At 40.5% G+C, this 68,704-nt stretch overlaps 5 protein-coding genes across 6 annotated transcripts; 4 read left to right on the plus strand and 1 right to left on the minus strand.

Annotated features, from left to right (window-relative positions):
• Positions 1 to 19,176: 19,176 nt before the first annotated feature.
• LOC141596407 (uncharacterized) lies at positions 19,177 to 23,179 on the plus strand. 2 transcript variants are annotated; one of them, XR_012522472.1, is made up of 9 exons: positions 19,217 to 19,369; positions 19,545 to 19,623; positions 20,247 to 20,326; positions 20,431 to 20,497; positions 21,088 to 21,147; positions 21,250 to 21,462; positions 21,554 to 21,728; positions 21,813 to 21,977; positions 22,833 to 23,179. XR_012522472.1 is itself a non-coding variant. In XM_074416552.1 (8 exons), the coding sequence occupies exons 1-8, from the start codon at positions 19,294 to 19,296 to the stop codon at positions 21,816 to 21,818; spliced, it is 756 nt and encodes a 251-aa protein (XP_074272653.1). In that variant the 5' UTR covers positions 19,177 to 19,293; the 3' UTR covers positions 21,819 to 22,139. The 2 variants fall into 2 exon arrangements, 1 of the variants encoding a protein (XP_074272653.1); XM_074416552.1 differs by lacking the exon at positions 22,833 to 23,179 and having other exon boundaries at positions 19,177 to 19,369; positions 21,813 to 22,139.
• Positions 23,180 to 46,949: 23,770 nt separating this feature from the next.
• On the minus strand, positions 46,950 to 47,408 carry LOC141594674 (uncharacterized). Its single transcript, XM_074414672.1, has one exon. It carries the CDS (start codon positions 47,406 to 47,408, stop codon positions 46,950 to 46,952), a length of 459 nt encoding a protein of 152 aa, XP_074270773.1.
• An 820-nt stretch (positions 47,409 to 48,228) lies between these two features.
• Positions 48,229 to 51,576, plus strand: LOC141596410 (sugar transport protein 5-like). Its single transcript, XM_074416557.1, has 3 exons — positions 48,229 to 48,450; positions 49,202 to 50,148; positions 50,831 to 51,576. The coding sequence occupies exons 1-3, from the start codon at positions 48,312 to 48,314 to the stop codon at positions 51,254 to 51,256; spliced, it is 1,512 nt and encodes a 503-aa protein (XP_074272658.1). The 5' UTR covers positions 48,229 to 48,311; the 3' UTR covers positions 51,257 to 51,576.
• A 2,867-nt stretch (positions 51,577 to 54,443) lies between these two features.
• On the plus strand, positions 54,444 to 58,901 carry LOC141596411 (sugar transport protein 5-like). The gene is made up of 4 exons (XM_074416558.1): positions 54,444 to 54,829; positions 55,824 to 56,143; positions 56,819 to 57,445; positions 58,099 to 58,901. The coding sequence occupies exons 1-4, from the start codon at positions 54,628 to 54,630 to the stop codon at positions 58,522 to 58,524; spliced, it is 1,575 nt and encodes a 524-aa protein (XP_074272659.1). The 5' UTR covers positions 54,444 to 54,627; the 3' UTR covers positions 58,525 to 58,901.
• A 1,672-nt stretch (positions 58,902 to 60,573) lies between these two features.
• LOC141596408 (sugar transport protein 5-like) lies at positions 60,574 to 65,264 on the plus strand. The gene is made up of 4 exons (XM_074416554.1): positions 60,574 to 60,871; positions 62,301 to 62,520; positions 63,209 to 64,155; positions 64,603 to 65,264. Exons 2-4 carry the CDS (start codon positions 62,319 to 62,321, stop codon positions 65,026 to 65,028), a joined length of 1,575 nt encoding a protein of 524 aa, XP_074272655.1. The 5' UTR covers positions 60,574 to 60,871; positions 62,301 to 62,318; the 3' UTR covers positions 65,029 to 65,264.
• Positions 65,265 to 68,704: the final 3,440 nt, after the last annotated feature.

Below are 68,704 nucleotides of genomic sequence, written 5' to 3' on the forward strand. Positions count from 1 at the left end.
TGTGTTCCTACCGGCTTTGGCGGAGTTGTCATGCCGGGACCCAGGTTGGCAGGCCGATGGGCCGCATCGGCTAGGTCGTCTAAGTCGTTGACTTGCTGTGGATATCTTTGACCTTGCTCAATATGTTGACTTGGTCAGCGGTGCAGAATATGCCCCATCAATTTGCCCCCAGCGTAGTCTATGCCGTGGTATGGGCTTCGATGTACGTCTGGGCGTATATTCTGCGCAAGTAGTTTGTAGAAAATTTTCTGCATCGGCTTCTTCTGCGGCGGCTTCTTTTGCTCTGCCTAGTCTCTCTTAGGCCGTACCATATCCCCCCTCCACATGGATGTGTATTGGGCATCCGATGTGGATAAGAAAGGGACGCTGGCCGAGACCGGGGTTGAGACTGCCGGTTATTTTTGATTGCCCCCGGCCGGCGCTACTTAGCTTGGTTGATCATGTGGCCGGCGGAGAGCAGATGCTTGGGAATTTGTTGAGGAAGGTGAATAGGCGGAGAGATTTGAATAGGCGTGTTGAAGACGTTTGGTCACTGTTGCATTGATTGACACAACTGTTGCAACGATTGACATCCCGTGGTTGCATGTCCGACACGTGTCCGCACGCCGATTGGTTGACGCTTCATGGGTGTTCTTCTCACGATTGGTCCTGCTTCATGGGCTTTTCCCTATAAATAGGGCAGTTGCCCCGTGAAATTGCCCACCAATTTCATTCTTCAAAATTTTCTTCTCTCTAAACTTCCAAGGGTTTCTTTGTCTTCTAATTTCCAGAGTTGTTACTCCGGCGAGCGTTTTCTTCAAGGTAAACAAACAAACTTTCCAATTTTTAATTTTGTAAGTTCATTGTAAACATGTCTTCTGCTGACGCCGGGCCTAGTAAGCCGGGCCCTAGGTCTCCTTCTCCCGAAGTCGATCCTCGGATTCTGGAGGAATGGGAGGATGATTCTGATGTCGATGATGACGCGGACGATTTTGGTGATGATGCTGAGGAGGCTCGTCCTAATACCGTGAGGCGGTGCGTTATGGATCACGGCCTCGTAAGGGGCACGCGTTGACCGAGTTTGGACCCATAAGTTGGCCAGCTGTTCCGGTGAGAAATTTTTCGAGGGCCACTTCTTCTTCGGCGGGGGATACAAGATTGTTATCCCCGAGGAGGGCCAGGCGTCTGTTGCCCTCCACCGGGCCACACCGGTGTGTATATATGCGACATTTGGAGTATGGGCTCCGGTTTCCGCTGAATGGGTATGTTGTGGCCATCCTTAAGGCCATGAACGTTGCCGTTGCCCAATTGCACCCGTTGGCTATGAGGACCATAATCGGGTTTGTCTGGCTTTGTCTCTTCAAGGGGGAGACCCCAACGGTGAACTTATTTCGCCGACTTCATTACCTCCACCGTCATTCTCCGGCCGCGCGCGGTTGGCACGATGTGCACACGGAGAAGGGTTATGTCTCTGCTGACAAACTTTCCTCTTGCAAGGGCTGGCAGGGTCGGTGGGTGTACGTTAAGGTGCCGGACGACTATCCGCCGCCCGCTCCTCCTCGGCATCAAGTTAACTTGCGGTGTGAGACTAAGGCGGAGCATGACAGATGGGTCTCCGGAAGAAACTCAAAATGGATGCTTTGGCAAGGTTCTTCTCTCGGAGGATGAGAGGTCAGCAATGCGGCTTTTTGAGGTAGACAAGGGTGGGCTGCCGAAAAGATGGATTCCCCCAACGCAGATCATTCTTCAGGATGAGCCGCTTTGCCATGTCGGCCTCATACCGGCCCTAGCGCAGGGTGAGTGGGGTCGGTGTGAGGCCCATCACCGTTCTCATTGTGTCTTTGAACTTTGATTTATTTCTTCTACTTAACTCTTGCTTCGTTTCCTTCGCAGCCATTTTGGACCGGACTGTCGAGGATATCCTCCGGAGAATGGGATCAACAAAGATAAGACCGTTGCTAACTTACATCCCAAAGCTCTCCCCAATGACCGCAGGAGGTCGCCGACCGATCTCATAGAGCGGCGGGTGAAAAGCCCGAGTGCGGTGGAGACCCGAGCGAAGGTTGTTAGTAACGTGCCGCACCATACGCGAAAAACGAAGTCCTCGGCGGTGGTGGCGTCGACATCGGCTCCGCCTTCCATCCCCCCCTTTAAGAAGACGGTGGAGATCATTTGTATCTCCAACGGGGATGACTCCGACGAGGAGGAGGGGTCGCCCCTTGTCCGTAAAAGAAAGCAGACGGCCTTTACCGCGACCGTTGATTCTGCTGCTGACGAGGAGACGCGTCTTTCGGCCAAGAAGGCCAAGCACGGTATTGTTCTTTCTGTGGCTTCAGATTTAGCCGGTTCCTTAGGCGCCGCTGTGATGCTCTTCGGCATGTCTGCGTATGTCGATACTTATGCTTACTTTAAATTTTGTAGATCGGCCGCAGTCGTCCGCCGCTCCTGTTGGGCAGCAAGTGGAGGGGAGTTCTGTGCGGGCTGGTGATCAACACGTCACCGTGAACTCTCCATCCCAGAAGGTTTTCCTCCCCCAGCTGCAGGCCGGTGATCAAAATGTCACCACTGTCCCTTCGTCCCAGAGGGTTTTCTTTTCCCAGCTACAGGCCGGTGATCAAAATGTCACCACTGTCCCTTCGTCCCAGAGGGTTTTCTTTTCCCAGCTACAGGCCGGTGATCAAAATGTCACCACTGTCCCTTCATCCCAGAAGGTTTCCTTCTCCCAGCTCATAGATGAAGGCACGGAGCTGATCAAGGAGCTGGCGAGGTGGAACAGTCTTACCGGTGCTCGTATCGTAGAACAGGAGAAGGCCGTGGCTCAATCCGCTTTAGAGCTTAATGCCACTAAGAAGGTGGCCGCGAAGGCAAAGCAGGATCTTCTCAATGAGCAGAGGCTTAGGGGAGATGCTGAGAGGGCGCTCTTGGCTGAAAGGAAACTTAGGCAGGACGTTGAAAAGGAGGTCCTTGCTGAGAGAGCCAAGGCCGAGGCTGCGGCAGCCGAAGCTGCTAAGCTGCTGGAGAAGTGTAAACTTGTTTAGAGGCACGCCGACCTCTACCTCCAGCAGAGGAATGAATCCAGGGACCTGTTTAAGGTCCAGGCGGAGGTGGTTCGGAGCAAAGAGGCCGTCATTAGGAAAAAGGAGAAGGACATTGAGATGCTCCAAACCGTCATGCTCCCTAACATGTGTGCTGAATTCCGGGATTTGGCCGAAGGAGCCGCTAGGGAAGTGATTGAAGAGCACTTCCCTCTTGATGGTTCCTTTCCGTGGGATAGATATGACGAGCTGCTTGATGACAAGCTCGAAGCCAAGGAGAAGGCCGTGGCGGAGAAGGCTAAAGAGGCGGTGAGGGAGAAGGCGGAGAAGGAGGCGGCCGCTGAGAAGGCAGCTCTTGCTGAGAAGGCTAAAGAGGCCACGGAGGAAGCCAAGCGGGCAAGGGCAGCTGAGGCTGCCGAGGCTAAGGCTGAGGCTGCTGAAGCTGAGGCTGCTAAGAGAGCTGTTGGGTTACCCGTCGAAGAAAGTGCCGCTGCCGCTGCTGATGGTGAGCAACAACGGACATAGGGAGATAATATCTGTAACCTTTTGTTTTTTGGCTTATGCTTGCAATTTCTTGTAATTCGTTGAACATTCTTAATAAGAGTTCGTTTCTTTTGCCTCCGGCCCGGCCGATGTTTTTACCTCACTTCTTTTTCTTGCGCTAGTATTTGTGCGTCTCAATTGTACCTTAGCGTCTATGTCTTCGTCTGGGTTGTCTCCTTACGCTATTAATTGAGTGTCTCTTTTGTTCCCGCCTCGGCTTAGCCGAGGCAGTCTAAAGTACGTATCTCAATTGTGTTAACGCTTCCAAGGCATTTTGAACGCTCTGCGAGTATCACCTGCGTTGGTCATTGCCATCGAGGTGTCTGCTTCTTAGCGGTGATTGCCGCTCTTGTCAGTGTGTGACAGTGTGAGCCAGCTTCTGTTTCTTGTTATCGACTGCCGTGGTGTCTACCACTTGGAGTGACTGCGACGGCGTCAAACCTCTTGGGGTGACTGCCGTGGCGTCTACTACTTGGGGTGACTGCGACGGCGCCTGTTTCTTCATAGAGACTGCCGTGGCGTCTACCACTTGGAGTGACTGCGACGGCGTCAAACCTCTTGGGGTGACTGCCGTGGCGTCTACTACTTGGGGTGACTGCGACGGCGCTGTTTCTTCATAGATCTGCCGTGGCGTCTACCTCTTGGAGTGATCATGCGACGGCGTCAAACCTCTTGGGGTGATCTAGTGGCGTCTACTACTTGGGGTGACTGCGACGGCGCCTGTTTCTTCATAGAGACTGCCGTGGCGTCTACCACTTGGAGTGACTGCGACGGCGTCAAACCTCTTGGGGTGACTGCCGTGGCGTCTACTACTTGGGGTGACTGCGACGGCGCTGTTTCTTCTTAGAGAGACTCGCCGCTCTTGTCGGTATGACAAAGTGTGAGCCGACATCATTTTTGATAAAGACTGCCGCTCTTGTCGGTATGACAGTGTGAGTCGGCGTCTGCTGCTTCCTAGTGACTATGGGAAGAGCGAACATTCTGATGGAAGACTTGGATGATTTTTCATTTAGGTAAAAACATGCGTCGGGGTGCCCACAGCTGTTTTGGACACCTCCGCCGCTACATAGATTATTCCCGAGATTACCAGCGTCCTAATGGCCTAGTCAGCCACTAGTTACATCCATGAGGTCGCCCTCCTGTTGTAAGGATAGACCTTTCCCTTTTTCTGATTTCTTTGCCGCTTTGAGGGATTGCATGTTGCATCCTCTGGCGGCTATCTGGACGTTGACCACCTTGTCATTCTCGTCTTTGGAGACGAACTTATGCGCTTCCCCCCGGTCCGAGACATACATCAGTGTTAGGGCCCGGATGGACATCACCGCGTCAGCCTCGCTCAGGGTGACTCGGCCTATGAGAACGTTGTAGGCGGACGAGCCGTCGATGACCACGAACTCAGCTAGGACATTTTTAGCCGCGTTCTTTTCGCGAACGTCACCGGAGTCGATTGATCCCGGTGGTACCGGTAGGCCCCGGAGAGAAGTCAGTATAGTGGGTTAGTGCGGGGGCTCAAGTCCTTGGCTTTCGGTGCCGAGGCCGAGGAAGCACTCTCTGAACATGATGTTCGTGTACGCGCCTGTGTCAACCAGGCACCTCTTGACCAGGTGGTTGGATATGTCCAAATTGACTACAAGTGGGTCGCTGTGAGGAGCGATGACTCCTTCGTAGTCCTTCCTTCCGATGGTTATATCGGGGATGTTGGAAGCGGGGATCGCTGTGTTGGGCACAAAGTTGATGGCCTGATATAGCTCGTTCAGGTGTCGTTTGTGCCCATGAGCGGACCCTCCGTTCTCGTTGCCCCGATGACAACATGGATCACTCCTATCCGTTCAAGACGGATTTCTTACCCGTCTTTGCCGGCGTCGGTCTTTTGGCCTTTGGCAACGTACTTGCCGAGGCTCCCCTTCCGGATCGCTCTTCAATGGAATTCTTTAGATGCGGCGATCGTTGGTTAAATGGCCGGTGTGGCCGTGGTACTCACGATCGGCTCGTGTCACCGTCACTTTTTGGCTTGGGGGTTTTTCCCACTTCGGCCCTCGCTTTTGCTCGGGGCAAAGACCTCGGCGGGCGACACGACGAGAGGGGTTTTATCACTATACCGCCTCTGGTGGTACGTTCCCGAACTCCACCCGGTGCCCGTCGAGTCCTGTCTCCTGGCAGGTTTGTCCGACCGTGACCTATTATTCTCACGGCGTCGTTCATCGGACCGTGACCTATTGTCGTCACGGCGTCTTTCATCCGGATTATCCCCGGCGCTCTTCTTTTCGAGTGCTCGGCCTCGGCTGGGCCTACCCAAGTCTTGTGGTAGTCCTCCACCTTAATGGCTTGGTCGGCCATCTTCCCGGCGAGTCTAGTCTTTGGCCGCCGCACTTGATGAGCTCATTTTTTAAGTCCCCTCTCGGAGACCTTTCATCAGCGCGAAGGCGGCGGTTCGCTATTCGGATCCCGAACTGCTTGAACTTTGGCGTCGAACCTCTTCACATAGCTCCGGAGAGTCTCGCCTCCCTCCCGCTTGATAGTCGGGAGGTCGATGTTCGACGGCCCTCCTCTTATTGCGGGAATACGGGCCAAAAATCTTTCTCTCGGTCGCCATACCCGTATATCGATCCGTCGGGGAGTCCTTTGTACCAGCTTTGTGCCATCCCATGCAAGGTTGTGGGGAAGACACGGCACCAGACCTCATCAGGCTGTTCCCATACCGACATGTGGGACTCGAAAGCCTCCGCGTGGTCGGATGGGTCGCCTCTCCCGAGTACGATATGGGTGGCAATTTTAGCTTAGTTGGCACCGGATTTCTAGGACGTAGTCGCCGAGGGGCTGTCTGACCACGTGTCGAACGGCACGCGGCGATCGGCTCCTCACGTCCCTAGTTCGGCTACTCTCCCCGTGGCGGGAAGGACTTCTTCCCTGACTCTGGCGAGTCGGGCTTCTTCTTCTTCGACTCTGATGAGTCGGACTTCTTTCATTTCTCCGGGCGGGCCTCGTGGGCGCTGCGGTGACGCTGTCCTCCCGCGAGCGCGGTCAGGACTTGTGTCCACCACTTGCATTCTGGGCTCTTCCGGCGTTTTGACAGGGCCAACTTCTTCTAGTGCTCCATTCAAGTCTCTTGGAGTCACATTCTGGGCCCTGGTCTCCTGTGCGGGTTCCGCCGCTCTTGTCGGTGTGACAGTGTGAGCCGACGTACTACCAATGAGGTCTAGAAGTTGCTTTAGTAATGCCACGTCGACCACATGTCCCATGAGGGTGACTTGGTTGGCGGGCGCGACGCATCCGGTGTTATTGGCATCCCGAACTCCGGTTGGATCACTCCGCGGTGGAGGGCTGCATGACTCCAGAATTGTTGAAGGTATCATCTGGGTGGAGGGGCTCGTCGGTTACGAACACCTCTTGCTGTTTCGACATTTTCTTAGCTTTTTGGGTGGGTTTTTGTTGTTTTTTTTTTTGTTTGGGAATGAATGTGACTAGCTTCTAGTGTCTTTTCCCACAGACGGCGCCAATTGTTCCGGGTGTAATTCCAGAGCAAGTATAGTTACCACCCGTGGCTTGTTGAATGATGTCTTGAGTTGGATTCTCCCTTGGTCTTAATCGTTCCTCTCGGCCTCTCCTGCAACAATGAACGAGGCCGAGGGCTTGGCTTTGAGCCAAGCGTACCCACTCCGACGCCCAAGTCAGTAAACTTAGATGTATAAGTTGTATGCTAATTGGCTAGGAATATATTGTAGAGAGATAAGGAAGATTATACCAGATGAATAGTGTATTTAGGTTAAGTTGTGTATTTCTGGATTGGATCCCCTCCTCAATGAAGGTTGAGGAGTATTTATAGACTTCACCTTTTGTCACGTAGTGGCCAAGTGGCCAAGTGGCTAGCAGGTGGAAAGACTGATCTACCCCTCGGCCGAGGGACCTATGGCTGGCCGGCGGGCCCTGGTGACTCACCGCCGAGGGGTCTTGGATATGAGTACGCGGGTATGTGTTCCGGCTGGCAGGTTGTCATGCCGGGACCCAGGTTGGCAGGCCGATGGGCCGCATCGGCTAGGTCGTCTAAGTCGTTGACTTGCTGTGGATATCTTTGACCTTGCTCAATATGTTGACTTGGTCAGCGGTGCAGAATATGCCCCATCATTATTATTAGGTACTCCACTACTCCGTAATTGGTATTTAGAAGTTGATTGTGTCTAAATAATGTGGATGTTTGTCATAATATTCTTAAATTGTAATTTAAATATGTAATGTGGTAAGATCACTAATCACTTCTATAAAGGTATTTGTGATTATAGATGCAATTTGTGTTGCAGAGAGAGAAAAAGTGGGTATATTATGAGGTAAAATGGTATCCGTCTTCAGCTTGTGACGGATATGTCATGTCTTCAATGAGAATTTGTGTTATAGATGAGTTCTTTTTTTTTTTTTCTTTTTTAAAAAAATAATGTGGATATTATCAAGATTTCTAATCATCTAATTTAATTACAATAAATTAATATAAGACTCTATTTGGTAAGCTAACTGAAAAGACAGCTGAAATCTTAAAATATAGTTGAAAATTGAAAAGTTAACTGAAATCTGAAAAGTTAATTGATAAGGTAGCTGGAAATTAAGAACCGATAAGGTAACTGATTATATAAAAAAAAGTTTGGTAAATTAACTAAAAAACTAACCGATTTTGGTGAAATGATGTGAAAAGATATGATACAAGTACCTGGAATCTCGAATGCTACTTTAGGTAGCATTTCATTTCAGGTAGCTTATTTGGTTAAATAAGTTTTGATGGGGCATATTCTGCACCGCTGACCAAGTCAACATATTGAGCAAGGTCAAAGATGTCCACAGCAAGTCAACGACTTAGACAGCCTAGCCGATGCGGCCCATCGGCCTCTGCCAACTGGTCCCATGACATGACAACCTGCCAGTAGGGACACATATCCGCGTACTCATATCCAAGACCCCTCGGCGGCGGGTCACCAGGGCCCGCCGGCCAGCCATAGGTCCCTCGGCCGAGGGGTAGATCAGTATTTCCACCTGCTAGCCACTTGGCCACTTGGCCACTACGTGACAAAAGGTGAAGTCTATAAATACTCCTCAACCTTCATTGAGGAAAGGATCCCCATCCAATCCAGAAATACACAACTTGACCTAAATACACTATTCATCTGGTATAATCTTCCTTATCTCTCTACAATATATTCCTAGCCAATTAGCATACAACTTATACATCTAAGTTTACTGACTTGGGCGTCGGAGTGGGTACGCTTGGCTCAAAGCCAAGCCCTCGCCTGTTCATTGTTGCAGGAGAGGCCGAGAGGAACGATTAAGACCAAGGGAGAATCCAACTCAAGACATCATTCAACAAGCCACGGGTGGTAACTATACTTGCTCTGGAATCCAATCCCGGAACAATTGGCGCCGTCTGTGGGGAAAGACACTAGAAGCTAGTCACATTCATTCCCAAAAAAAAAAAAAAAAAAAAAAAAAAAAAAAAAAAACCAAAAACCCACCCAAAAGCCGAGAAGATGTCGAAACAAAGAAGAGGTGTTCAAATCGACGAGCCCCTCCACCCAGATGATACCTTCAACAATTCTGGAGTCATGCAGCCCTCCACCGGCGGAGTAATCCAACCGGAGTTCGGGATGCCAATAACACCAGATGCGCCGCTGCCCGCCAACCAAGTCACCCTCATGGGACATGTGGTGGACGTGGCATTACTGAAGCAACTTCTGGATCTCATTGGTAGTCCGTCGGCTCACACTGTCACACCGACAAGAGCGGCGGAACCCGCACAAGAGACCAGGGCCCGGAATGTGACTCCAAGAGACTTGGATAGAGCACTAGAAGAAGTTGGCCCCACAAAACGCCGGAAGAGCCCGAATGCAAGTGGTGGACATAAGTCCCGACCGCGCCGCGGGAGGACAGCGTCACCGCAGCAGCCACGAGGCCCGCCCGGAGGAATGAAAGAAGTCCGACTCACCGAGTCGGAGAAGAAGAAGCCCGACTCACCGAGTCGTGAAGAAGCCCTTCTCGCCACGAGGAGAGGAGCCGAACTAGGGACGTGAGGAGCCGATCGCCGCGTGCTTGTTCGACACGTGGTCGACAGCCCCTCAGCGACTACGTCCTAGAGATCCCGGTGCCAACTAAGCTAAAGTTGCCACCCATATCGTACTCAGGAGAAGGCGACCCATCCGACCACGCGGAGGCTTTCGAGTCCCACATGTCGGTATGGGAACAGCCTGATGAGGTCTGGTGCCGTGTCTTCCCAACGACCTTGCATGGGATGGCACAAAGTCGGGTACAAAGGACTCCCCGACGGATCGATATACGGGTATGGCGACCGAGAGAAAGATTTTTGCCCAAGATTCCTGCAATAAGAGGAGGGCCGTCGAAACATCGGATCTCCCGACTATCAAGCGGGAGGGAGGCGAGACTCTCCGGCTATGTGAAGGGGTTCGACGCCAAGGTTCAAGCAGGTTCGGGATCCGAACAATGAGCTGGCCGCCTTCACACGATGAAAGGTCTCCCAAGAGGGGACTTAAAAAATGAGCTCATCAAGTGCGGCGGCCAAAGGTTAGACTCCGCCAGGAAGATGGCCGACCAAGCCATTAAGGTGGAGGACTACCACAAGACCTGGGTAGGCCCCAGCGAGGCCGAGCACTCAGAAAGGAAGAGCGCCGGAGGAAAACCCGATGAAAGACGCCGTGACAACAATGGGTCACGGTCCGATGAACGACGCCGTGAGAATAATAGGTCACGGTCGATAAATCGCCAGAAATGGACTCGGCGGGCGCCGGTGGAGTTCGGGAACGTACCACCGAGGCGGTATGATAATAAGACCCCTCTCGTTGTGTCGCCAAAGTCTTCGCCCGAGCAAAAACGAGGGCCGAAGTGGGAGAGACCCCCCAAGCCGAAGAGTGACGGTGACACGAGCCAGTACTGTGAGTACCACGGCCACACCGGCCATTTAACCAACGACTGCCGACATCTGAAGAATGCCATTGAAGAGCTGATCCGGAAAGGGAGCCTCGGCAAGTACGTCGCCAAAGGCCAAAAGACCGATGCCAGCAGTTCAGATAGGAAATCCGTCTTCGAACGGATAGGAGTGATCCACGTTGTCATCGGGGGTAATGAGAACGGAGGGTCCGCTCATGGGTACAAGCGGCACTTGAACGAACTATACCAGGCCATCAACTTCGTGCCCAGCACAGCGACCCCCGCTTCCAACATCCCCGATATGACTATTGGAAGGAAGGACTACGAGGGAGTCGTCTCTCCTCATAGCGACCCGCTTGTAGTCAATTTGGACATATCCAACCACCTGGTCAAGAGATGCCCGATTGACACGGTGCCTACACGAACATCATGTTCGGGAGTGCTTCCTCGGCCTCGGCCTCAAGGTCAAAGACTTAAGCCCCGCACCGGTCCCACCGTACGCTTCTCTGGGCCGGCCTAGTACCGCTCGGGTCAATCAGCCGCCGATGATGTTCGGCCGAGGGAATGCGGCCAAAAATCTCCTAGCCGAGTTCGTGGTCATTGACGGCTCGTCCGCCTACAACGCCCTCATAGGCCGAGTCACCCCGAGCGAGGCCGACGCAGTGATGTCCATCCGGCACCGCACCGATGTATGTCTCGCACGGGGAAGCGCATAAGCTCGTCTCCAAAGACGAGAATGACGAGGTGGTCAACGCCCGTATAGCCGCCGGAGGATGCAACATGCAATCCCTCAAAGTGGCAAAGAAATCGAGAAGGGGAAAAGTCCATCCTTACAACGGAGGGCGACCCCATGGATGCAACTAGCGGCCGATCGGGAAGGTGAGCCCTTGATGAGCCATTAAAACACTGGGAATCTCGGATGTAATTCTTGTAGCGGCGGAGGTGTCCGAAACAGCTGTGGGCACCCCGACGCATGTTTTCATCTGAATAAAAATTGCCCAAGTCTTTCGTCGAAGAAATCGCTTTCCCCACGGTCGCTAGAGAACAAACAGACGCCGACTCACACTTGCTGCCCAACAGGAGCGGCGGACGACTGCGGCCGATCTACAAAATTTAAAGTAAGCATAAGTATCGACATACGCAGACATGCCGAAGAGCCTGTCACAGACGGCGCCAATTGTTCCGGGATTGGATTCCAGAGCAAGTATAGTTACCACCCGTGGCTTGTTGAATGATGTCTTGAGTTGGATTCTCCCTTGGTCTTAATCGTTCCTCTCGGCCTCTCCTGCAACAATGAACGAACTGAGGGCTTGGCAGATGAATAGTGTATTTAGGTCAAGTTGTGTATTTCTGGATTGGATGGGATCCTTTCCTCAATGAAGGTTGAGGAGTATTTATAGACTTCACCTTTTGTCACGTAGTGGCCAAGTGGCCAAGTGGCTAGCAGGTGGAAAGACTGATCTACCCCTCGGCCGAGGGACCTATGGCTGGCCGGCGGGCCCTGGTGACCCGCCGCCGAGGGGTCTTGGATATGAGTACGCGGATATGTGTCCCGGCTGGCAGGTTGTCATGCATGGGACCCAGTGTGGCAGGCCGATGGGCCGCATCGGCTAGGGTCGTCTAAGTCGTTGACTTCTTTGTGGACATCTTTGACCTTGCTCAATATGTTGACTTGGTCAGCGGTGCAGAATATGCCCCATCAATTTGCCCCCAGCGTAGTCTATGCCGTGGTATGGGCTTCGATGTACGTCTGAGCGTATATTCTGCGCGAGTAGTTTGTAGAAAATTTTCCTGCATCGGCTTCTTCTGCGGCGGCTTCTTCTGCTCTGCCTAGTCTTTCTTAGGCCCGTACCATATCCCCCCTCCACATGGATGTGTATTGGGCATCCGATGTGGAAAAGAAAGGGACGCTGGCCGAGACCGGGGTTGAGACTAGGTTATTTTTGATTGCCCCGGCCGGTGTCTAGCTTGGTTGATCATGTGGCCGGCGGAGAATAGGTGCATGGGAATTTGTTGAGGAAGGTGAATAGGCGGAGAGATTTGAATAGGCGTGTTGAAGACGTTTGGTCACTGTTGCATTGATTGACATAACTGTTGCAACGATTGACATCCCGTGGTTGCATGTCCGACACGTGTCTGCACGCTGATTGGTTGACGCTTCATGGGCTGTTTGCTGATTGGTCCTGCTTCATGGGCTTTTCCCTATAAATAGGGTAATTGCTCCGAAAAATTGGCCACCAATTTCATTCTCCAAAATTTCCTTCTCTCTAAACTTCCAAGGGTTTCTTTGTCTTCTAATTTCCAGAGTTGTTACTCCGTCGAGCGTTTTCTTCAAGGTAAACAAACAAACTTTCCAATTTTTAATTTTGTAAGTTCATTGTAAACATGTCTTCTGCCGACGCCGGGCCTAGTAAGCCGGACCCTAGGTCTCCTTCTCCCGAAGTCGATCCTCGGATTCTGGAGGAATGGGAGGATGATTCTGATGTCGATGATGACGCGGACGATTTTGGTGATGATGCTGAGGAGGCTCGTCCTAATACCGTGAGGCGGTACGTTATGGATCACGGCCTCGCCTGTAAGGCACGCGTTGACCGAGTTTGGACCCATAAGTTGGCCAGCTCTTCCGGTGAGAAATTTTTCGAGGGCCACTTCTTCTTCGGCAGGGGACACAAGATTGTTATCCCTGAGGAGGGCCAAGCCGTCTGTTGCCCTCCACCGGGCCACACTGGCGTATATATGCGACATTTGGAGTACGGGCTCCGGTTTCCGCTGAATGGGTATGTTGTGGCCATCCTTAAGGCCATGAACGTTGCCGTTGCCCAATTGCACCCGTTGGCTATGAGGACCATAATCGCAGTCACTCCAAGTAGTAGACGCCACGGCAGTCACCCCAAGAGGTGTGACGCCGTCGCAGTAACTCCAAGTAGTAGACGCCACGGGAGTCTCCTTCAAGAAACATGCACCGTCGCAGTCACTCCAAGTAGTAGACGCCACGGCAGTCACCCCAAGAGGTATGACGCCGTCGCAGTCACTCCAAGTAGTAGACGCCACGGGAGTCTCCTTCAAGAAACAGGCACCGTCGCAGTCACTCCAAGTAGTAGACGCCACGGCAGTCACCCCAAGAGGTGTGACGCCGTCGCAGTCACTCCAAGTAGTAGACGCCACGGGAGTCTCCTTCAAGATACAGGCACCGTCGCAGTCACTCCAAGTAGTAGACGCCACGGAAGTCACCCTAAGAGGTGTGACGCCGTCGCAGTCACTCCAAGTAGTAGAGACGCCACGGGAGTCTCCTTCAAGAAACAGCACACGTCGCAGTCACTCCAAGTAGTAGACGCCACGGCAGACGACGGCTCACACTGTCATACCGACAAGAGCGGCATGCACCCTAAGGAAGCAGACACTGCGACGGTTATAACCAGCGCGGTTGATACTCGCTGAGACGGTCAAAATGCCTTGGAAGCGTTACTCAGTTGAGATACGCACTCTAGATTGCCTCGGCCAAGCCGAGGCGGGAGCAAAAGAGACACTGAATTAATAACGGAAGGAGACAACCCAGACGAAGACGAAGACGCTAAAAGGACAGTCGAAGCTCAAATACTAGCGCAAGGAAAAGAGGTGAAGTAAACACGAACTCTTATTAAATATGTTCAACGAATTACAAGAAATTACAAGCATAAGCCAAAAGACAAAAGGCTACAGAAATTATCTCCCTATGTCCGTTGTTGCTCGCCATCAGCAGCGGCAGCGGCACTTTCTTCGATAGGTAACCCAGCAGCTCCCTTAGCGGCCTCGGCTTGGCGACCTCGGCTTTAGCCTCGGCGACCTCGGCCGCCTTTGCCCGCTTGGCTTCCTCCTGGGCCTCTTTAGCCTTTTCACCCGAGTGCCTTCTCGGCGGCCGCCTCCTTCTCTGCCTTCGCCCTCACCGCCTCTTTAGCCTTCTCCGCCACGGCCTTCTCCTTGGCTTCGAGCTTGTCATCAAGCAGCTTGTCATATCTGTCCCACGGAAAGGAACCATCAAGAGGGAAGAGCTCCTCAATCACTTCCCTAGCAGCTCCTTCGGCTAAATCCCGAATTCAAAGACACATGTTAGGGAGCATGACGGTTTGGAGCATCTCAATGTCCTTCTCCTTTTGCCTAATGACGGCATCTCGATCCGAACCACCTCCGACTGGGCCTTAAACAGGTCCCCGGATTCATTCCTCTGCTGGAGGTAGAGGTCGGCGTGCCTCGAACAAGTGTACACTTCCCCAAAGACTTAGCGGCTTGGGCTGCCGCGGCCCTCGGCCTTGGCTCTCTCAGCAAGGACCTCCTTTTCAACGTCCTGCCTAAGTTTTCTTTCAGCCAAGAGCGCCCTCTCAGCATCCCCCCTAAGCCTCTGCTCGCTGAGAAGATCCCGCTTAGCCTTCGCGGCCACCTTCTTAGTGGCATTAAGCTCAAAAGCGGATTGAGCCAAGGACTTCTCCTGCTCTACGATACGAGCACCGGTAAGACCGTTCCACCTCGCCAGCTCCTTGATAAGCTCCGTGCCTTCATCTATGAGCTGGGAGAAGGAAACCTTCTGGGATGAGGAAACGGTGGTGACATTTTGATCACCGGCCTGTAGCTGGGAGAGGGAAACCTTCTGGGATGAAGGGACAGTGGTGACATTTTGATCACCGGCCTGCAGATGGGGGGAGAACCTTCGGGATGGAGAGTTCACGGTGACGTGTTGATCACCCGGCCCGCACGTAACTCCCCTCCACTTGCGCCCAACAGAGCGGCGGACGATCGCGGCCGATCTACAAAAATTTAAAGTAAGCATAAGTATCGACATACGCAGACATGCCGAAGAGCTCACACAGCAGCGCCTAAGGAACCGCTAAATCTGAAGCCACAGAAAGAACAATACCGTGCTTGGCCTTCTTGGCCGAAACGCGCGTCTCCTCGTCAGCAGCAGAATCAACGGTCGCGGTATAGGCCGTCTGCTTTCTTTTACGGACAAGGGGCGAGCCCTCCTCCTCGTCGGAGTCATCCCCGTTGGAGATACAAATGATCTCCACCGTCTCCTTCTGAACAGGGGGGATGGAAGGCGGAGCCGGTGTCGACGCCACCACCGCCGAGGACTTCGTTTTGCGCGTGTGGCGCGGCACGTTACTAACAACCTTCGCCTGGGTCTCCACCGCACTCAAGCTTTTCAGCCGCTGCTCTATGAGATCAGTCGGCGACCTCCTGCGGTCATTGGGGAGAGCTTTGGGATGTAAGTTAGCAACGGTTTTATCTTTGTTCAATCCCATTCTCCGGAGGATATCCTCAGACAGGTCCGGTCCAAAATGGTCTGCGAAGGAAACGAAGCAAGAGTTAAGTAGAAGAAATAAATCAAAGTTCAAAGACACAACGAGAACGGTGATGGGCCTCACACCGACCCCACTCACCCTGCGCTAGGGCCGGTATGAGGCCGACATGGCAAAGCGGCTCATCCCGAAGAATGATCTCGTTGGAGGAATCCATCTTTTTGGCACCCACCCTTGTCTACCTCAAAAAGCCGCATTGCCAGCCTCTCGTCCTCCGAGAGAAGAACCCTGCCAGCATCCATTTTGAGTTTCTTCCGGGAGACCCATCTGTCATGCTCCGCCTTAGTCTCACACCGCAAGTTAACTTGATGCTTTGAAAGGAGCGAGGGCGCGGATAGTCATCCCACCTTAACGTACACCCACCGACCCCCCCACTTGCAAGAGGAAAGTTTGTCGCGAGAGACATAACCCTTCTCCGTGTGCACATCAACCACCGGCGCGGCCGAGAGTGACGGCCGAGGTAATGAAGTCGGCGAAATAAGTTCACCGTTGGGGCCTCCCCCTTGAAGAGACACAGCCAGACAAACCCGATTATGGTCCTCATAGCCAACGGGTGCAATTGGGCAACGGCAACGTTCATGGCCTTAAGGATGGCCACAACATACCCATTCAGCGGAAACCGGAGCCCGTACTCCAAATGTCGCATATATACGCCAGTGTGGCCCGGTGGAGGGCAACAGACGGCTTGGCCCTCCTCAGGGATAACAATCTTGTGTCCCCTGCCGAAGAAGAAGTGGCCCTCGAAAAATTTCTCACCGGAAGAGCTGGCCAACTTATGGGTCCAAACTCGGTCAACGCGTGCCTTACAAAGCGGCCGTGATCCATAACGTACCGCCTCACGGTATTAGGACGAGCCTCCTCGGCATCATCACCAAAATCGTCCGCGTCATCATCGACATCGAATCATCCTCCCATTCCTCCGTAATCCGAGGATCGACTTCGGGAGAAGGAGACCTAGGGTCCGGCTTACTAGGCCCGGCGTCGGCAGAAGACATGTTTACAATGAACTTACAAAATTAAAAATTGGAAAGTTTGTTTGTTTACCTTGAAGAAAACGCTCGCCGGAGTAACAACTCTGGAAATTAGAAGACAAAGAAACCCTTGGAAGTTTAGAGAGAAGGAAATTTTGGAGAATGAAATTGGTGGCCAATTTTTCGGAGCAATTACCCTATTTATAGGAAAAGCCCATGAAGCAGACCAATCAAAGAAATGCCCATGAAGCGTCAACCAATCAGCGTGCGGACACGTGTCGGACATGCAACCACGGGATGTCAATCGTTGCAACGATTATGTCAATCAATGCAACAGTGACCAAACGTCTTCAACACGCCTATTCAAATCTCTCCGCCTATTCACCTTCCTCAACAAATTCCCATGCACCTATTCTCCGCCGGCCACATGATCAACCAAGCTAGACACCGCCGGCGGGGCAATCAAAAATAACCGCGCCTCAACCCCGGTCTCGGCGGCGTCCCTTTCTTTTCCACATCGGATGCCCAATACACATCCATGTGGAGGGGGGATATGGTACGGGCCTAAGAAAGACTAGGCAGAGCAGAAGAAGCCGCCGCAGAAGAAGCCGATGCAGGAAAATTTTCTACAAACTACTCGCGCAGAATATACGCTCGTACGTACATCGAAGCCCATACCACGGCATAGACTACGCCGGGGCAAATTGATGGGGCATATTCTCGCACCGACCAAGTCAACATATTGAGCAAGGTCAAAGATGTCCACAAAGAAGTCAACGACTTAGACAAATTTAGACGATGCGGCCCATCGGCCGCTATCAACTGGGTCCCGATGACAACCCGGTAGGGACACATATCCGCGTACTCATATCCAAGACCCCTCGGCGGGGGTCACCGGGCCCGCCGGCCAGCCATAGGTCCCTCGGCCGAGGGGTAGATCGATCTTTCCACCTGCTAGCCACTTGGCCACTTGGCCACTACGTGACAAAAGGTGAAGTCTATAAATACTCCTCAACCTTCATTGAGGAAAGGATCCCCATCCAATCCAGAAATACACAACTTGACTTAAATACACTATTCATCTGGTATAATCTTCCTTATCTCTCTACAATATATTCCTAGCCAATTAGCATACAACTTATACATCTAAGTTTACCGACTTGGGCGTCGGAGTGGTACGCTTGGCTCAAAGCCAAGCCCTCGCCGTTCATTGTTGCAGGAGAGGCCGAGAGGAACGATTAAGACCAAGGGAGAATCCAACTCAAGACATCATTCAACAAGCCACGGGTGGTAACTATACTTGCTCTGGAATCCAATCCCGGAACAAGTTTCTTTCTAAACGCTTACAAAAAATAAGTTACATGAAATTTTGGTCAAATAAGCTAGTTTGACCAAATTAGGTATCCAAAATGCATTGTCAAATAGAGCCTAACACTAGAGAGACTAATATAATTTAGAGTAAGTCTTGTATAGAACGGTTTTGCAATAAAACATTGTAAAAATCTAATTTTGGAAAGTGATAGTTGACATAAATTATTTTAGTGGGATTATTTGGTTAAATTGTCACTTGGTTGTACAATAACACTAATGTAAACAATTTTATACAGGAATTATTATATAATTTAATAGTAAGTGTTGGGCCAATAAAGGTCAATCACTTGCAACTAATAAAGTAATTGACAAGTAATCCGTAAAAGAGAAAACGCTCTATATAGAACATAATATTGACAGTTTCATCCGACCCACCATCCATTTGTTGTGCGTACACTTATACCATTATCTCTTAATTAGGAGTGTTAATGAAACGAGACAGCTCGCGAACAACTCGAGTTCGGCTCGGTCAAAGCTCGATTCGTGTGAGCTCGGCTCGAGAGCTTAACGAGCCAAGCCGAGCTAACGTTGGCTCGGCAAGGCTCGAAAAGTTTGTGTGCGACTCGAACTTGTGTAATTAGATAAAAATTACTCACATTTTATAAAAAATATTTTGTCATGATTATATATCTGTATTACACAAAATGTCCCATTGATTTTCCAATATTTGCATATAAAAGCCTTCGAATCTTGGTATTGAAAATATCGATTAAAAAAACGAAAATTCAACAATTATACAAAGGCTTGAGTTGGGCTCGAGCTCGCATTAAACCTCACAAGCTTGATAACAACACTATTTTTTTAAGCTCGGTTAAGCTCGAGATCGGATCGAACTCGAGTTTTACCTTTTTAGCACAAGCCGAACAAGGTCAAGCTCGAATTCGGCTCGCCAACCTATTTTTAATTCGAGTTTTTGCTTATTTTTTTAAATTAGATTGATGAATATTAATCGTGTCCGGACTAAATTGGCGTTTGGCGCCTTAGCGGTGCACCGGTTCTCTATCCAGAACTTTTTTTAATCAAAAAAAAAAAGAAAAAAACTCAACCTTATATATAAATCCCCTTTAGCCCTAAAATCCGCCCATCTAATTAAACCATTGTCCTCCAGACTGAAAAGAAGTAGCAGAAGACGTAGCCAAGTGAAAGATGTCGCACTTCGGAAGAGCAGGTCCTCCCGACATCCGCGACACTTATTCCCTTCTCGTCCTCAACATCACCTTCCGTAATTCATCTTCTCTCTTTTTCCGCCTTTTCATTCATTCCCCTAATTTAATCCAATTGCTTTTTTCGTCTCAGTCATTTGTTTACCTTTTATATTCAATTTCGGGACGGAGGGAGTGTTACTGAAATTGACTCTATCAATTAATTGTCTTTTTTTTGTTTATTTATAATCGCAGGTACTTCTGCCGATGATTTGTACCCGTTGTTCGATAGGTACGGCAAGGTTGTTGACGTCTTCATCCCTCGTGATCGCAGGTTCGGCTTTCAATTAACTCTCGTGTGTGATACTGTTGTATGCGTATAATCAAATTGTTATTAATTTTTCCGTCTCATTCATTTGTTTACGTTTGATTAAAATATTTCTTACAAACAACAAAAGAGTGAGTACTTTATTTGCAATGAGATACTCCCTCAAATTCAACCAGTTCGTGGTTCTTTACGTTTTGTTACGGTATATATTCCGTCTCATTCATTTGTTTATCATTGATTAAAATATTCTTTCAAAGAACAAAAGAGTGAGTACTTTTTTTGCAATGAGATACACCTCAAATTCAACTTGTTCTCTTGCGTTTTGTTACCGTATATTCTTTCCGTCTCATTCATTTGTTTATCTTTGATTAAAAATTTTCTTACAAAGAATAAAAAAAATAAACAAATGATTGAGACCGATTTATTTGCAGTGAGATACTCTTTATGGCTGATTAAAATATACCCTACAAAATGTAAAACGTAAATATTTAGTTGAATTAGAGAGAGCATATAACTTGAAATGAGACCGTTGTACACACACAATGATTCAATTGCTGTCGTTTGTGTTGGGTTTGAGTTTTTGTGCTTTTAAGCTAACGTAATTGGCTTTTTATTTGTTTTATATATAGGACTGGTGAATCACGCGGTTTTGCATTTGTTCGATATAAGTATCAGGATGAAGCTGCAAAAGCTGTTGAGAAGCTAGATGGTATTAGTTCATTGTTGATTTAAATTGATGATTAATGATTAATTTTCGGGTTCTACTGTTTAGGTTTTGTATATTTGCTTATATTCTGTTGTTTTTTTGTTTAGGGAAAGTTGTTGATGGGAGAGAAATCATGGTTCAGTTTGCGAAATATGGTCCTAATGCTGAAAAAATGTGAGTTGAGAAATATGGTACATTGGTACTCCATACTTGTTTGGTTGTAATTTCCACTTGTTTTGCTTTTTGATCGAGTATAGTTTTGATCCGTAATGTATTGAATTCGTTACTGTGAACTTTTATAGTTGGCACAATCTGTACATTTAAATATGGCCATATGGGACAAACTATAGATGAGTATCTGAATTTTGTAAGTTCCATATTTGGTTATTGATGTGTGCATCATGATCTCGTCGATTAAAAAGCAAATTTGACATGTTAACACTTTGAAAGAGTTCTGCTTAGGTGCTGGCAAAGCAAGTTCTATGTCTGTTTGCTAAATTGCTGTACGCAACTTTGCCTGTACAGTTATATTGTGATTCGCTGTTTTCTCATGACCTGTAGATCATATTGTAGTTCTTTCATACTTGTATACCTTTGGTAGAGTAAAAACAGTTATATCTTATAATTCTTATATGTGATGTCATGTAAGAACTTCCTTGTTTAAATCTGCTTACAGCATCCGGACGGTTACCCGCTTCTTAAAAACATTGAGAGCAAAACTATTTTCGATCTCTGATTGGTCTTGTTTTTGTTATGTCTTTCAGTCAAAAGGGAAGGATACTCGAGCCAGTTTCAAAAGGAAGATCAAGGAGTCCTCGTCCCAGGTTGTCACTGGCTTTACACATATGACATACCCCGTGTAATTGCATTTTGTTTATTGCCTAGAAAATTTATTCTCTCCCTGTATACATTTTTCATATTTGTAGGTACCGGGATGACTATAGAGAAAGAGACAGTAGAAGGCGAAGCCGTAGTAGGAGCAGAGATAGGTATGATAGAGATAGGTATCGTGAGAGGGACAGAGATTACCGTCGCAGAAGTAGGAGCTACAGTAGAAGTCCATCCTACCGCAAAGGTCATGGCAAAAGAAGGTATGATGATGAAAGACGGAGCCGTAGTCGAAGTCGTTCTCGTGGAAGGTATGTTTGTTTTTTCACTGTCTTAATATTGTAGCTGTTTTTTTTCCTCTCATCTAGAGTAAATAGAAACCTTACCAATTTTGTATGGCAGTGCTTCGCCTAGATCCAGTCCCAGTCCAAGGAGAAGTCCTTCACCTAGAAAATCTCCAAGGGATAAAAGTCCTGCTAGACGTGGCAGTGAGGAGCTATCTCCAGTCCTGAAGAGGGGTTCCCGTGAGCGTCCTGCTGACTCCCGCAGCCAGTCTCCTCGCAAATCTGATGCAGATGTGAGATTTCTTATCTACACCTAAACTTCATTTATAATATTACTTCTGAAAGTCTTCTTATCATACTACTTGGTGTTTTTTTAGGAGTGATTGCTTTGGCACATCAAAGAGATTACTGGGGATGGCGTTAGAAATCTGCTGAAAAACATGGAACTTTTGGGTGCTGGTGCACTTTGCTAGTGTTGATTTGAAAGCTGTTGAAAGTTTAAAACCCTTTGTTGAACTTCATGCAGTAGTCGACTTTTATGGGTATGATGTTCGAATACTTAGCTGTTAAATTCTCAGTTTGTTGTAGAACTTATGATGGTTGGAAGTCTAACTGTATGATGTTGGCTCCTTTTATCTCTTCTCCAAAGCTGTTTGCTACTTTATAGTTTTTTCTCAATGACTAAATCATATGATATGTTACTATTTGCTCGTTGCTGATTCTTGACTGGCGGATGTCTGAATGTATGATGCCAGTCTGTTTCTGTTCCTTGAAAAGTCTTTCTTGTCGACTAGGCAAATTCCTTCAGTAGTGAATGGAGGCATTTATAGTTAAGCTGATACAGAGTGTGAAAGATGACTTTATCAAGTTCTGACCTTATAATGCTCATGTTATCTAGAGATGTGTATTCTTAACTGATAACTTTCGCCTTGCTCTACTGGGCTGTCAAGTAAAAAATCAATGGTAGTTCCATACATGGATTCAGCAAGATGATCTCTGCTTTTGGACACGTTGATGGAGTTGCAAGTGGGCTTACCTATGTGTTGTTTAGTTGGTATAGTCTAGAATACCCTCGGCTTGAGCACTTCTGTTTTATACTGCCTGCAGCTCATATAAATTGTCCCCATTTTGATTTTGTGGTCAAACAATGTCGCTTTTTACTGCAATATTTGACAAATCAAACATGACAAATTACTGTACTCCATCTCTCTAGTCTCTACAATACTTGGAGAAATTATTAGCTAGAGTTGAAATTGGCTGGTCACCAAGTTCAAATAGGATAATTTTGTGATGGAGTTGGTATATTTTGGGCACCTGCACATGTTTGTTTGTGTAATATGTGGATGTTTTGACGGTTAGAAATTAAGAACGTGCTAATGTTTTCCCCTATATGTCAGCACGTGAGCTCGTGACTGTAGCTGAGCAAGTGAGCTCGATGTTGTAGCTGAGCACGTGAGCTCGTGATTGTAGCTGAAAAACTGATTTGATGTTGCAGTTGCTGCGACCATCGCAGCTAAAGCAGCCTGATTTGATGCTTGTTTGTTTTATGTTTTTGGTGTCCACGAACCAATCCATACCTCAGACCTGAATGCGGCTGGTTGATTTGACTATCCCTGTCCAAATAGCCATTGTGGTGCGTGGGCTTGTTTCTGTAGCTATGAGCCGCTGCTCGTGGGTGGCAGGATTGTCATACAAACATACTCATTTCAAACATTTGTTACCTGTCCACTTTGCTGTTGGCTCCTGTTTTGGTGCTTGTTTTCTCATATGGTTGTAAGTCTTTCTTATATCCCTAAAAGCTGATTCTTTCATTTGTGACGAGGAAGTTGTGGGCAAGAGTAAGACTGTCATTATACTACTTTAGCACTTCCTCATCCCATTTATCAAATTTCATCAAATCGATCACTACATCACATTTGCTTTTCATACTCCCTCCTATTCACCATTTTTTTCCCTATTTCCTTATTCGGATTATTTGGGTTTTCTTCCCTATTTCCTTTTTTGGGTTGATTTGTGTGGTCCAAATTAAATTACATGTGGGGTAGTGTATTTTGTGTGGTCCAAAATCACTTACTTATTTCTTGTGCAAAAAGGAAAGGGGAAGAATATAGTGTGAATAGGAGGGAGTATTATTTTTTGAAAAAAAGGTGTAGCGAGTTTGTTTATACTTTATACAATGTTAATGTAGTGTCGGAAGTTTATTACCAATTCATTTTAAAACTTGAATGCTCACCCCCAAAAAATTGAATAATCACCATTAGACGGTCTTATCTGAATTACCATCACTTGCTCGTTTGTTTTACACTTTTGCTTTTGTTGTTGGTATGAGCTGGTTGCTGTAGCCTGTGACGTGACATGTTGATAGAATTGAATCCGAGTTCATTTGATGCTGCACTTGCTGGTGGTTGGTTAGTTCCTGCTGTTTTGTTTGTCTCTGTTGGCGTTGATGGCCATTTACTTGTCTTGAACGGGTCGCTGGTTTCTGCCTGGTTAACTTAGAAGTGATGGTTGCAGCTACTGAGCTAAATTTAACAGAATTGTGCCTTTAATGCGGGTACTTGTTTCCTCACATTGATTGTTATAATGTGCTATTTTAAGTTTCCTCACTTTTTTTTTTTTTTTTTTTTTTTTTTTTTTTTGTTTTGTTTTGTTTTGAGATTCGTATGTATGAAGAAATTAAGTTCTATAGATCTATATTATAAACATTAGGCTCTGTGTTGGCATGTTGTGCGAGCAGTCGAGCATCTTTGTGAATCAAGAGTTCTAAAGTTTCCAAATTTAAATGGTTAGGTAGTTTTTTTTATTGGTTATTCTTTGTTACGGTTTTCCTTGTTGCTTATTCCTGTTATAAATGAGTTGAATGAACTCGTAGTACTTGGGTATTGGCAGAACATGGTAAAGCTTTGCATAACCAAAGCCAGGATATTTTCGAGCTCAGTAGCAGGGGTCGGTGGCAGATATGGTGGCAATTTGACAGACCTACGGGTGGAATAGAAAAGATTTAAAGAAAAAAATGCGTATGATCCCTTTACTTTTCTTCTTCTTTCGAACAGTCGGAAGATAAACAACTGCAGCTAGTCTTGCTATAGACGGATATATATCCGTCTATAGCTAAAGACGGGTCAAATGGCTTGAAAGTGGTGACATTTTTGGCCCCCACCATCCCACTTGTTGCTTGTCCTATTAAGAATGTGGTATTGTATTTGGCCAGTCTTTAATTATAGACGGATATGTGCCGTCTATAATGAGATTTTGTGAAACTACTGAATTTGGTCTTTAGAGTTTGAGCCCTAATGAGCATGCAGCATGAATTTGGGCTCAATTCTTGCTTTTTGACATACGCAATCTGACGCCCGACAAGGCTGAGAGTATGTTTGGCTGCACTTGAATTCTGCCATTAGGTCCTTTCCCTTGAGCTGGGTTTGTTATTGTCGTATCGTTACAAAAGGTTGGTTTTAGGAGCGGTTGTCCCTTGCATTTTCGAGGCCGTTGTTAAATTCTAAAAATATACCTTAAATAGAATTGTATTCTTTTTGATATTAGTATGATGAAGTAGCCTTTTAAAATTAGGCTCCTATGCCACTTATTTACTTGGTGCTATTATGAATTAAATTAGCTTAAAAGAATTCAAATTTTTTAATTTTGTGAAATAAATATCGATAGTCGATACTTTGATAGTCTTTCAATCTTATTTCCTTTACTTTCCTCCCAACTCATTTACTATCCAATTAATGTAAATTCTCTCTTTTTTCCACGTCAATTTTATCCTCCCTCTAATCCGTCTTGTTCCGTGGTGGCCGGTGTTGTTGATGTTGTTGTTGCTGTTGCTGCTATTGCATTAAGTTTAATTTCGTTCCATTCAGTTGTCTTAAATTAAAGTTTAGTTCAAGGCTTCAAGCAATTTCAGTTAATGAAACATCACAAATACTACTATACCGCCAGTTGTATAATAAGCATTATACAACTGCTATACATTTATCCGAGCTTTATGTTTAATTTTTGTGAGTTTTTCAAAAGTTTATTTTTTTATTTTTATTTTTATGTTTAAGGTGAGAATTCAGAAACTTTACAGTATAGCTTAGATTCTTTAAAACAAAACTCGAAAACTTTAGTATAGATCTCGAATTCTGCACCATACAAGTGAGGATATATAGTCTATTAATTGAAGAAATATGGCCTTTTTGAATGTGAAAGTTTACTATTAACACGTGATACATGATCAACTACCATATATTTTCCATCATACATTCGTACTTGTACTCGTATAAATGTAGTATACTTCATCTTAAAACTTTCCATTAAAGTTCATAGTTTTAAACTAGACGATCTGTAATACGGAATGTTCAATTTCTCCTTTAACTTTATTGGAAAAAGTCGCCTTAAATCTACTATATCGCGAGTATATGTACACATAAATTTGCGTTTATAATATACTCAGTAGGTTGTAAATTTTCAAAATAACCTTACTTGTGACTCAGCAATTGTCAAGGTTTAAATTTGTTCAGTAAAAAAAAATTGAATTTAGAAACTTAGAAAGTTTTTAATACAAAAATATCACGTGAGAGGATCATTAAATACAATTGAAATGTCAAAAGAATGGCAAAAAAAAAAAGATGAAATCTATATATATATATATAGAGAGAGAGAAGGGTTCTTATAAGGCCACTACATCTAATAAGTCCCTAAGTCCTTATAAGGGCCTTTGGATGGAAGGGATGGAGGGATGAGATTACATCTCATTCAAGGGTCACAAATGAACCTCCCTAATCTCCCTCCCTAATTGTGTATAACTCCACCTAATTTTGTACAACTCTTCCACCATTCTAATCTCCCAACTCACTTCCTCATTATTCATTCATTCACACTTCTCTCATACACTCATTCTCTCTCATCTTTCTCTCATTCTCTCAAAAAAAAAAACCAAATCAACAAAAAAAAAACCAACAAAAAAAAAAACCAAACAAAAAAAAACAACCACAACCGACAGCCCTCCTTTCACCATATTTAAACACCTCCCTCCCTCCCTCCCTCCCTCCCTCCCTCCCTCTCTCGTCTGCCGCCCCCCACCCCCACCACACACACAACCACCCACAACCGACAGCCCTCATTTCAGATTGCCGCCGCTCACGCCGACCACCATTCACCATATTGCCGCCGCTCACGCCGACCACCAACCGTCCTCCTTTCAGATTCATTTTTTTTAGAAAAATTAAAGGGGTTGGTGTTTGTGTCGGTGGATGCGGGTGTTGGTGTTGGTCTCGGTGGGTCGTGTGGTGGCTGTTTTTTTTTTCCTCTTCCTCCCGTGCTTCCTTCCTCCCCTTTTCCTCTTCCTTTCTCTTTTTTTTTTTCAATCCATCGTTCCCTTTTGTTTCTGTTTTTTTGGTTTTTTGTTTTTTTTTGTTTTTTTATATGGGTTTTGTTTTATATAGGTTTTGTTTTATTTTGTATGGGTTTTTGTATGGGTTTTGTTTTATTTTCATTGTCCATTTTTTTAATTTTTCAGATTTACTTTATTTTGTTCTTTGTTTTTTGGTTTGTGTTATTTTGTTTTTTTTTTTGTGTTTTTGTCATATTTACTTTATTTTGTTATTGTTATTTGGTTTTTAATTTTTGTTGGTTATTAATTTTTTGTTGGTTATACACTTAAAACATTAAAGTTATACTATTTATGACTAAAGTTATACACTTAAAACATTAAAGTTATACTTTTTTGTTATTGTTATTTGGTTTTTAATTTTTGTTGGTTATTGTTATTTGGTTTTTAAATTTTTGTTGGTTATTAATTTTTTGTTGGTTATTGATGGTTGTTATTTAATTTTTTTTCAGATTTAATATTTGTTGATTAATTACGATTTTTCATATTTATTTGGTTTTTATCAAAGTTATACTATTTACGACTAAAGTTATACACTTAAAACATTAAAGTTATACATTTTATGACTAAAGTTATACACTTTTTACATTAAAGTTACACTATTAACATCTAAAGTTATACATTGTATAAATTGAAGTTATACAACCATTCAAGTTTGTTTTGTTGGTTTGGTTTTGGTTTTTTTTTTTGTTATTTGTTTTTTTTTTTTTTAATTATTGGTTAATTTTTTATTATTGTTATTGAAGTTTTTTTATTGTACTTTTTTGACTTATTGGTTTTTTTAATATCATCTTCTTATGTGTTGTTTCAAATTTGAATTTATAGTTCTAAAGTTATACAATTTTGAACTAAAGTTATACAAATTTGGACTAAAGTTATACAAAAAATGACTGAAGTTATACTCTTATGGAATAAAGTTACACAATTTTGGACTAAAATTACACAAATTTAGACTGAAGTTATACAAATAAGGACTAAAGTTATACAAATAAGGATTAAAGTTATACAAAAAATTGGACTAAAATTATACAAAAATGAACCAAAGTTATACAAAAATGGACCAAAGTTATACAAAAATGGACTAAAGTTATACAAATATGGATTAAAGTTATACAAATATGGACTAAAGTTATACAAAAATAGACCAAAGTTATACAAAAAAAGACTAAAGTTATACAAAAATTGGACTAAAGTTATACAAAAAATTGGACTACTAAAGTTATACAAAAATGAACCAAAGTTATACAAAAATGGACGAAAGTTATACAAAAATGGACTAAAGTTAGTCCATATTTGTATAACTTTAATCCATATTTGTATAACTTTAGTTTATTTTTGTATAACTTTGGTTCATTTTTGTATAACTTTGGTTCAGTTTTTGTATAACTTTGGTTCATTTTTGTATAACTTTGGTTCATGTTTGTATAACTTTAGTCCATTTTTGTATAACTTTGGTTCATTTTTGTATAACTTTGGTCCATTTTTGTATAACTTTGATCCATTTTTGTATAACTTTAGTCCTTATTTGTATAACTTTGGTCCTTTTTTGTATAACTTTGGTCTATTTTTGTATAACTTTGGTTCATTTTTGTATAACTTTAGTCCATTTTTGTCTTAGATGAAAAAAAAGTATCTCACAAAAAAAAAACGAGATTTAAAACACGAAATCTTAAAAAAAACGTATAACAAGAAGAGATTTAAGAAAATGAATAAAAAATGAGAACTAACAAAATAAAAGACAACTAAAATAAAATAAAAGACAAAAGAAATAATGAATGGAAAAAACAACTCAAAACATACAAATTAACACAAAACGAAAAAAAAAAAAAAATCAAGTTGAAAAAAAAAAAAAAAAAAAGTCAGCGGCGGTGGGGTGGCGGCGGCGGGGGTGGTGAGTGGTTAGTTGGTGTCGGGTGGGGTGGTGGTTGGTGGTGGTGAATGAAGATGAGAGGAGTGGGTGATTTATTTGGATTTTTTGATTTATTTGGATTTTTTGGGTTTTCTTATTTATTTGGATTTTTTGGTTTTTTTTATTTATTTGGATTTTTTGGGTTTTTTTTATTTATTTGGATTTTTTGGGTTTTTTTTTATTGAGGTTTTGAGAGAAGAGAAGAATGAAATGTGTGAGATGAGAGAGAAATGAGTGGGTAGAAAACAAATATATAGTAAATTAGTGATTAATTAGGGTGGATTAGTAAAGTGTGTTAATTAGCTTCTATAATGACTTTGGGTGGGTTCATCTCATCCCTCCATCTCCCTCCATCCAATGGCTCATAATAGAACTTATGGACTCAAATATATAAGTGACCTTAGTTGATCCTTCCTCTCTCTCTCTCTCTCTCTCTCTCTCTCTCTCTCTCTCTCTCTCTCTCTCTCTCTCTCTATATATATATATATATATATATATATATATATATATATATATATATATATATATATATATATATATATATATATATATATATATATATAGTGTAAAGATCATCTAAGTCCACCTCTTACATTTGAGTCCATAAGTCTTCCTTAGAGCCATTGGATGAGGAAGATGGAGGGTTGAGATTGGAAGCAAAAAAAGGATGATTAATGCCTAATAAAACACTCCCCCTCTCTACTTTACTAATCCATACTAATCAAATATTAATCCACTATATAACCTTTATTTTTCCACCAACTTCTCTCTCATTCACACAATTCACTTCTCTACTCCCTCTCTAAAACCCAAATTAATTCAAAACCCAAATAATACTCTCATCCTAACAAACCCAAATAATTCAAAATCTAAAAAATAAAAACAATTCCCTCCATATTACTCTCCCACCCACCACCACCGGCCCCACTGCCGACCACCACCCTCACCCTCCATCCCAACACCACCCAGCCTCACCTCCTCACGGCCACATCCACAACCCCGACACCCACAACCCGACACCACCCTCACGCCACCACCACACACACCAAATCCGCCGCCCACCAAACTCCACCACAAAGCCGACACCCCCAGATCTGCCGCCCTTGCACCTCCCCCATGCCGAGTCCTCCGTCCTCTTTCTGCCGACCACCCCGACAACCACTCACTGTCACCCTTTCCTCTGACCCACCCACGACCACCCATCCTACCACCACCACTACCACTACCCTACACCTACAACAAAACCCAGCCACCTAAATCTGAAAAAAAAAGACCCAACCACCAAAACCCAGCCACCCTACACCTGCAACAAAAAAACGACACTCATTCATTTCTCCTAGACATTAAGAAAGGACGACTTTTGTTTGTTTTTTGAAAAAAGTTGGGTTGGTGGAATGGTGGGTGGTGTTTTTATTCATTTCCTCTTCTTGCTTTGCTTTCACGATCATTTCTTTTTTTTTTCTTTTTTTTTTTGTCTTTTTTGTATGTATTAATATTTGCCAGCTTCAACCTCACACCTTTCGTTTTTGTTTTCAGTTTTTTTTTTTTTTTTTTTTTTTTTTTTTTTTCCTTTAGTGTTTGCTTCTTATTATTTTTAAAATTTTAGATCTAGGTTTTTGAAATAGATCGAAAAAAAAGATCTCACATAAGTTGTTTAATTTTGTGAGATCTTTTAATTTTAATCTTAGATATATTTAAAATGTCGTCTTCTCATTTTTCTTCAATTATTGTTATATTAGATCGTTTTATTTTAGTCTTAGATCTAATAAATAGATCTAAGGTTATTTGTTGATTTTCATCTTAGATGTGCATTTTTTCTCCTAGAATTACTCTTTTTTCTGCTAGAATTACTCTTTTTTTGGTTGAAATTACACTTTTTTTCTACTAGAATTACAATTACACTTTTTTTTTGGCTATAATTACACTTTTTGGCTAGAATTACACTTTTTCCTGCTAGAATAACACTTTTTTCGAATAAAATTACACTTTTTCTGCTAAAATTACACTTTTTGTTGTTGTTAGAATTAACCTTTTTCTCGTTAAAATCACACTTTCCTCCATTAAAATTACACTTTTTTCTGTTAAAATTATACTTTTTTTTTGCTAGAATAACATTTTTTTCGGCTAAAATTACACTTTTAGTTGTTAGAATTACACTTTTTTCTGTTAAAATTACACTTTTTTTTGTTAGAATAACACATTTTTCGGCTAAAATTACACTTTTTGTTGTTAAATTACACTTTTTCTCGTTAAAATTATACTTTTTTCGCTAGAATTACACTTTTTTTCTCGCTAAAATTACACTCTTTGTTGTTAGAATTACACTTTTTGTTGTTAAATTACACTATTTTACATTAGAAATACACTTAGCTCTATTGGACTAATGTTATACTCTCAATGGACTTGGTCATATTCTCATATTCTCATTGGACTAATGTTACATTCTCAATGGACTAAAATTACATTCTCGATTGGTTTGAAATTATACTTTTCTGGACTAAAATTACACTTTTCCGGACTAAAATTACATTCTCCTTGACTAAAAATAACAATCTCATTGGACTGAAATTACACTTACCGGACTAAAATAACACTTTTTGTCATTAAAATAACACTAAATAAAATGCTAAATTACAAGAACTTGTGATAAAATGACAAAAATTCAAAATATTATTCGTTAAAATCACTCGGAAAAGATTGAAGTTAAACTTGTAAAACGCTAAATTCTCGAAAATATTTCTTAAAATTACACTTTTTGCTGTTAGAATTACAATCGTAAAATCCTAAAATGTCGAAAACTTGTCTCGAAAAAAAAAAACGAAAAAAATGAAACAGGCGAAAACTTGTCTCGAAAAAAAAAAACGAAAAAACCCGAAACAGGAAAAATGTTAACAAAATTTTCATAAACTTTGAAATATAAGACAAAATATGGTGTTAATTGTTTATGATAATGAATTAGTGAATGTATTATTAAAACTAGAGAGAGAAGTGAATTAATTAGTGTTAAATGTGTTTTTTACTTTCAATCTCAACCTTCCACCATGCATGATCCAAGGGTTGTGGGAGGGACTTATGGACTCAAAAAAAAGGGACTTAGAAGAACTTTGCTCTATATATATATATATATATATATATATATATATATATATATATATATATATATATATATATATATATATATATATATATATATATATAGAAGAACTTTGCTCTATATATATATATATATATATAATATAGTTCTTCTAAGTCCCTTTTTTTTTTGAGTCCATAAGTCCCTCCCACAACCCTTGGATCATGCATGGTGGAAGGTTGAGATTGAAAGTAAAAAACACATTTAACACTAATTAATTCACTTCTCTCTCTAGTTTTAATAATACATTCACTAATACATTATCATAAACAATTAACACCATATTTTGTCTTATACTTCAAAGTTTATGAAAATTTTGTTAACATTTTTTCTGTTTTGGTTTTTTTCGTTTTTTTTTTTGAGACAAGTTTTCGACTGTTTCGATTTTTTCGTTTTTTTTTTTCGAGACAAGTTTTCGACATTTTAAGATTTTACGAGTGTAATTCTAACAGCAAAAAGTGTAATTTTAAGGAATATTTTCGAGAATTTAGCGTTTTACAAGTTTAACTTCAATCTTTTCCGAGTGATTTTAACGAATAATATTTTGAATTTTTGTCATTTTATCACAAGTTATTGTAATTTAGCATTTTACGAGTGTTATTTTAATGACAAAAAGTGTTATTTTAGTCCAGGTAAGTGTAATTTCAGTCCAATGAGATTGTTATTTTTAGTCAATGAGAATGTAATTTTAGTCCAGAAAAGTGTAATTTTAGTCTAGAAAAATATAATTTCAAATTAATGAGAATATAATTTTAGTCCATTGAGAGTGTAACATTAGTCCAATGAGAATATGAGAATATAACCAAGTCCATAGAGAGTGTAACATTAGTCCAGTAGAGGTAAGTGTAATTCTAACCGAAAAAAGTGTAATTCTAACAACAAAAGGTGTAATTTTAGCCGAAAAAAGTGTTATTCTAGCAAAAAAAAAAGTGTAATTTTAACAGAAAAAAGTGTAATTCTAACAACAAAAAAGTGTATTCTAACAACAAAAAGTGTAATTCTAACAACAAAAAATGTAATTTTAGCCGAAAAAAGTGTTATTCTAGCAAAAAAAAAGTGTAATTTTAACAGAAAAAAGTGTAATTCTAACAACAAAAAAGTGTAATTTTAGCCGAACAAAGTGTTATTCTAGCAAAAAAAAGTATAATTTTAGCCGAAAAAAGTGTAATTCTAACACCAAAAAGTGTAATTTTAGCCGAAAAAAGTGTAATTTTAATGGAGAAAAGTGTGATTTTAACAGAAAAAGGTGTAATTCTAACAACAACAAAAAATGTAATTTTAGCAGAAAAAGTGTAATTTTAGTCGAAAAAAGTGTTATTCTAGCAGAAAAAAAGTGTTATACTAGCCGAAAAAAGTGTTATTCTAACAGAAAAAGGTCTTATTCTAGCAGTAGATTTAATATTAAAATCAAAATATAATTTATAATAACACCACCAAAACTGAAAAACAAACAAAAATACAAAAAAAAAAAAATGAAACGAGATCTGAAAAAAGGAGTTCACCCACAACACCCGTACCACCACCGACATCCAACAACACCAACATTACCGACAAAAAAAACGAGAAAAAGAGAGAAGAAAACCATGAACACAAAAAAAAAAAAAACAAAAACAAACAATGTGACCAAACCAAACACATGAACACAACAACCAGCCTACTAATTCTTTAAAAAAAAAAAAAAAAAAAAAAAAAAAAAAAAAAAAGGTACATCCGACAAATAGAGAGATGAGGAAGACAAAAAAAAAAAAAAAAAAAAAAAAAAAAAAAAACGAAAGGGAAAACCATGAACACAAAAAAACAAAACACAAACAATGTTTGACCAAATCAAACATAACACCCCAGCTCACTAATTTAAAAAAAAAAAAAAAAATGGCAGATCTGGAATCGAAAAAGGAGAAGAAGAAAGGGTAGAGGAAGGCAATGGTTGGTGGTTTTAGAGAGATGATGGTGCGTGGTGGGTCGTGGTGCGGTGGTGGCAGTGTTGTGGGTAAGCGGCGGTCGTGGCTGGTGGGGCCACAGCAGGCGACGGAGGTGGTTGGTGGTTTTAGAGGCGTGGGGGAGAAGAGGAGGCGTGTAGGGGTGGGTGGCAGTGGCCACGGGGGTGGGTGGTGGCCGTGAGGGTAGGCGGCGGTGGTTGATGGGGTTGGGTTGGTGAGTAATTTATTTGGGTTTTGAATTTATTTGGGTTTTGAATTTATTTGGGTTTGTGAGAGAGGGTGGAGAAATGAATTATGTGAATGAGAGATAAGTGAGTGGAAAAATAAATTATATATAGTAGATTAGTGTTTGATTAATGTGGGTTAGTAAAAGTAGAGAGGGAGAGTGTTTAATTAGGATTAATCTCCTTTTTTTTGCTTTCAATCCTTGCCCTTCATCTTTCCCATCTAATGGTCCTCAAGAGGACTTATGGACTCAAAATAAATAAATTATATATAGTAAAAGAGAGTTTTTTCGAGCGATCTGAGAGTGTCCACATCAACAAAAATCAATTTAGGAAAGTATAATTTTTGATGTAAAAAATAAAGTGGAAAATTTTTTAATTATTATAATATGTATATTTCCTAAATTATATTTAAGTGATATTTCCAATTTTTATATCAAACTTTTACATTTCATTTGGAAAAAAAAATATCGTTAAAAAAAGTATGAAAATAATATAATTAGCTTTGTGTTAAAAAATGCTATCATTAGAGTATAAATTTCATATTATTTGCACATATTACAGATGATGTACTTCTTAATACGTAAAATTGTGTACTTTTTAGTATGTTTTGTCCTACATTGGAAAATAAGTAGGTGTGGTGAATATACTACATATAAATAGTAAAATTGTCCCACATCGAAAGATTAGTATAAGGTGATGTGATCCTATGATTATAAATAGGATGCATATTTGGAACTTATGTATTCACCCAAAATTTTTCGAGTCTCATAAATATTGTTTTAAAGAGCTCTTAAGATTTTCTATCATTATCTACGATATGATATAAAAAATACAGTGGAAATCGTTGGGAACTACCCGGGAAAAAGTTAAGAACATGAACAAGAAAATCAAAAAATAACTAAAGGTTTTACTAATGGTAGTCTCCTGACATAATACAAAACTAAAGATTTTACTAATGGTTGTCTTATTAATGTAGTAATAGAGCGTTAATGAGTCGTTATATGTACGATGTAGAGATCCATATCTAATGATCGAGACTAAGTGGTTTTACCTTCAAAGAAAAATAATATGTATACAATAGTGGTTTTTTAAGAAGAGACATGTATTTCTTGGTATGTTATATCTTTCACATTGAAAAATAATGTAAGCATTATGAACATACTACGTCTAAATAATTAAATTATGTATTGAAATAATAGTATACGGTATGGTGGTTCTATAAATATAAATAGGAGACATCCTTGAAACTTAGGTATTAATCCAAAATTTCTTGATATAAAAGATATAGACTTTTTAGCATGTTATATGTCCCACATTGAAAAATAATGTAGGTGTTGTGAATATATTATGTATAAATAATAGAAATGTCCCATATATATATATATACATTTTCTATATTATATTAAAGTGATGTTTATAATTTTGATATAAAAACTTTATATTTCATTTGAAAAAAAAGTATCGTATGAAAATTATATAATTAGATTGTGACAAAAAAATGCTATCATTAGAGTATATATATATATATATATATATATTTTTTTTTTTTTTTTGATTAGGTAAGAAAACTAGGTTGATCCTCTAGGGTAGGACCAATCTATCTCATCCTTTCGAATGAGGGAGGTAAGTTGAAGCCACCGGCTATCAAACCACCTCGAAAGAGTTGGACATGAATGTCCAACTGAAGCCATGAAGTCAGCAACCTTGTTGGCTTCACGAAAGCAATGTTTAATTATTACTTCATCGAAAAAATGAAGGTCTAATTTCACATCCTTGATAATACTAGAAATTTCCCACGGAATTTGCCACGTACCTCGAATCGAGTTAATAACACATAAGTTATCACCCTCCACAATTAACTTTGAGATTCCTAAGTATTTAGCTGCTAAAATACCTTCTTTTAAAGCAAGCGCTTCCGCAACAAGGATACTATTGGATCCGCACTTTTTTGCTCCCAACAAAACGATTTTACCATTGTGATCTCTTAAAGAATATCCTAAAGCAGCTTTATTACCTTCTATTCTCGATCCGTCAAAATTTAGCTTTAGAAAACCGTTTGTAGGTTTTTCCCACCAAATCTCTTCCTTACTAGAATTGTTTCTAGCTGACTCTTCTACCTCAGGATTGTTGAGATCCTTAAATCTAGTCACATTCCATGTCTTAGTGCTATTATTACATAAAGTAATAAGTTTGTTGGTACTTAAATTAACATTATTAAAGATAATATCATTTCTATGGAACCATGCATTCCACCAAATAAAGATAATCTTTATAAAGTCATCTTTTGAAATTAAATCCTTGAGATAATTAAGTTTCGTTAGAAAATTTTGACTTATAATAGTATCATAATTTGACAAAAACTCGTTGAAACTAATAATGTTCAGGTCTTGGATGACAGACCCAATCAAGGGACATTCGTAAAAGAAATGATCTTTGTTTTCAATAGGGTTGTTGCACATAACAACAATGAGGTGGGACATCAATATGACTCATGAGAAGTCTACTTTTCGTTGGAAGGCCGTCAACACAGGCTTTCCAAAGAAAAAATTTCAATTTAGGAGGAATATTCAATTTCCAAATCCACTGAAATTCACATTTGTCAAGAGCTTGATCGAACAAATCTTGCGCTAACCAAGTTGTTGACTTGGTAGAGAAATTTCTATCTACGGACAGCCCCCAAATTAGGGTATCTGGAATATCATTATGTGGCACTGGAATGTTAGTAATCTGATTAACAATATCGTTATTCACTAAACTAGATAATTTACAAACTTCACATTGCTTGTCTGAGGTTATGAAATTTTTAACCAAAAGATTAAGATCACGGTTACTATCATCAATTCATCATCAACCATACTGCTTGTAAGTGGGTGTGAAAAAACCCAATTATCAGACCAAAACTTAATATTGCTACCATTACCTACCTGCCATCTCAGTCCTTTTCTAAACAGAGTCCGAAGACTCATTAGTTTACGCCATTGCCAAGAAGAGGCTGAATTAGGCTTATGATCAAATAGTGAACAATTTCTCAAGTATTTTTTAGATACCACTTTGACCCATATACTTTCCTTATCCATAAGAATCTTCCATAAAAGTTTCATTTGAAGAGCTTTATTAGCTGCTTCAGAAGATTTAATTCCTAAACCGCCAACCGACTTTGGTAAACAAACTTTATGCCAACCAACCAAATTAGGAGAACGCTGGGAAGGATTCTTATTACAAAGAAAGTCTCTATTAATCTTATCTAATCTATTATGGATCGATGAAGGGAGGAGGAAGCTTTGCATCTGAAAAGTTCCCTTCGCGGCTAAATTAGCATTGATAAGAACTAGTCTACCTGCTTGAGATAGAGAATTCGCTTTCCATTTCGATAATTGAGTGCAAGAAGATTGAATAATGTTCTCGAAAGTATTTTTAGTCACTCTGCTATCAATTATAGGACATCCTAAATACTTACCCAAATGAGCTTCCTCGTTCATATGAAGAATGCCTCTAAAGGATTCACGAAGAGAGCGCTCAATATTTCTAGTGCATTGAAAAGTGGATTTGTCAAAATTAACAAATTGTCCGGAAATCGTGCAAAATTTATCTAAAATAGACTTAATAGTTCTACAACTCTGGTTAGAGGCTTTAGCGAAAATGATAGTGTCATCCCAAAAGTGAGAAAAGGAATTTTCTCTACCCCGGACCCAATTCTAATACCAATGTCACTAGAGCTAACATCACTATTTTTTTGTAGAGATCTTGCTAAAATCTCAGCGCACATAATAAATATATATGGCGAAAGTGGGTCTCCTTGTCGAATACCTCGAGTGGGTTTAAAAACGTCTCCCGGTGTTCCATTTACTAACACTGAGTAAGAAACAGTGTTTATACATGCCATAATCCATGAAATCCACTTAGCATTAAAACCCATTTGCTTAAAAGTTTCCTCGATAAAATTCCATTCTAGTCTGTCATATGCTTTCTCCATATCAAGTTTAATTGCAATCCAACCTCCTTTGCCTTTTTTACGTTTAAACGAGTTGAAAATCTCGTGTGCTAAAAGAATATTATCTTGAATGAAGCGATTGGGTGTAAAAGCACCTTGAAACGGGTGTATAATCTTATGCAAGACAGTTCGAAGACGATTAGTCAAGATTTTTGCAATAATTTTATAAATTGTTGAACAAAGACTAATCGGGCGAAAATGGTTTGCAGTTTGAGGATTTTCAATTTTAGGAATCAATGCTATGAAAGTATGATTTATTTCTTTTAGTAATTTCTCGATGAAAAAATGCTAAAATCGCTTTAGTGACATGAATTTCCTACAATATCCCGTATTTTTGAAAAAACTCTGCAGAAATCCATCGGGACACAGGCATTTATCTCTGCGGCTAAACTAAACACGGTTTGTTTAACCTCTTCCCTACTAATATTACCTGTAAGAAAAATGTTATCTTCGTCTGTAATTAAACCACAAACAGACTTAAAATCCTCATTCTTGTCGAAATTACAAAGATGATTTTTCGCAAACCTAAGTTTAAACTCCTCGGATATTTCTTGCTTAATGAGGTTTTGATCAGTAATACAAGCACCATTCTTATTTATAAACTGTTTAATGCCATTTCTACTACGTCTAATCGTGGCATGAGTTTGAAAAAACTTGGTATTATTATCTCCAAAATTAGCTTTGTTTATACGAGCTTTTTGTTGCCGATAAACACGTTTATAGTCAAGCGATGCATCGCGCTTTTTCAACCATCTCAATTGCGCGACTTCTAAATTGGTGATATGAGATGTACCTAGTTGATTTTGTATATTTTCCAACTTTTTTTCAGCAATTGAAAGTTGTCTAAAAATATTTCCAAAAGTAGACTGATTCCATTTCTTAGCCTTTTGTTTTAGCAATTTGCATTTTTGGGAGAGACAGAACATATAAGATCCCTGAAACTGGTATTGCCAACAACTTTTGACCATTTTACTGAAATCATTCCGTAAAGTCCACATAAGTTCAAAACGGAAAGGAGGGGCTTTTTTGTGAAAGAGGTTTTGATTATGAAACTTTATAGAGATCGGACAATGGTCAAAACTAGTGAAAGCATGGTGAATAAACTCCATATTTGGGTAAATACTCATCCAATTAGGAGAGGCTATGGCTCTATCAAGGATTTCAAAAACATTTTCAGAACCCGTTTTCTTTTTTCTCCAGGTGAAAAAGTTCCCAGAAAAAGGGAGATCTACACAATTAGTATTACTTAAAAAGTTCTTTAACCTTACACAACGCGCACTAGTGACCTTAGCACCTCCTTCTTTTTCACTAGGACTTTTAATCTCGTTAAGATCCCCTAATAGTAAAAAGGGCAAATCAAGACTAAGGATAAAATTTTGGAACTCGTTCCAAAACTCCGGCTTTTCAGCTGGTTGGGCTGGAGCATAAACAAAAATGAGGCAAAATTTCACATTATTAGCTAAGTCACACACTTCACAAGCAATGAATCTAGTCGATCTAAATGTGACATTTAAAGAAAAAGTCATGGAAATAGACTCTTTCCAGCAAAGCCAGATACCACCCGATAGTCCTAAACTAGGAATAAAATCGCAATTATTAAACCCAAATATATTTAATAAATAAGGTTCAGGCTTAGAGGTTGATTTGGTGTCACAAATGGCCAAGATTTTAATTCCATTAGACGAGCTAAAGAAATTAAGTTCTTCTGCAAATTTTTTTCTTTTAGTGCCCCTAACGTTCCAAAAGGCAATATTCATGAAAAATATATTAAGTTGAAAAGATGCACTAGCGACATGGCTATGTCACAAAATGCTTTAATTACTAACAATAAAGACCAACATATCCAACCAAAATCACGTGCTAAGTGAGATGTGTAGCGGATAGTAAGTATAGTCTTACATTCATTGGAGCAAATTTTTACTTTTACCCAGGCAAAAGGTCTCCCATAAAAATTAAAAACTTGAAACTCAGACTTGCTCAAGAAAAGGAGGTAAAAACAAAACCCCCGCCAAGAACATAGCTGATGGATAAAGAACTCACCAAAGTCAAGGAGATTAAAAACACTTAGAAGTGTATAGCCAAAGCAGCTGCTCAATACAAGATGATACGAAAACAAGTTCCCAATAAATGCTATAGAAAATGCAGAGAGTATAACCAACCAAAGAAAAGCCAAAGTGGGGTTAGGTACAACAGAAAGTACTCCCCCTAAGAGATCCAAAATTAAGAAAAACAGCTGGACCCAGCATAATTGATGGTCACATAACTCAACAAAATTCATAAAGCTCCCCATAAGAGGCCACCAAGAACACACATGATTATCAAAGAGATAAAAAACATCCTCAATAATAAACAAAATTTTCTCCATAAATTCTTCAGCAAAACTAAAGATTACAAGACTGTGAAAAAATAGTAGCAGCATGAATTCTATAGCAGCAACAAAAATCGACATTTTGATGCCAAAGCTAAAATTAACTTTCTGAAATGAAACCATACTGACAAGAGAAATTCTGATTTGGGGGGAGTCTAAAGCCAAAGTTTCTTTAATGTAGACAAAATGCTGATAAAAGCTCTCCGGGTCTAATTTGGAGAGCAAATCAATGTCCACAAAAAAAGAAACTGAAGAGTTAGACAAAAGGAGAGGATCCAATGAAACGAAACCCTCAAAAACGGACGACTCGATTTTTATGTTACGGTTTCTACAAAATCCCAATACTTTCGAAGGAATAGGCGAAAAACCGGTCTCCAAATAGATCAACGCCTCAAGAATGGACAAATTGAGAGGAGAAAGACAACTTACTCCTGAAAACTGTGACCAAGATGAAGAAAAAGAAGCCAAATCGACTTCCTCCGATACCGAGAAAACCCAGGCCAAAAAAGTATTCTCGGAACGGACCCATGCTTCTGCAACAAGGATGATAGAGACATAGTGAGCCACCAAGTCGTCATCGACTCCGGCCTTCAACGGAATACTTTTGATCTCGAGATCTCCTCCAACCGTCAACGGAAGCAGCAACCCAATCAGACGATCGATAATACCGCCGTAGTTAATCGAAAGCAGACCACACGCCCTAGAGCACCGAATACAAGATGGATAACCATTAAAAGGACTTGAGCAACGTAGATTCAAAATCCTAATAACGAATTTCTCAAAGAAGAGAGAAATATAAGATCTGAAAACTGGGATGATGTTGATATGCAAATGAAAGCTAATGTCTAAAGACGGAACATTTGCATAAACTTTACTAAACATAAAGGGTACAATCAAAAGAGGAGAAAGAGCTGAAGACACATGAAGAGAGACGGGGAGAGCTTCTCTTGAATGTGTTCTTAGTTTAAGATTTGGTTTTCTTTTTTTTTGGTTTTTTCTTTTTTGGTTTTCTCATTTTAGAGAGTTTTTTCTCTCTCTAAGATTCAAGTTTCTAGAGTGTATATATTGTATTGTATTGTATTGTCTTATTATTAAATCGGGTTGATGTCAAAGTAGGTGCAAAAAAAATGGTGTACTTAATATGTTATTTGTCCTACATTGAAAAGTAACGTAAGTGTGGTGAATATACTATGTATAAATATTATAATTGTCCCACATCGGAAGATTACCATAAGGCATGGTGATCTTATGATTATAAATAGAAGTCATAACCCAAAATCTTTTGATTCCCTTAAGTATTGTCAGAGATAACTCTTAAAAGAGTTTGTATTCTTTGTCTCTCTACAATAATGATTTCTAACCTAAGTTAATGTTTGGAAAATCTTTTAGTTATTATAATATATACTATGTATTTCTTATTTTATATTCAAGTGATGTTTCTAATTTTTATATAAAAACTTTTAAATTTCATTTGACAAAATAATGTCGGTAAAAAAATTATGAAAATAATATTATTAGATTCATGGTAAGAAATGCTATCATTAGAGTATATATAGATTTCATATAATTTGCACATATTAAAGATGGTGTATTTCATAGTATGTTATATCTCCCACATTGAAAAATAATATAGGTGTGATAAATATACTAGATATAAAAAATAGAATTTTCCCACATCGAAATATAGCATAAGATGGGTGATTCTATGAGCATCCTTGGAACTTAGGCATCAACCCAAAATCTTTTGAGTCGCTTAAGTATTGTCTTGGAGAGCTCTTAAAAGTTTATATCATTATATTTTCTACCTATAGATAATTTTATATGTCCCATATTGAAAAATAATGTAGGTGTGGTAAATATACTATGTTTAAATAATATAATTAGAATTGTGTTAAAAAATATTCTATCATTAGAGTATAGGTTCTTATCATTTGCACATATTTTAAATATGATAAAAAAAAAAAGAAAACAAACGTCCATGGTAGCATGTGTAATCTATCAAAGTTCAAGGTTACCATGAGAAATTTGCAATATTATAATGATATAGTTAATTAAATTTGCATTTAAAAGAGAGATATCCGTACCAATAAAACAATAAAGGGGGTATTATTTTTAATTGTTATTTTATTGCCACGCCATCAAACTTAACGTCCATTTAACAACCTTTACATTAGTGGCCATGGGCAAAAAAATGGAACCTCAAGGGTACCATAGACAGATTTTTAAAAGTAGGGGTAACATGGAAAATCTAACAAAAGTAAGGGGTACCACGGGAAATTTCCGTATCTCAATTATGTTAAATTTTTTTTGAAGAAAAACAACGGTACAAATATTAATGGAGAGTATTTGATCATATTATTAAATTTAAATATAACTATTAGATATAATGAGTACCAATTGTCTGTATTCGGTATTCGAGATCTGGTTGGATGTCGAACTAAGTGCAAAAAACATGGTGTAATTCTGAGTATGTTATTTGTCCCACATTGAAAAATAATGCAGGTTTGATAAATATATATTACGTATAAATATTAGAATTGTCCCACATTAGAAAAAAAAAATCCAATTTTTGTGAATATATTACTTATAAATAGTAGAATTGTCCCACATCGAAACATTAGTATAAGGTGGGGTGATTATATGATTATAAATAAGTGTTAACCCACATATATATTGAACTTTTATTTTTTTTGAAAGAGATATTTTAATAATATGTAAACAAATCATTAGACATATAATGTAAACATTAAACGCTTATAACATTTTTTTTGCTTTATAAATAAGCTAATTACCCCGTTGCAACGCACGAGCATTCAAACTAGTACGTGAGTATTATCGTATATTCGTATCATATACAACATTATACTTCCTCCAATCCGATCCCGTCTTCCCACTCTCTTTTATTTAATTTCAATGATGTCATTGCAAGTACCTTATTAAAACCCAATTAGTCTTGATGAAGACGGGTCGGAGCAAGTGACGGGTAATGTCACTCACAAAACGGATAGAGGGGACAAGGTGGGGGCACCTCCATGTGCTTCCCTCTCTCTTCTATTTGGGTCATTTGTGAGAGGAAATGGTATCCGTCACTTCAAAGTGACGGATGCATGCCGTCTTCAATGAGATTTTGTGATTAAAACTCTACATTATTAAAGGAGATGGTTGATTATCATTGATAAACTTTGCACTATACATACAAATTACAATCCCATGTGAATGAGATAAATTAGCCTAGAATATAGTCAACTAATTTACATCAAAGTAAGAAGGATATACAACTAATTAGAAAGGAGATAATATGGAAAATATTAACATATTTACACGTATTCTAGCACTCCCCCGCAGTTGAAACGGGAGGTATTTGAATGTTTAAACTGTCTCGAAAATCATCAAATAAGACCAAAGGAAGGCCTTTAGTAAATATGTCAGCAATCTTATAATGAGACGGAATATGACGAACCCGAACTTCACCGCGTTCTACTTTTTTCGCGCACAAAATGGATATCCATTTCGATGTGTTTCGTTCGCTGATGTTGAACGGAGTTACCCAAAAGGTAAATGGCTCTAAAATTGTCACAGTAGACCAATGTGGCTTTAGGCATAGGTACGTGGAGTTCAACCAAAAGATTGCGGAGCCAACATGATTCGAAAACAACGTTGGCAACACCACGGTACTCAGTCTCGGCACTCGAACGAGATAGAGTAGGTTGACGTTTCAAGGCCCAGGAAATAAGGTTGTAGCCTAAAAATACACAGAATCAGATGTGGAACGTCGCGTGTCTGAACAACCACCCCAATCAGCATATGTGTAGGCCGTAAAAGCTTTGGGCAGAGACGGTCTAATCCATAACCCGTGGGCAGCAGTTCCACGAACGTAGCGGAGTATACGCTTGAGAGCATTCATGTGCTCATTCATGGGGTTGTGCATAAAAAAACACACCTGTTGCACGTCATATGATATGTCGCGCCGTGTAAAGGTGAGGTATTTTAATGCTCCAGCAAGGCCGCGGTAGAGCTTAGGATCGTCGCAAGGCGAGGAGGTAGTGGCACTGAGCTTAGGCTTAGTGTCCACGGGAGTTGCAGCCGGTTTACAAGAAAACATACCAGCGCGTTCAAGGATCGTCTCAGCATATTTGAGTTGCGATAAAAATAAACTAGACGAGTGCTTTTTAACCGAAATACCTAAGAAAAAATGGAGCGAGCCAAGGTCTTTCATAGCGAATTCGGAACGAATCTGACACATGATGGTTTCACGAAGCCGAGTGGTTGAACATGTCAAAATAATATCGTCTACATAAAGTAAGAAGTAGGGGAGTTCAGTACCTTGACAAAGCACAAACAAGGAGTGATCAACCTTGCTTTAGATGAAGCTAATGCGTGTGACATATTCCGCAAATCGTTTGTACCAAGCACATGGTGCTTGTTTAAGACACGGGTTGAGGTTGTCTCGTGGTATTGTAGTAGAAGGATTGGCTCCCTGATCAGTGGCCGAGGGCGAGGGGGCTGCTGATCAGTGGCCGAGGGTGGGGTGGGCTATTGAATTGGGGAGTCAGGGAGGCTTGGTGAGGTGTGCAGAGGGGTTCGAGGTGGTGTAGTTGTAGGCTGTGGGGGTATGTAAGGGTGAGGTTAAGTGACGGAGAACATATGACGAAGATTCGTCATCTAAAAAATCATAGTGTTACTAGCAAGGGGATGAAGCTTTGCGAAAGGAAAGACGGTTTCATCAAATATGACATGACGACTAACAATTATTTTATTAGACGACATGTCAAAGCATATATAACCACGATGACTTTGTGGGTAGCCTAGAAAAAACACATAGAGTGGACCGGGGTTGCAGCTTGTTCATAGTAGTGGCAGGGATGAGGGGAAAACAAAGGCAACCGAACTTGAAGATTACTATACAACGGTTTACGATGATATAGCAAAGAAGTTGGAATGTTATAATCAAGTGGTTTGCTAGGAATTATGTTTGAGAGATATGTTGCCATAGCTAAAGCGTACTGCAAATATTTGACAAGAACAGATGCGTGACACAAGAGAGTTCTAACGATGTTATTGACGGATCGAATTTTGCGTTTGGCCTTTTCATTTTGAGAGGACATGTTCGGACAAGACAAGCAAAAAACTAGTCCTTGAGTTGCACATAAACTTTTGAAAAGACCACTGACAAACTCCGTCCCTTATCACATTGTATAGATTTAATTTTACGCTCAAATAGAGTTTGGATTTAGTTGTGAAATTTTAAGAGGATATTACTGACTTCACATTTTGTGGCATGCGGGAAAGTCCATAGAAAATTACTATAGTCGTCCAAAATCAATAAATAATACTTGTGACCTGCGGAACTAAGGACGGGCGACGTCCAAAGACCACAACGAATAATATCAAACGGCATATAAGTACGTGAAGTAGATGTATCAAAACACAGCAAGATGGACAAACCAATATTCTAGAATTCAAATTACAATTGATAAAATTAGTTTTCCTAAGAACCGATAAAATAGGTGCGCCAGGGTAACCTAAACGGTCATGCCAAAGTGACGATGTTAAAGCAGCAAAATGGGAACGTGGTGCGGCTAACATGGAGTTTTGAGTGATTGGATAAAGCTGGCCCCGACTATCACACCTCATTAGACGAATTCTCATCCGCAAATCCTTCACAGAAAAGCCAAATGGGTCAAATTCAACGGTGACCTTGTTATCAGTCGTAAATTTTCGTACTGACACTAAATTTTTGTCTAGGTTAGGCGCGTATATGACGTTTTTTTAGGATTAGAGGTGAATGTGGTTTAGGTAGTGTAGCATTACCATAACCTTTAATTGGAATAGAGTGACCATTACCGACGACAATACCATTAGAAATGCTCAAATTAACAAAAGACGAAAGATTAACTTGGTTCGCAGTCATATGGGAAGTTGCTCCGTGTCTATAACCCACGGCTCAGGAGGAGTCAACCCGAAAGTATACATGACGGCTTCAATGTCCGCCAGAGATGGGTTGGAACCATCAGTAGCTGTAGCATATGCTTGAGCAGGACGCAGACCAAGAATACGCTGTTGCGGACGATATGACATACCATGCCTCATCTAAAGACCGGTGGGATATGGACAAGGTGGATAACCCCATGGAGATGAGGGCCATGGCCACTGACCATAGGTACCCGTCCACGGAACGGGAGGAGTTTGAGAAGGGGAGACGACCTATGGTGAGACAGTTCCTTGGTTTTTCGCATTACCATTGATACCTTTACCACCCTTAGATTCGTTGCCCTCTTTCTTGCCACCATTGTTGCGCCCGCCCTTGGAATGAGAGGGGACTGCAGCCATTGAAGATGAACCACCATCTCCATCCGAGGAACCCCGAGCATAGAGAGTAGACGAGGAATTTGAGGCAGCCTCTTTGGCAAACCGACCTCTTCCAATGTAGCATAGATCGAGCACGATAAAATGCAGGAAGAGGACCGGCCTACCGAATAATCGTACCAACCCCATGATAGGCATCTTTAAGACCCGACACCATTTGAAGAACAAGGCGGCTGTTAGAAACAGGGGAACCCACGTCCTTGAGTTGGTCAACCAACAATTTGAGGCGTTGACAATAGGCCGGATGGGAAATCAATCATGTCGATGTGAGAAAATTCTTGCTCGAGCGTCACCGCTCTGGAATTCTTGTTGTCTTGAAAAATGTCAGCAAGACGATCCCACGTTGCCATGGCAGTGGTGTCAGTTTTGACAATTGTCTCCAATAGATCATTGGAGACGGTGGAGTTAATCCATTGCAGAACCGTCGCATCAAGAGTTTCCCATAATTCCTTATCATCATCATCGGTTGAAGGAGGCTTACGAGCGGCCCCTTTCGATTTAATGATGTGATGAAGCACGCGATTAGATTTTGCGTGATTCGTGAATAGAGCAACCCATAGAGAATATTGGTCATTATCCATGCCAAGAATGACGGTAATGTGGTTTCGAATGCTATTGACGGCAAGTGCGGGATGAAAAGATGACTTGCTAGTTGCGTTGTTGGGCATTCTGTTAATTTGACGAGAGGTCGGGAAGATTACAGAGGAAGGAATAAGTTGAGAACTAGGGGAGCAGAAGCGATTTAGAGAATCGTAACCTAGCTGATACCATAAGAAAAGATTAATGGTTGATTGTCATTGATAAACTTTGCAGTATAAATACAAATTACAATCCCATGGGAATGAGATAAATTAGCCTAGAATATAGTCAACTAATTTACATCAAAGTAGGAAGGATATAAAACTAATTAGGAAGGAGATAATATGAAAAATATTAACATATTTACACATATTCAAGCAATTAATTAGGAAGGAGATAATATGAAAAATATCAACATATTTACACATATTCTAGCAATTATGACACCCGGTGACGCCCAAATATCCATTTTTAATTGAAGGGGTCCCCACTCACCCGAGTTGAGATCACCTGTCCCACTTTTATATCTCATCATGTGTCCCATCACCTTAAGATCTTGACACATCACACTTTAGATAATATATGTGGTAATAATATGTCTCAAAGTGCTTATGTGTCAATAAAAAAAGTAATGAGACACAAGATGGGACACGAAATGCGATAGAGGATCTGCACTGTCACTCACTCCATATGAGAGGGTGGCGTCCAAATTAGGTGTCACTCAATGACGCCCTTTAGTTTTCCTTTTTATAAACACTCCCAATTATTTCCAAGAATAACCGCACAAAAACATGTCATTACACGGGTCTCGGGAAATATTAGATTAGATTGGAAGAAGTAGATGGTTATTCTACTGTTCTAATTAATAGTTTTATCATTACATCATTAGTTGACCTACCTTTCATGCACTCTTTACGCTAAAGACGTTGCAATCTCTTTTTAACCAACGTGGTGGTAATTCCAGAAGAGAAAAGTTGTTAGAAAAAAATACAATGACTAGCGGAGGTTTCGCGGCGGAAGTCGGAGTACCTGATGGCGATTATGATGGTCGGATTACGTCAGTGGTGGTGATAACATGCATTGTTGCTGCCTCCGGTGGACTCATTTTTGGCTATGACATTGGCATTTCAGGTACCGTCTCGGTTAATACTCATGTTCATTGTTGTATATATGTTGCAACACTTGATCCCGTGAAGACGGTCATATCCGTCTTAAATCTAAACTGGGTCAAATACTACTTTATATAGATAGATGAGAATTTTTTGGGTAATAGAGGTTATTTAGGAAACTAATTGGGGAATTAGTGTCCGTTTGAAACTATTTTGCCCCAATTGATCCGCGTCACCTTTTTTTATTTTTTTCCATTTTTTATACGACAGCACTAAGAAACCTAGCTGTTTTGCTTAATTTTCACACCCCTAATTGGATACCAGCAACTAATGCATTGGCTTAAGTGAAGAAGGTAAGTCGCTAAGAAGTCCAGCGGCTTTAGCGGATTTCGCCTTTTATATATAAAAATAAATAAATAAATAAATAACGAAGGTAAGCCATTAGGATTCCTAGCGTTTTTGCCTATTCTATTAAAAAAAAACTAGGTGATGCCGCTAGGTTTCTTAGTGGTTTCGTATAAAAACTGGCTAATAAAAATAAAAAGTGATGACGTGGACCATTGGGGCAAACTAGTTTGAAGTGGACACTAATCCCCCAACCCATTAACCAAAAAATTCGATAGATAGACAAAAGTTATCTATTTGACCTGTTTTATTGTTTAAGACAGGATTTGTCATATCCGTTTTAAACAAGAATTAGTGATGTTTCAATAAGGTATTGTAGCCTGTGTCACAATGATGTTATTGTATAACCGTCTTACATTTGATAACAGGGGGTGTAACAATGATGGTGCCCTTCCTACAAGAATTTTTCCCGTCAATATTGAAGAACGCAGCGAACGCTGAAACCAACATGTATTGTGTGTATGATAGCCAATTACTGACTTCATTCACTTCTTCCCTCTACATTGCCGGAGTAATTGCCTCGGTGGTGGCTAGTCGTGTCACTGCCACGTATGGCCGAAAGTTCACTATGGTGTTAGGTGGTTGCACCTTCTTTCTTGGTGCTCTTATAAATGGTGCTTCAATTAACATTGCAATGCTTATCATTGGCCGCCTTTTATTGGGATTCGGTGTTGGCTTCACTAATCAGGCTGCACCAGTGTACCTATCCGAGGTGGCCCCACCAAAATGGCGTGGGGCGTTCAATACAGGATTCGAGCTTTTCATAGGCATTGGTATACTGATAGCTAACTGCATCAACTTCGCCACATCAAAGATAACTTGGGGATGGCGGGTATCATTAGGATTAGCTGCAGTACCTGCAGTCGTAATGACCGTTGGTGCCCTTTTCATACCTGACACACCCAATAGTTTAGTGGCACGTGGCAAAGTTGAGGAAGCGAAACAATCTTTAGTAAAGACACGTGGCAAGGATAATGTTGATGCTGAACTGTCTGAGCTGATTAAAGCTAGCGAAATAGCGAAATCAGTTGGTGAGGAGCCTTTTATGAGTATATTCAAGCGGGTTTATAGACCGCAATTGGTTATAGGGATATTGATTCCGTTTTTTCAGCAAGTTACCGGGATTAATGTCATTGCGTTCTATGCTCCGGTTTTGTTTACGTCAGTTGGGTTTGGAAGTGACTCTGCCTTGATCGCCGCTATTATTTTGGGTTTGGTTAACTTGGGTTCAAATCTTGTTTCGATTTTTCTTGTTGATCGGTTTGGTAGAAGGGTATTGTTCCTACAAGGAGGTGTCCAGATGTTCATCTGTCAGGTAAATATTTCGCATTTTCCGCTGTGAATCACTTAGGTCTTGTTTGGATAGAAGGATTTGGAAGGAAAGGAAGGAGAGGGATTTGGAAAGAAGCAATATCCATTGTTTGGATAGCAAAATAGGGTGGAGGGAATTGGAGGGGAGGGATAATGGATCCCTCCATTTCCTTCCTCCAAGTCAAAATGTTTCCCCTCAACATAGGCAAGATTTGGAGGGAAAACTCCACCTCTCCATTCTCCCTCCCCTTCCCTTCTCTCCCTTTCCCTCCCCTCCATCCCCCTCCCTTCCCTTTCCCTCCACCCGTGTGTTTGGATAGCAAAAGTGGAGGGAAAGGGAGGGGAGAGGAAAGGAGGGACGAGAAAGGGAGGGAAAGGAAGGGGAGGGGAATTGAGGTGTGGGTATTTGGATACAATTTCCTTCCAAATCTTGACTATTGTGAAAAGATTTTGATTTGACTTGGAGGAGGGAAAATGGATCCCTCCAAATCCCTCCACCCTGATTTTCTATCCAAACAAGGGATTCTAAATCCCTTACTCTCCCTCCCTTTCTTTTCCAAATCCCTCAATCCAAACACACTCCTTAAAGCCTTGTTCTCTACAACTAGACCTAGCAAAGCGGTCTTTCGAGTCTAGGCTCTTTTCAGTACTGAACTTTAATGATGAACTCGTCTTCCATGGTTCAGGTGGCGGTGGCAGGGATTCTAGCAGCAACAATCGGGATGTCAGGAACGGGTCAAATGTCGAAGGGAAGTGCAATCCTAGTGCTAGTACTAATGTGCTTATATGCAGCTGGTTTCGGATGGTCATGGGGTCCACTAACTTGGCTTGTACCAAGTGAAATATATCCATTGAAGATCAGGGCAGCCGGTCTAAGTATAAGCATTGCTGTAAATTTCGGGACAACCTTTGTGGTATCGCAAACCTTTCTAGCAATGCTATGTAAGTTCAGGTTTACAGCATTCCTGTTTTACTCCGCTTGGATCGCGATTATGACCATCTTTGTTGCATTATTTGTGCCGGAGACAAAGGGTATACCTTTGGATTCTATGCATCGTGTTTGGAAACAACATAAGTATTGGAACAAGTTCGTGAATAACGAGCCTTTATAACTCGGAAGGATTGTAGACTTGTAGTATAAGGGTGATGTTGTTCAGGGATGTGTCGACTTAATTGGCAGAGCTTGTGTTAGGAAGTACTCTTGGTATTGAAATGGAAATGAAGGTTGAGAAATGCCGGTAAATGTTTCCTCATTCTGATTGTTATAATGTGTTACTGTGAATACCATTTCATGGTTATCATTTTCTATCATTTTCTCTGTTAAGAATCGCATGTATGAATAAACCAAGTTATATACATCTATATCATAAACATTAGGCTCAGTGTTGGCTTATTGTGCGAGTAATTGACAGGGTGATTATTTAAGTTTCCGAAATTTTCATGGTAAAAACTTTGGTTTGGATCCTGTAAACAAACAGTTCCTGGATGGATTCTTTTATTTCTCTTATGAGTCGAGTTTTTTTTGCCTGTTTGGTTGAGGATATTTGACAGGGTGCTACTAAAATTTCCGAAAATCTCATGGTAAGACTCTGGTTTGGATGATTCTCTGGTGAAATGGAATTTACTCTTAATAGAAACCGATTTTGAGCTCAAATGAGCATTGCGGCATGAAGTTGAGCTTAAATTTTGGTTTTTGATACGGGCAGTCCGAGGCTTGACAAGGCTGTCTAGGTTCTGTTACACTTGTACCCTGGAGAGCATGAACTTGAGCTTAAATTTTAGTTTTCGGCTAGCGCAAGCTGAGGCTCGACAAGGATGACTTGGTTCGGCTACACTTGTACCTCGCCCGATAGGTATTTACAGTGGAGTTGGGCTTGCTTGTGTAGTATATTATAGTCATCTAGGGCCGTCAAATGAATTATAGAGGCCAAGTTTTAAAAGTCAGATTGAGGCGCCAAATAATAGTAAAACTATAGCAAGTGATACTCAAACTTGGGCACTTAGAAAGTAAATGATCTTGAGTGGCCCCGGTTTTAAGAACCTTTTGAACAGGCTATTAGACGAGACGACCTTCTAGTCATCCTAGATATAGGCTGATTTTAGAGTTAGGCGATTGGCCTTAAATAGAGTGTTCTATAATAAGGTGTAAAAGCTGAAAGTGTAAATAAATGGGGTTCATTTTCATAATCATACTAGGACTTTTTTTTCCCTTAAATAGTGTGATTTAGGGGTGGTCAACACTGCGGGTCGGCCGGGTCCGGGCCGGTTTTGGGAGACCCGGAACCGGCCCGGGTAAGGGGGCGGGACGAGCCGGGTTGAGGCGGGACGGGGCGGGCCGAGTCAGAAGTGACCCGTGAGGCGGGTCAAGGACGGGTCCAGGTTTGAGCAGGCCGGGTTTGACATTTGGGGACCCGTAACCGGCCCGGATATAGGGCGGGTCGGGCCGGGTCAAGCGGGCCGGTTTCATCAGCGGGTCACAGGCGGGCCGGGTCCGGGTTAGCAAGGCCGACCCGCACTGTTGACCACCCCTAGTGTGATTAGTTTGCATGTGACCTCATTAGTCACCTTCCAACATCACTGAACATTAAATTTTATTAATAGAGCTTGACAACTTTGTAACAAAGCTCAGTTAGATTGACTAAGTTGTATATATAACCAGTTGTATAATACATTAACTGATGTATACCGTTTTCCAATAAAATTACCAATTATACTAGTTATCATTTATATCGGAAATTGTTGAATTAGGAGGAATCACATCAGAAAATGAATGTCCTTTGTTAAGTGATTAGTACACTCAAGTCTCAGGAGACAATGTTTTAAGCAAGGATAGCCACGTGAAACGTGATCAACTACCATTCCCCTCATTACTCAGCTACCAATCTCCCATCATAATAATTGTATAAATGGTCACGAGATTATGAGCAAAAACTTATTAAACCCGAAAACAACCCGATTAATCCAAAATACCTTTTCTGTCTAATACGGAGGGAGTATTTCATATCAAACATTTAATTGAAGCTCCTACTAAACAATAACCCGAAAACCCTTTTTTGTTCTAATACAAAGTGTTAAACTTCCTAGTTGTAAACTAGGCGACCCGGTTTAAACCCGAAAAACACCACACCCCAATTGTTGTTATACTCTTACGTTAGAGACCTAGAGCCACATCATAGCAACAAAATCTCAATATTGCATGGGAGTTGTGGGGCCCTATATCAATATGGACCATTTTAATGCTATAAATTGGTTTTGTACTTAGCCATTGAATTACTCCATATCCAAATTCCCCATCTTTGGTAATTATTTTCTGTTCAAGTTCATTGTATTTATGTGTTTTTGCTTGTTTGATCGTTGATACTAAATGGGTGAGATGGTTGGACGTCGTTGTCTAATGCACAAATGATGGTAGTGAAAATAAATCATCGACTTATTTTAATTAATCATCCATTTTGATCTTGATAATAATAGTGTTGTGTTTAAGACATTTTTCGCAAAAAAACAAAAAAAGAATTACATATATACACAGTATTTCGCAAGAGGCTTATATGTTTCTGAAATAACCTTAATCGTAATGATAAGAGAGACTCAAGATTCGAACTTGAGAATGAACTTGCTCTTGAAACTGCGGTAAATGAGAAGTCTAATAGTATGGCTGAATTTCGGTCAATGCTTTAAGCTCTGTTTCACAAACATTTCAGGTACCTGTTTTGACTGAAGTAGTTTTTTGATAAAAATTTCAGGTATCTTATTTTTCTGCAAGTGTTTGGCGAGTAGCTTATTTGTCCAAATAAGTTACCTGAAATGAAGTGCTACCTAGAGTAGTATTTTACATTTCAGGTACATGATTCTTGGTAATATTATCATTTTACCCTTTTAATTTATAATATATTAAATAATTATTACTCTGTATATTCTTTTACGTCATTTTACCACAATAAGCTACATTTTCAGTTAGTTTACCAAACAATTTTTTATATAATCAGTTACCTTATCAGCTATCTTTGTAGGTTTCAGTTAGCTTTTCAGTTTCCAAGTACTTTTTCAGGTTTCTCAGCTAACTTTTCAGTTCGTTTTACCAAACAGAGCCTTAATATCATAGTACTTTTTTTTGGTACGTAATATCATAATACATTTTAAAATCTTAAAAATTTATTTCAATTGTTATCAATTAGTTGAAAATAAATGATATTGCAATTTGCAAATTACAAAAAGTAATATACTACATGGAATGTTTCGAAACACGTCAATATTAAAACAAATTTACATTATAACGCATTAATAAATTACCAAAATTATTGCATGTGGGGCAACAAAGATGAAATACGTGAGTAGTATCCTATACTAGCAAAGTTCCATAAATATGTTCTACATCGCATTATAAATGGTTGTTCTACAATTCTACAATTAATAGTTTTATCATTTTTTATCATTAGTTGACCTACCTTTCATGCACTCTTTATAGTAAAGAGTAAAGACGTTGATGCTTGAGGAATCTGCTTCTCTACCTCTTTTGAGAAGGGAAAAGTGGTTGCAAAAAAGAATAATGGCTGGTGGAGGTTTCGTGGCGGCAGCCGGACTTCCGGATGGCGATTATGGTGGTCGGATTACGTTGGCCGTTGTGATTACATGCATTGTTGCTGCCTCCGGTGGACTCATTTTTGGTTATGACATTGGCATTTCAGGTATTTATCTACTAGTCCCCTGTTCTCGTCAATAGTTATGTTAATTGTTGTGTATATGTGCCAATAAGGTAAGTTAATCATATATTTACAAGCGTAAATATGGTATTTTGGGTTGTCATTTATTCTAGGGAGCATCGGTGAAATTATAATAGGTCTCTAAGGGTGTGTTTGGATTGAGTGATTTTAGAGGGAAAAGAAAGGGAGGGAGAGTAGAAGATTTAAAATCCCTTGTTTGGATAGCAAATGAGGGTGGAGGGAAATGGATGGGGAGAGATTTGAAGGGATCCAATTTTCCTCCTCCAAGCCTAATCAAAATCTCTCCATAATAGACAAGATTTGGAAGGAAATTGTATCCAAACAATCACACTTCATTCCCCCTCCCCTTCCCTTCTCTCCCTTTCCCTACCCTCCTTCCCCCTCCCCTCCATTTCCCTCCACTTTTGCTATCCAAACACACCCTAAACAGAATGTATAGTAGTGGACTAGTGGTGTGGAAGTGACAAATTTTAGTAGAAATTAAATTGTCACAACATAACTTGCATTTTTCCAAGTATGCACTATTGCACAAGGTTTTTGATATTTGATATTGAAGTGTTCATAATCATTGTGTGTAATACAATACCAAAGTATCATCAAACTTTTTGTTTAAGAATAATAGACGGTTTTACAATAATGTTATTGTAAAATGGCCTTACACAAGTTATTGTCTAATTCAAGGATGGTCACATTTAATAATTGACAAAATGAATGTTAATTAATGAAGTCAACCAATGTTGTAAATGTCAGCTAGCGTGGTTGGTAAAGTCATGAAATATGATACTTATGACCTAGATTCGAATCCGTCAGTAGCAAAATTGCCCTTGTGGCTCCCTTTACGCCAGAAATAATGTAGTACCTAAACAATTGAACAAACGATTTGTCAAATTCATCTTAATTTTTTTAATTGAAAGACTAATTTTGTGATTTTGTGAAATGTTAAAACATTTGATTACAGGGGGTGTGACAACAATGGTACCCTTCCTACAAAAGTTTTTCCCATCAATATTAAAGAAGGCAGGGGACGCTAAAACAAACATGTATTGTGTATATGATAGCCAATTGCTGACTTCTTTCACTTCTTCCCTCTACATTGCCGGATTAATTGCATCGGTGGTGGCCGGACGTGTCACTGCCACGTCCGGCCGTAAGTTCACCATGGTGTTGGGTGGTTGCACCTTCTTTCTTGGTGCTCTTATCAACGGTGCTTCAGTTAACATTGCAATGCTTATCATTGGCCGTCTTTTATTGGGATTTGGTGTTGGCTTCACTAATCAGGTCAGTTTATTTGGCACAAACTTATGTTTGATGTTGGATATGTATTTACTTGAGTAAACATAAACATAAAGACGGTCTCATATAAAACCATCCAGCTATTACCTTTCAATTATAGCTGTTCATGGGTCATCCCGTTCATTAGCTCGTCCTGTCCAACCTGCTTATTACGTGGGCTTGGACAAGTATTTTTACCCGAAAAAGTAAGAGGGCGGGCCAAGCCCAGCCCGCGAAGTTAAATGGGCAGGTAATCGGGTATGGAAAATAAGAAAATCCTGTGGGCCGGTCCATTAGGCCCGTTTATTATTAAAATTCTTTACTTTTACTCTTAAAACAAACATTTTCAATGAGAATTGTATCAGTTTTTATAGGGATGTGAAACACTAAAATAATACGTAAAAAAGTTAAAATATAACGAAAATATTTATATATTGTAATTAATAAAACATTTAAATTGAAGTTTCGTGTTATGGCCATTAGCCCATGGGCCGCCCGATTTTTGACTAAAGGCCGGGCAAAGGCAAGGATAATAGGCCCATAATTAAGGCCCGCCCCGCCCACTAAGATCTTAAAGGACAACTTTTTCCTTCACGGTCCGGCCCAAACCCGCACTTGAAAAGCTCTACTTTCAATCTTTCATCATGCTCCATTGTTCTAATGATGGTGCAATTAACACAGGCTACACCAGTGTACCTATCCGAGGTGGCTCCACCAAAGTGGCGCGGAGCCTTCAATACAGGGTTTCAGTTTTTCATAGGCATTGGTGTAGTGATAGCTAACTGCATCAACTACGCCACGTCAAAGAAACCATGGGGATGGCGGCTATCATTAGGACTAGCTGCAGTACCTGCAGTCGTAATGACCGTTGGTGCCCTTTTCATACCGGACACACCCAACAGTCTAGTATCACGTGGCAAAGTCGAGGAAGCGAAACAGTCCTTAGTAAAGGCACGTGGGGAGGCTAATGTTGATGCTGAACTGTCGGAGCTGATTAAAGCTAGCGAAATGGCGAAATCAGTTGGTGAGGAGCCATTCATGAGTATATTCAAGAGGCGTTATAGGCCGCAGTTGGTTATAGGGATTTTGATTCCGTTTTTTCAGCAAGTTACCGGGATTAATGTCATTGCGTTCTATGCTCCGGTGTTGTTTACGTCAGTTGGGTTTGGAAGTGACTCTGCCTTGATCGCCGCTATTATTTTGGGTTTGGTTAACTTGGGATCGAATCTTGTTTCGATTTTTCTTGTTGATCGGTTTGGTAGACGGGTATTGTTCCTACAAGGAGGTGTCCAGATGTTCATCTGTCAGGTAAATATATTTCGCATTTTTCGCTCTGAACCAGGCCTTGTTTGGATAGAAGGATTTGGAAGGAAAGGAAGGGGAGGGATTTGGAAAGAGGCAATATCCATTGTTTGGATAGCAAAATAGTGTGGAGGGATTTGGAGGGGAGGGATAATGGATCCCTCCAAATCCCTCCACCCTTATTTTCTATCCAAACAAGGGATTCTAAATCCCTTACTCTCCCTCCCTTTCTTTTCCCCCCAAATCCCTCATTCCAAACACACTCCTTAAAGCCTTGTTCTCTACAACTAGACCTAGTAAAGCGGCCTTTCGAGTCTAGGCTCTTTTCAGTACTGAACTTTAGGGTGCGTTTGGATTGAGAGATTTGGAGGGAAAGGGAGGGGAGGGAATTGGAAGGATGGGAAATCCATTGTTTGGTTAGCAAAATGAAGGTAGAGAGATTTGGAGGGGAGGGAAAATGGATCCCTCCATTTCCCTCCTCCAAGGCAAATTATTTCCTCACGAACATAGGTAAAATTTGGAAGGAAAATCGTCTCCTCCATTCTCCCTCCCCTCCCCTACCCTTCCTTTCTCTTCCCTCCTTCTCCCTTCCCTTCCTTTCCCTCCTTTTTTTCTATCCAAACAAGGCCTTAATGATGAACTCGTCTTCCATGGTTCAGGTGGCGGTGGCAGGGATTCTAGCAGCAACAATCGGGATGTCAGGAACGGGTCAAATGTCGAAGGGAAGTGCAATCCTAGTGCTAGTACTAATGTGCTTATATGCAGCTGGTTTCGGATGGTCATGGGGTCCACTAACTTGGCTAGTACCAAGTGAAATATATCCATTGAAGATCAGGGCAGCCGGCCTAAGTATAAGCATTGCTGTAAATTTCGGGACAACCTTTGTGGTATCGCAAACCTTTTTAGCAATGCTATGTAAGTTCAGGTTTACGGCATTCCTGTTTTACTCCGCTTGGATCGCGATTATGACCATCTTTGTTGCATTATTTGTGCCGGAGACCAAGGGTATACCTTTGGATTCTATGCATCGTGTGTGGAAACAACATAAGTATTGGAACAAGTTCGTGAATAACGAGCCTTTATAAACTCAGAAGGATTGTAGTATAAGGGTGATGTTGTTCGGAGATGTGTGGACTTAATTGGCAGAGTTTGTATTAGGAAGTACTCTTGGTACTGAAATGGAAATGAAGGTTGAGAAATGCCGGTACATGTTTCCTCATTCTGATTGTTATAATGTGTTACTGTGAATACAATTTCATGGTCATCATTTTCTCTGTTGAGAATCGCATGTATGAATAAACTAAGTTATATAGATCTATATCGTAAACATTAGGCTCAGTGTTGGCTTATTGTGCGAGTAATTGACAGGGTGATTATTTAAGTTTCCGAAATTTTCATGGTAAAAACTCTGGTTTGGATCCTGTAAACAAACAGTTCCTGGATGGATGCTTTATTTCTCTTATGAGTTGAGGTTTTTTTTTTTTTTTTTGCGCCGTTTGGCTAAGGATATTTGACAGGGTGACTATTAAAATTTCCAAAATTCTCATGGTAAGACCCTGGTTTGGATCCCCTGTAAAACAAAAGGTTTGGATGATTCTCTAGTTCTCGGTAAAGCTTGCATAACCAAAGCCTGGCTATTTCCGAGCTCAGTAGCAGGGGTGGCAGATACGGGTGTAGTGGATGGCATTGTAAAAGACCAGAAGGCGGAGAAAAACAAGCGTATGATCCCTTGACTCCTTTTTTTTTTCAAGCAATTCTAAATAAATGAACTCGAATTTGCTCTTAATAAAAACTGATTTTGAACTCAAATGAGCATTGCGGCAGCCGGCATAAACTTGAGCTCAGTTTTTGTTTTTTGACACGCGCAATCCAAGGCTCGACAAGGCTGTCTAGGTTTTGTTACACTTGTACCCTGCAGAGCATGAACTTGAGCTTAAATTTTAGTTTTCGGTTAGCGCAAGCTGAGGCTCGACAAGGCTGACTAGGTTCGGCTACTACACTTGTACCTCGCCCGATAGGTATTTACAGTGGAGTTGGGCTTGTTTGTATAGTACTCCCTCCGTCCCGGTCAATTGTTGTCCTTTCATTTTGGCACAAAGACCGAGGAAAGAGGAGAAGGCCAATAACTAAATGACAAGTGGAACAATTTGAATGAGAATGATCAAATTACTCATCAAGTTCATTCTTAAAATAGAAAGGACAACAAATGGCTGAGACACCCAAAAATGGAAAAGGACAACAAATAACCGGGACAGAGGGAGTATATTATAGTCATCTAGGGCCGTTAAATGAATTGTAGAGGGCTAGTTTTAAAAGTCAGATTGAGGCGCCAAATAATAGTAAAACTATAGCAAGTGATACTCAAATTTGGGCACTTTGAAAGCAAATGATCTTGAGCGTTTCCGGTTTCGGGAACTTTTTAAACATGCTATTAGACGAGACAGCCCTCTCTAGTCATCCTAGATATAGGCTGATTTTAGAGTTAGGCGATTGGCCTTAAATAGTGTGTTTTATAATAAGGTGTAAAAGCTAAAAGGGATAAATGATGTTCATTTTCATAATCATAAGACTAGCCCTTAAATAGTGTGATTAGTTTGCATGTGACCTCATTAGTCACCTACCAACCTCACTGAACATTAAATTTCAAATTGAATTGCACCCAGAAATCATGATTTTTACAATCATTATTGTGTGAGACAGTTTTAGAGTATGAAACGGACCTTTTATATCCAAAAATAGCCACTTATTATTAATTAAATAATAAGTGAGTGTTTAACCAATAAAATGACTGACTCACCCAATAAAATGGTCATATTAAATCATTTTTGTTTTCCTAGGTAGGAAGGGAGGATGAATCCGAGCTATGTATACGGTTTTCCAATGATTACCAATTATACAAGTTATCATTTATATCGGAAATTGTTGAATTAGGAGGAATCACATCAGAAAATGAATGTCCTTTGTTAAGTGATTAAGTACACTCAAGCTCAGGAGACAATGTTTTAAGCAAGGATAGGCACGTGAAACGTGATCAACTACCATTCCCCTCATTACTCAGCTACCAATCTCCCATCATAATTAATTGTATAAATGTAGCTAATGGTCACCAGATTATGAGCAAAAACTTATTAAACCCGAAAACAAGCCGATTAACCCAAAATACCTTTTTTGTCAAATACAGAGTACTTCGTATCAAACATTTAATTGAAGCTCGTACTGAACAATAACCCGAAAACCCTTTTTTGTTCTAATACAAAGTGTTATACGGAGTTGTAAACTAGGCGACCCGGTTTAAACCCGAAAAACACCACATCATAGCAACAAAATCTCAATATTGCATGGGACCATATATCAATATGGACCATTTTAATGCCATAAATTGGTTTTGTACTTAGCCATTGAATTACTCCATATCCAAATTCCCCATCTTTGGTAATTATTTTCTGTTCAAGTTCATTGTATTTTATTTATGTGTTTTTGCTTGTTTGATCGTTCATATTAAATGGGTGAGATAGTTGGACGTCGTTGTCTAATGCACAAGTGATAATGGTAGTGAAAATAAATCATCGACTTATTTTAATTAATCCTCCATTTTGATCTTGATAATAATAGTGTTGTGTTTAAGACATTTTTCGCAAAAAAAAAAAAAAAAAAAAAAAATACATATATACACAGTAATGATAAGAGACTCTCAAGATTCGAACCTGAGAACTTGCTCTTGAAACTGCGATAAATGAGAAGTCTAATAGTATGGCTGAATTTCGGTCAATGCTTTAAGCTCCGTTTCACAAGACATTTCAGGTAGCCGTTTTGACTGAATTAGTTTTTTGATAAAAATTTCAGGTAGCTTATTTTTTTGTAAGTGTTTGGCGAGTAGCTTATTTCCGCAAATAAGTTAACTGAAATGAAGTGCTACCTAGAGTAGCATTTCACATTTCAAGTACATGATTCTTGGTAATATTACCATTTTACCCTTTTAATTTATAATATATTAAATAATTATTACTCCGTATATTCTTTTACGTCATTTTACCACAATAAGCTACCTTTTCAGTTAGTTTACCAAACAATTTTTTATATAATCAGTCACCTTATCAGCTCCTAATTTTCAATTACCTTATCAGTTATCTTTTCAGGTTTTCAGTTAGCTTTTCAGTTTCCAAGTATTTTTTCAGGTTTCAGCTGTCTTTTCAGTTCGTTTTACCAAACCGAGCCTTAATATGAATATCATAATACATTTTTTTTGGTACGTAATATCATAATACATTTTAAAATCTTAAAAATTTATTTCAATTGTTATCAATTAGTTGAAAATAAATGATATTGCAATTTGCAAATTACAAAAAGTAATATACATGGAATGTTTCGAAACACGTCAATATTAAAACAAATTTACATTATAACGCATTAATAAATTACCAAAATTATTGCATGTGGGGCAACAAAGATGAAATACGTGAGTAGTATCCTATACTAGCAACACTAAAACTTGGAAGAGACGGTCTCTCACAAAGTTATCGAGAGACCAATCTTTTGTACCCTTTTATTTGTATTTCGTACCCCTTTTATGGTTGATCGTGACATAGTATTTTCGTACCTATTTACATAATAAATGTACCCATTTTACCATTAATCATAATTTGTACTTATTTTATTAACTTTAGTACCATTTTTTCTTAAAATTGTACAATGGTCTCTCAATAAATCTTATTAAGAGACCGTCTCTCAGGAGACCTACTCTACTAGCAAAGTTCCATAAAAATGTTCTACGTCGCATTATAAATGGTGGTTCTACAGTTCTACAATTAATAGTTTCATCATTTTATCATTAGTTGACCTACCTTTCATGCACTCTTTATAGTAAAGAGTAAAGACGTTGATGTTTGAGGAATCTGCTTCTCTACCTCTTTTGAGAAGGGAAAAGTGGTTGCAAAAAAGTATAATGGCTGGTGGAGGTTTCGTGACGGCAGCCGGACTTCCGGATGGCGATTATGGTGGTCGGATTACGTTGGCCGTTGTGATTACATGCATTGTTGCTGCCTCCGGTGGACTCATTTTTGGTTATGACATTGGCATTTCAGGTATATTTATCTAGCAGTCTCTCTGTTCCCGTCAATAGTTATATTAATTGTTGTATATACGTGTAAATAAGGTAAGTTAATTATATATCTATGAGCTTAATATGGTTTTTTTGGGTCGTCATTTATTTTAGGGAGCAAGCGGTAAAATTATAATCAGGTCTCTAAACAGAATGTATAATAGTGGACTAGTGGTGTGGAAGTGACAAATTTTAGTAGAAATTGTCACAACATAACTTGCATTTTTCCATGTATGCACTATTGCACAAGGTTTTTGATATTTGATATTGAATTGTTCATAATCATTGTGTGTAATACAATGCCAAAGTATCATCAAACTTTTTGTTTAAGAATAATAGACGGTTTTACAATAATGTTATTGTAAAATGGCCTTACACAAGTTATTGTCTAATTCAAGGATCATCACATTTAACAATTGACAATATGAATGTTAATGAAGTCAACCAATATTGTAGATGTCAACTATCTTGGTTGGTAAAGTCATGAAATGTGATACTTATGACCTAGATTCGAATTCGTCAGTAGCAAAATTGCCCTTGTGGCTCCCTTTACGCCAGAAATAATGTAGTACCTAAACAATTGAACAAACGATTTGTCAAATTCATCTTAATTTTTTTAATTGAAAGACTAATTTTGTGATTTTGTGAAATGTTAAAACATTTGATTACAGGGGGTGTGACAACAATGGTACCTTTCCTACAAAAGTTTTTCCCATCAATATTAAAGAAGGCAGGGGACACTAAAACAAACATGTATTGTGTATATGATAGCCAATTGCTGACTTCTTTCACTTCTTCCCTCTACATTGCCGGATTAATTGCGTCAGTGGTGGCCGGACGTGTCACTGCCACGTCCGGCCGTAAGTTCACTATGGTATTAGGTGGTTGCACCTTCTTTCTCGGCGCTGTTCTCAATGGTGTTTCAGTCAACATTGCAATGCTTATCATTGGCCGTCTTTTATTGGGATTTGGTGTTGGCTTCACTAATCAGGCTACACCCGTGTACCTATCCGAGGTGGCCCCACCAAAGTGGCGTGGGGCCTTCAATACAGGGTTTCAGTTTTTCATAGGCATTGGTGTAGTGATAGCTAACTGCATCAACTACGCCACATCAAAGAAAGCCTGGGGATGGCGGCTATCACTAGGATTAGCTGCAGTACCTGCAGTCGTAATGACCGTTGGTGCCCTTTTCATTCCGGACACACCCAACAGTCTAGTATCACGTGGGAAAGTTGAGGAAGCGAAACAGTCCTTAGTTAAGGCACGTGGGAAAGCTAACGTTGATGCTGAACTGTCGGAGCTGATTAAAGCTAGCGAAATAGCGAAATCAGTTGGTGAGGAGCCTTTTATGAGTATATTCAAGCGGGGTTATAGGCCGCAATTGGTTGTAGGGATTTTGATTCCGTTTTTTCAGCAAGTTACCGGGATTAATGTCATTGCATTCTATGCTCCGGTGTTGTTTAAGTCAGTTGGGTTTGGAACTGACTCTGCCTTGATCGCGGCTATTATTTTGGGTTTGGTTAACTTGGGTTCGATTCTTGTTTCGACTTTCCTTGTTGATCGGTTTGGTAGACGGGTGTTGTTCCTACAAGGCGGATTCCAGATGTTCATCTGTCAGGTAAACTCTGCATTTTCCACTGTGAACTATTTCCGTAACTTTCTTGATTTCATTAATTTAGGGTTTTGATAGTGCTACGTGGGTCTTATCGACTTAACCCCGTAGGGAGATGATGGGGTCGGTTTGTGACTTATTCCATTCTACCTACAATTTGGTAGTAGGAAGACCAGTCGTTTATTTGACTTAATCCATCTGCTCTCTTCCTAAACTTAAAACGGGTTGTATTTATAGTTGTAACTGACTCAGAGGGCAAGATAAAGATTTCTAAAATATCTAAGATAATATCACAATATTTATTGATAATTATCTCTAAATACTAAAGATTTTATTAAAATAATTAGATAACAAAATATAAAATTTCGGTGTCTCCAATAGTAAAGCGGCCTTTCGAGTTTGGGCTCTTTTCAGTACTAAACTTTAACGATGAACTTGTCTTCCATGGTGCAGGTGGCGGTGGCAGGGGTTCTAGCAGCAACAACCGGTATATCAGGAACCGGGAAAATGTCGAAGGGAATTTCCATCCTAGTGCTAGTACTGATGTGCTTATATGCAGCTGGTTTCGGATGGTCATGGGGTCCACTAAGCTGGCTGGTGCCAAGTGAAATATTTCCGTTGAAGATCAGGGCAGCCGGCCTAAGTCTAAGCGTTGGTATGGGTTTCGGGGTAACCTTTGTGCTATCGCAAACCTTTTTAGCAATGCTATGTCATTTCAAGTTCGGGGCATTCCTGTTTTATGCTGGCTGGATCGCAATTATGACCATCTTTGTTGCATTGTTTGTGCCGGAGACGAAGGGTATACCTTTGGATTCTATGCATCTTGTTTGGAAACAACATTGGTATTGGCACAAGTTTGTGAATCAGGAGCCTTTATAACTCGGAAGTATTGTAGTATAATATAGTAACACGGAGTACTAAGTCGCGCCTCTATTTAATTTGATTCTATACATTTGATTACAATATATCTTACATATATTTCAGAAACGTATAGAATCAAATAGAATGGAGGGAGGATTACTCTAGAGACGTGTAGACTTATGTGCCAGAATTTGTATTAGAAAGTACTCTTGATACCATTATAGAAGTCAATCCTCCTTGAATGAAGGTGGTGTTAATTCAATCACGATTATATGATACAAAATTATCCCGGTCAATTATTGTCCTTTGGTTTTGGCACAAAAACCAAGGAAAAAAGGTGGGGAGGGGGGCAATTATTAAATGACAAGTGGAACAAATTGAGTATGAATAATTAAATTGCTCACCAAATTCATTCTTAAAATAGAAAGGACAGACTGAGACACCCAAAAATGAAAAAGGACACCAAACGTCTGAACAGAGAGAGTAGTTCTTATTACTATTAATTGAAAAATACCCATCTTCAATAAGTGGGTAAGACTCCAATTTAAAAGACCATACAAAAAGTTATGGTCCAAAAGTGTTAATGTTGTCCAACTAATACATGACATTCTGTCACCACCCTGCAATCCTGCATCTATCATCAACCGGCATAAGTTGAGAATTTGGGTAATCAATAGTGGAATCCAGAAATTAAATTCAGTTTAGTTGAAAATTTTTAACGGGGTGAATGGGTAATAGTGTAAAAGGATCTCAAAAAAATTTAGAAAATTCTAACTAAAATCTTTGCGATTTTCATCCGTTAGCGAGGGCGAGCACCCTACTTACCCCCTTAGCTCCACCACTTAGTGATCAATTTCTTGCATATAACTTAGGCTAATATCGGCCCAGTTTTAAATTACTAATAAGTTGTAAATATTTGAATTTGTGGTGATTTGATGTAGTTAGTCTAATTATTAAAGAGAAAGTACTAAATATGAGAATTGATTGAGTCTAATAAGTATTTGTGCTCTTTTTTCTTTTAGACGTTTTAATAGGGCATTATAAGTTTACTAACGGAAAACTAACTAGGAACCCTGAACTTCTCTCTCTAAACTCAAACTCTCCCTGAACTTCTCTCTCTAAACTCAAACTCTCCCTTTTATCTCTCAAAAAACCCCAAAAAACAAACCCTAATTAATCTTGTACCGCCGCCGCCTCCATCCACACTCTTACCTCCCACCTGCTACCGCCCTTTCGCCGGAGATGTGGTCATCCCTTGGCCCATCTCCGGCGAACGTTCTTCTCACCGTCCTTCGAGCATCCTCCATCCAATGATCCCTTTTGTTTCGGATTTGTCGGTTGTTCATCGGTTGGGTGTTGTCTGTGGTGGTTTCCTCGGTGACCCTCCTTTTCCCTTACGATCTCTTTTCTTTGCTTCATTCAGTCTTGCATGCGTCTCCGGGTGTGTTCCTCGGCCCCTGGGGTTTTCCCCCTCCATCTGTATGATGTTTTCTTTTGTCTTATTGTTGTTGTCGGTCTTTGGGATGGGTTTTCCCCATCGGGTTTGGGTCAAGGCTCACTTTCGTTCCCGCCCTTCAGTCCCCTTGTCCTGTCAGCGTCACTTTTGGTTCCATCCCAGGGGTGATCCCCCCATTCCCCCCACCTCTGGGCTGGTTCTCTGGTTCCGTTTTTTCTGTAAGTGTCGATGAGTATAGCTCATCCGTCTGTTTTTAATTTTGCTCTTTGAGGGTGTGTTTTTGGGTCTGTTAAGGTGATCCCCCCCATTCCCCCCACCTTTCGGTCCCTTTTCACTTTCCTCTTGTATCCGTTGGTGTTGGTTCTGGTCTGTTTGCTTGTTTGACGGTGGTCCTGGGAGGTGTCTTTTGGTGTAACGGGTTTCGTTGTAGTGTCATTGACCCTTTTTGAGTGTTTTAGGTCTCTGTCTAGGTCTGTGTACCTTAGTGTGGTTGCATGTAAGTCTTTTTGGGGGCTGTTTTCGGGTTTTCGTCTGGGTTTGCTTGTGGTCATCGTTGGTGTTTGGGTTTCCTTGGTGTTGGCGGGTTGCTCTTTTGTCTACCCTGAGTGTTGTGATGAATTCGCTGTGGTCTTGACTGAAGTGGGTCAGTGTTGGAGTTGGTATTGTTTGGAGGTGAGTTCGGGTTGGTCTAAGGTGGGTTGGATGAGGCGTTGGGTTGGCTGGCTTCGGTGGTCTTAGTTCCTTTTTTTCATGCTGTTGTTCTTTTCTATGTTTCTTTTAATAATAAAAACCTCCTGTGGGTTATGGGTGTCCTGTCCCTTAATCTTTGGGGTGGCTAGTAATGTCGTGTGTCTCTTCCTAACTAGGGTTATGATAATTTCACACCCGACTTTGAGCATGGGTGTCCTGTCCCATTGGGTTCGTGTTCGTGTTGGACATTGCACGTCGAATTTCTTGGTTTGTTGGTCCTACGATCAAAGGGCTCGATCTCTAAGGTGTAGGAGTTTTATCTCCGTCGGTGGCGGACTTCGTCGTCTTGCTTACCAATTTGTCTTTCTACGCTCTTTACGCAAGAACGTAAGTACACCTTGCTATCGTCACTCTGCGGCTTGTAAGTATCGACGATATCTAGAGGTCTCTCGTGTTTATGAAGCTCGTTATATGGCCCGTGGCTCTTTCGCTTGCTTTCACCATCATGCCCTTGATGTTCTAATGGCGGTTGTTATCTTTCTTAATGTTTATGTAATCTTTAAGAATGGCTTGGTAGCACTAGATTCGATGGTTAGGAGTCTGGGGCTACTTAGTCGAATAACTTACTTTGTATTGTTCGTAATAATATAAGTTATTCATCGCTTGTTGTCAAAAAAAAAAAAAAAAAAAAAAAAACTGAAAACTAACAAAAACAATTTGATTCAGAACACTACAATACCAAACTCGTCTCCATACTACCCCGGATTAGCGTGAGTAAGTTCATTGGCTACCCTATTCTTTAACTTAATAATCTCCCTTTAACTAAAAGAATAAGAAACTCTAGAATTTTTCCCGCTCAAATTTTTAGTAAGGAAATGGACCTCCTATATTTGGCTATATTATTCTGTTGAAATATTCTATACAAATTGGGCCTAACAAGTGAACATATAATTTTTAGTAGAAGTATCTTTCAAGACTAATGTGTGAAATAAGATTGCAATATACCAAATTATGTAGCATAACAAATCTTTCACCTTAAATAAAATATACCAAATAATATTCTTATGAGATTTAGTTGTTGCCAGTTTGCCACATTTTTAAATCATCCCCACTAAACTAAAAGAACAAGAGTTGCTCACAATTTTTCCGCTCAATTGATTGATAAATATGATGGGGCCACATTAAAATTATGAATTTTAATTTATTCACTAAAGATTGCATCCACAGAATAAAATATTACAATCAAATCAAATGCCCACTAAAAATAGGCTTAACACATTATTCACGCTTAATATACCCGTAGTATACTAATTTGTTCCTTTTTAAGTTGGTGGTTGGAGTTGATAAAGTTTCAATTTTATTTGTTTTTTTTTCTAAAATAAATTGTCTTTTTTTTTTAAAGTTAACTAATCTTTATTAATATGGGTTGTTCTTAATAAAGGATAAGGAGTAAGAATCAATAATTCTAATTTTCCTATTAAAAATAAAAGAAAAAAGAATATAGGGGTAAATAGTATTTTTAATTGTTTGTAAATCGTCCTCCTAGAT

Source organism: Silene latifolia, chromosome 8, assembly GCF_048544455.1.
Source record: "Silene latifolia isolate original U9 population chromosome 8, ASM4854445v1, whole genome shotgun sequence".
NCBI lineage: Eukaryota > Viridiplantae > Streptophyta > Magnoliopsida > Caryophyllales > Caryophyllaceae > Silene > Silene latifolia.

What these genes read in the sequence shown, in the direction of transcription:
- LOC141596407 (XM_074416552.1), top strand. Translation starts at nt 19,294, where the DNA reads ATGTCGCACTTCGGAAGAGCAGGTCCTCCCGACATCCGCGACACTTAT. An exon ending in CGTCCTCAACATCACCTTCC is followed by an intron (nt 19,370 to 19,544) that starts GTAATTCATCTT and finishes TTATAATCGCAG; the next exon opens with GTACTTCTGCCGATGATTTG. An exon ending in AGCTGTTGAGAAGCTAGATG is followed by an intron (nt 20,327 to 20,430) that starts GTATTAGTTCAT and finishes TTTTTTGTTTAG; the next exon opens with GGAAAGTTGTTGATGGGAGA.
- LOC141594674 (XM_074414672.1), bottom strand. Translation starts at nt 47,408, where the DNA reads ATGCCCAACAACGCAACTAGCAAGTCATCTTTTCATCCCGCACTTGCC.
- LOC141596410 (XM_074416557.1), top strand. Translation starts at nt 48,312, where the DNA reads ATGACTAGCGGAGGTTTCGCGGCGGAAGTCGGAGTACCTGATGGCGAT. An exon ending in CTATGACATTGGCATTTCAG is followed by an intron (nt 48,451 to 49,201) that starts GTACCGTCTCGG and finishes ATTTGATAACAG; the next exon opens with GGGGTGTAACAATGATGGTG. An exon ending in TCCAGATGTTCATCTGTCAG is followed by an intron (nt 50,149 to 50,830) that starts GTAAATATTTCG and finishes TCCATGGTTCAG; the next exon opens with GTGGCGGTGGCAGGGATTCT.
- LOC141596411 (XM_074416558.1), top strand. Translation starts at nt 54,628, where the DNA reads ATGCTTGAGGAATCTGCTTCTCTACCTCTTTTGAGAAGGGAAAAGTGG. An exon ending in GTGTTGGCTTCACTAATCAG is followed by an intron (nt 56,144 to 56,818) that starts GTCAGTTTATTT and finishes CAATTAACACAG; the next exon opens with GCTACACCAGTGTACCTATC. An exon ending in TCCAGATGTTCATCTGTCAG is followed by an intron (nt 57,446 to 58,098) that starts GTAAATATATTT and finishes TCCATGGTTCAG; the next exon opens with GTGGCGGTGGCAGGGATTCT.
- LOC141596408 (XM_074416554.1), top strand. Translation starts at nt 62,319, where the DNA reads ATGTTTGAGGAATCTGCTTCTCTACCTCTTTTGAGAAGGGAAAAGTGG. An exon ending in TTATGACATTGGCATTTCAG is followed by an intron (nt 62,521 to 63,208) that starts GTATATTTATCT and finishes ATTTGATTACAG; the next exon opens with GGGGTGTGACAACAATGGTA. An exon ending in TCCAGATGTTCATCTGTCAG is followed by an intron (nt 64,156 to 64,602) that starts GTAAACTCTGCA and finishes TCCATGGTGCAG; the next exon opens with GTGGCGGTGGCAGGGGTTCT.